Genomic DNA, 72,089 nt, shown 5'->3' with positions numbered 1-72,089 from the left:
ATAGTAACAGCAATATATGGCGGGACAAGGCCCCCGCCGTACCCCTGAATGTACAAATATATACATTAAGTGACCAGCATCAAAATTTAGGCTCCAGAATAGTGAAGCACTTCCGACACAGCTGATAGGAACTCCTATGCTGATGGATCTCCAGAATAAATATCTGTACCTGCGGGCATGAAACGCAGCCCCCCTCCCCCCGAGAAAAGGGGGTAAGTACGATATATGTATTGAGTATGTAAAGCATAACACATCGTAACTGAGATCATAACTGAAATAGGGATGTAGGGGATAAGTATAACAATTAACAATTTACTGTACCTGCACCTTAGGACACGTGATCCTATACACCATCATATACTGTGCCCGGCCCTCTAGTGAACTCAGTGTCATTATCATTACTTCATAATCACAAATCATCGTGTCATAATGCATTCCATTTCATCATATCATCGTATACGGTATCATACCATCGTATACGGTATCATCTTATCATGTATATCATCGTATTATACCCGGTTCACTACGGGGCTCAGGGTCACAATGTATTACTTTAATCTCATATGCATGCCTACATAAAGTATCCGGACCTTTAGTGAGGGACTCGGTGAATGGAGTGGTGTACGTCTATAGCGTACCATCATAATATACATATGTACCCGGCCCTCTAAGGAGGGACTCGGTGTTCCTTCCTTATTTCACCACATAGACTATCATATTACTGCCGGGCTGGGACTCGGTGAATAATCGTATCGTCATAACATATAACATATATCACACCTCACGTACTACATCGTCTCCTCGTGCGTGGAACTATACACATCCGGCCCGGGACGCGGTGAAAGAAGCAGTAACACTGTGCACGATAACATATCCCGGCCCATCATGGGACTCGAGGAAGGATGGGTTACAGTATGCACGAGTAGAGTAGTGAAAAACCATATGCAACTAAGTCATTATCTAAGACTCGATGAAAGAGTCAAGTGAACCGTCACCTGAAGACTGGGGGAGTAGTTATCCGAGGTATCCCTTTAGATGTCATTAGGGCTTATATCAGTTGGGGCTTCAGGGATCACAAACATGCATCAAAATAATGCCACATAATTCATGCAATCAGAAATATAGTCTATGCAATCATAAACACAATTTATCTAGTCAAAGACTCAACTCATGCAATCAACGGCATTTATCATTTCAGAGCCTCTAAAAAGAGGAGCTGGTACCTCTACTTTCTATTCATTATATAGCAGGCTCGAGAATAGTAGTTTGACTACTTTCAGACTCTTAATGTTCAGGAGTGACTACAAGTCACGAGTTACAATCAGAGCTCATAAATGGAATTACCTCTAAACCTATATCATATACCATTTCACTTAAAGTTAAGCCATTCCAAAGGAAAGAAGAAATAGGCTTTACATGTACTAGTTTTCATCACATAGAAGACAAAAAGGCAATGACTCAGCTATTGCAGAAGTTCTAATACCAAGAAGTAAACAAGAGTCTCGACTCATACTCAGGGCTTTACGAATGGATTGAATCCCAATTATCGTATACATATCATTCATAACTTATATCTAAGACATGCCAAAAGAAAAGAAGAATAGTTCTACATATCTATTCCAAAAACACGCCAAAGGAAAGCTTCACATACCTTGTATGGACTTTTCTTAATCACGTCCACATCGTTGTCCTCGAAACCTATTTAACATGTAAGTAATGTAAGTATTAACAACCTTGGACTTTTCAGCAACTTAGACTACCCACGAGTATTCATAACATTCATCCCTTCGCTCGCCTTCTCGGCTAGTTCCTTAACTAGTTAGGATGTTAACGAAAATCGGACAGCACCTCCCCTATAATGTGCCCTATCCGAATTCCCAACCATGTCCTTAGCACCTGCAGCCAACCAACAATGCAACCACCAACCCATAAATATACATATTACGACAAAATTACACAATATAAACCCCCGACAATTAACTCGAAACTAAGATACCAAAACTAGAGTCTTTAATCTTTCTTTCGCGAATTCTTTAATTGCAAAGCGGAGGGTCATGTGGCTGCAACCAGCAGCTCCCACACCTCATTTAGATAACTTTTAGACCCTGCAACACGCCACAACACAACCAGCAGCAGCCCCTACGCGTACAACACCTTATTTCGACAACAACTTAACTATAGCGATTCCAAATTCGTTTATTCCGAACGCTGAACTTTTCAAACCTTTTCCCCAACTTCCAGCAGCTATTAAGGTGTGTAATACACCATAGTTTAACATCATAAACTTCAAATTAGAGGGGAAGAACTTACCTTTCCCGAAATTGTCTAGAACTCGCCGAAATCGCGCCTCGGAATTGTTTTCACGTGCTGAATCGTTGTGGCAGCTTGTTGTCCGATTTTTGCTGCACCAAATCCTAATTTTGTACTACTAATACTTCCATATCATCGTAGTATACGCTAATTAATTAATTTACAGAACGAAAACGGGACTTACCTATTTTTTTCTCCCAAGCCGTCGAAATTTTCTCCTTAACTCTTAGGGTTTGTTTTCTCACGTTGCTGCTGGAAATTTGTTAATGAACTGAAGTAATTAGGATACATATCAACTTATATAGGTGGTCCCAAGGGGTGACACGTGTCAGCCCCTAAGGATGACACGTGTCAAGCCATGATTGGCCACCGTGTCATGCTGCCAATTAGGGGCTGCCACGTGGCAGCGGGGTCCACCTTCCCCAAGCAGCTGCATCACCTACTTGACCCTAAGTAGGTGCATCACCTGCTTGCTTAAGGTGCTGCCACGTGTCGCTCCTCCATTGGCTTCCACGCGTCGTCTTTTTCCCTTCCTCGCGGGTTCGTAATCTCGTCTTACTTTAAGAGCTCATGTAATCCGAACTACGTAAGCTTGGTATATCCTTAAGCAACTTAAGTGTATAAGACTCTTAACTTAGTGTATTACGTAGGTAAATCGAGTCCTATGACTCATTTCTTAGCCTCCAACTCTTTCCGGATTCTTATGACTCTATCTCCAACCTCCCTTCTCGCGAGGTATCACAATCTTCTTTCCTTAGAGTTGTTTGATAGTGTCGTAGCTTATCCGGCTCACATGATAGTGTCTAAGGAACTTAAGAAGACATTTCGAGCTCAAGAGTGCGGGGTGTAACATCCTTCCCCCCTTTAGAACATTCGTCCCCGAATGTTGAATAAAACTTTCCTTAAGACTTTATACGGATCATAGGGAGATGCCTTTCTATTGGAATGACATACATTTTCATCCAAGTAATTAATATACGAGTTCCAAGACTGGGGCTATCCGTAGACATCGGGAATAGGTACGGACACTTGTATTTCATGTCCTTCTCAACCTCTCAGTTTATGTCTTCATGATTTTTATTCCACCATAGTACCTTGACGGAAGTTACGTCCTTAGTTTGCAACCCGTTTAATCTGCTGATCCCGGATGGAGATAGGTTGCCCCTCGTAGGATAACTCCCTGTTACGTGGACCTCCTCCATGGGAAATATTCTGGAAGCGTCGTTCCCATTCTTACGGAGCATTGATCTGTGAAAACTGAATGTATTGTTTCAAATCGGACGGTAGGTCCCACTCATAGGCAGCTTTATCTATTCTAAAAATGCTCTGCGAAGGATCAATGTATCCCCTTCTTGCTGACTTTAGGCTGCTAATCAATATCTTGTCCCGGAATAAGCTTTACTTCATCAATAATTTAGTGGATCACATCTAGGCCTATCCCTTAATCGAAGGGCAAAATGTCATACTAAGATTTATCTGGGTTCCTCAATCCCTTTCGAAATGATTTCCAGTAGTTAGCTGTAAATTAAACTTTTCTATCTGAGATAATAGATGTGGGGACTCCGTGAAATCTTATTGTTTCCCTACTATGTCATTTCGTAGAACCCTCAGCTGAATATGCCTTTCTAACTGGAGGGGAACAGGTTGATTCTGTCAGCCCATCTACCATAGCCCGTATGAACTCCCAGTTCCTTAGAATGCAAGGTCAGCTCGTACTATAATACATATTAACTGCTTTCCACCTCTGAGTCGGGGTTTCCATTCCCTGAGATAGGCTATCAGACTGCTGATGCTTCTTTTAATTTAAGCTATTGTACAACTCCTCTTAATCTAACTTGTAATGCCTTATGTATGTTATCTTTCTCTTTTACTCAGATCTTTTCTCCAATTTTCTTACCATACATCATATTGTAATCCTTACATAAACGTGTGTACGGACATAGAGCAGTCGAGAAAATTCCTTAGCATTGCTATACTAGTGGCTTATCTCCTTTAGTCGAGGTTAAGGCTCCACTATGGCTCTTGTCCTTAATACCGATTATATCTGAATAGTTCTGCCTCGAACCATCTTACACTTTTTCTGAATAGATTCTAAATATGGCAATCACATTGTTATTACTGACTTTCTTTTATCGAGTAATCATTTGACTTCGCTCTTAGTATGCCAATATTCATAGGTTGCACAACTATTCTTGTGCCATTTTCACGAGGTGCGTTGTATTTCAGTCATAATCTTTTTCTGCTCTTGGCGTACTCTGTTCTATATGTGTCGTTGTACTAACCCGCTTTTATAATCTCTTTTTGTCATACTTGTTTTGTTCTCTTTCTCACTTCCCAGGGGGTCACCCATCCCAGTGCTACTCTTATTCGAGCACGCTCAACTTCGGAGTTTTGACGGAATCTGGTGCATCAGTTTGGGTATGATCACGTCCATCTCTTATGGGGTCTCGTTTGACGTTTAAGCATCCCCATTAACATGCGATAGCATCAGTTGATTTTCTTTTACGCTTGTGCTTCTTTTGTCCACTTCCCCCCTTTTAGGGTGTACCTATGTCATTCTCCGTATATCTTCAGCTATTTACACACGAATGATTCTATTCCAACATATTTAACGGGTTGCACCATATCTACATCTTCTGTTAAATCATCCCCACGTTAGGTTGCCTTTCTAGGAAACCCTAGCACAATCGTAGGGTGCTGTAATATTTGAAATATCTCGAATCAAATCTCATCTAATGATTGATACTCGAGTAGTATCCGTAATGTAGTAGTGCACTCAAAGCCACATTCCATTCATCCCAATCAGTAATTAGCGAGGGCTCATAATTGGTGCACATTCCCCACTCGAGTGTACTTAAACTTTAATGACTCATGTTTCGAGCTTCGTCATTATACTAACTTTATTCTAGTGGATACCACTAATCATTAGAGTGGAGTCACGTGTACACCCTACTTCTTTACGCCTCCTGAGCTTGCATCTTTGTCGTGTGCTTTAAGGCTCATTTCTAATCCTGCTTAAAACCATATCAATTTCGTGGTAATAGGGGCCTTATCTTATTACTTTTTCATCATACTATACTTTCAATTTGTAGCTGTCTTCTTAACACTTCATATCCATCACAATTCTTTATCCCTCGTACTCTTGTCTTAGTCATACCGTTACTTCCTTCAACCATAACTTGTCATAGTTTATCCCCATGTATCAATTCAGGAGAAGCCTCTCCATATCGTTTTATTCCGATCTATCAGTCTTTTATAAGTCATCTTCCTTGGCTTATAGCTCCTTTCCAACTTCGTTCTACTATATCAATATCGATCTCTTAGTTTTTATTGCCATTAATTCAGCAATTAACTCATTTCTCGAGGTCAGCCATACTTGTTTAGTCAAATCTCATCATTGTTGTGAGAACCACGTTTCAAGACATACTATAGCCATGCAGCTCATTCTCTTTTTATTTCTACGAAAATTTGGGCAGAGTTTCCTCTGTATTTCTTACTATCTCAACACCTGCACGCAGAAAATACCAACAATGCCTCACAGGGCCAACATCATATATATTCCTATCATATTATATCGCAGCCACACAAGGCGCCCAATACTGATAGCCAACAAAGACATATATAACAAGGTGAAGCCTAGGTCTATTAATACATATACATCCTGAGAGGAGATTAATAATATACCTGGAACTACATTTGATGACACCTCCTGGTCATGTCCACTAGCCAAAGCATTAATACGGTTCGATGAGTTCCTAGAACTAGAAGGTCTGCCGCGGTCTCTACCATGGCCTACTGAGGTATGAATATCCTGCCTTTTAGGGCACGGAGCCAACGAAGAAGGAACTCCAACAATTGATCCAATAGGTTGAGCTGCATCCCTTAATTTTTTTCTGAATGGACACTCTCTCACCAAATGGCCTTGACGGCCGCAGGCGAAACAAGCACCTGTAGTAAGACGGCATTCCCCAAAGTGAGTCTTGCCACAGTGAGGACACTGGGGCAAAGGTGTCTTTGACTGACGCGAACATTTGCTTATTGGTGAACCCGAAACCCTAGAGCTTTGACCGACTCCTGAACATCCCGTGTTATTGAATCTTCCACTTGGGGACTGAAGAGGCAGACTCCAAGCTGGTTGGGTAGGGCATCGACTATACTGGTAAGGCTGTCTGCCTTGAGGCTCCCCCGAATCACCAGCCAACTTAGCCTTCTTATGCTGGCCTCTGCCGTAATCTTTATCGGTCTGGCGCTCACTGCATCACCTCTTTATCCCCAGCCCATGCCTTTGAACCTGCCCTGCCATTAATCTGGTCAATAATTGAACTGCATCCCTCATTGCCCTGTCTTCTGGCCCTAGCTGTGGGGCTAGAGGCCTAGGTACTGAGGCCTCGGGGGCTGCAGCTACTGCTGCTCTAGGCTTCTCTAGGGTGGCGGCGTAGTAGAGCTCGCCGACTAGAGCATGATTCTCGGCATAGACTGGGCATGAGCCTTAATAACCCTCGAAGTCTGACGTGTTTCATCCGCTATTGACTTGCCCTTCTGAGAACCTATCGCTTTCTTTGGAGGCATTGCTGCAAACATAATGGTACATTAGTGAGGGATCATCCTAATAACATAGCTCTACCGCACGATCTTAGATCTGAAAGAAAGTAACATCCTAACAGTCCTGTAGCCTTCTGTCTATAGATGTGGTGCACAACACACCGATAAATAAGACTCTACTAGACACGGTCTGTAGACACTCCAAGGACGAACTGCTCTGATACCACTTCTGTCATGACCCAACCCCATAGGCCGCAACTGGGTTCCGACCTGGACCCTCTCATGCGTATTTATCAACTACACTTAAGTTGAACCGTGTGTGATGTGATACTATATACAAAAACCCTAATAGTTTAAAACTTTTTCATATACATGTAGCCTCTTTCATTTGTTTCATATCATGAAAGGGCACGCGAGCCGACAAGGCTGCTATAACAAAAACATTCACAACATATCGAATAGGCAACATCGAAACTAACTCACAAACAACCCACATATACATATGTCTACACACCTCTAAGAATAGTAACAGCAACATATGGCGGGACAAGGCCCCCGCCGTACCCCTGAATGTACAAATATATACATTAAGTGACCAGCATCAAAATTTAGGCTCCAGAATAGTGAAGCACTTCCGACACAGCTGATAGGAACTCCTATGCTGATGGATCTCCAGAATAAACATTTATACTTGCGGGCATGAAACGCACCCCCCCCCCTCGAGAAAAGGGGGGTAAGTACGATATATGTATTGAGTATGTAAAGCATAACACATCGTAACTGAGATCATAACTGAAATAGGGATGTAGGGGATAAGTATAACAATTAACAATTTACTGTACCTGCACCTTAGGACACGTGATCCTATACACCATCATATACTGTGCCCGTCCCTCTAGTGAACTCAGTGTCATTATCATTACTTCATAATCACAAATCATCGTGTCATAATGCATTCCATTTCATCATATCATCGTATACGGTATCATACCATCGTATATGGTATCATACCATCGTATACGGTATCATCTTATCATGTATATCATCGTATTATATCCGGTTCACTACGGGGCTCAGGGTCACAATGTATTACTTTAATCTCATATGCATGCCTACATAAAGTATCCGGACCTTTAGTGAGGGACTCGGTGAATGGAGTGGTGTACGTCTATAGCGTACCATCATAATATACATATGTACCCGGCCCTCTAAGGAGGGACTCGGTGTTCCTTCCTTATTTCACCACATATACTATCATATTACTGCCGGGCTGGGACTCGGTGAATAATCGTATCGTCATAACATATAACATATATCACACCTCACGTACGACATCGTCTCCTCGTGCGTGGAACTATACACATCCGGCCCGGGACGCGGTGAAAGAAGCAGTAACACTGTGCACGATAACATATCCCGGCCCATCATGGGACTCGAGGAAGGATGGGTTACAGTATGCACGAGTAGAGTAGTGAAAAACCATATGCAACTAAGTCATTATCTAAGACTCGATGAAAGAGTCAAGTGAACCGTCACCTGAAGACTGGGGGAGTAGTTATCCGAGGTATCCCTTTAGATGTCATTAGGGCTTATATCAGTTGGGGCTTCAGGGATCACAAACATGCATCAAAATAATGCCACATAATTCATGCAATCAGAAATATAGTCTATGCAATCATAAACACAATTTATCTAGTCAAAGACTCAACTCATGCAATCAACGGCATTTATCATTTCAGAGCCTCTAAAAAGAGGAGCTGGTACCTCTACTTTCTATTCATTATATAGCAGGCTCGAGAATAGTAGTTTGACTACTTTCAGACTCTTAATGTTCAGGAGTGACTACAAGTCACGAGTTACAATCAGAGCTCATAAATGGAATTACCTCTAAACCTATATCATATACCATTTCACTTAAAGTTAAGCCATTCCAAAGGAAAGAAGAAATAGGCTTTACATGTACTAGTTTTCATCACATAGAAGACAAAAAGGCAATGACTCAGCTATTGCAGAAGTTCTAATACCAAGAAGTAAACAAGAGTCTCGACTCATACTCAGGGCTTTACGAATGGATTGAATCCCAATTATCGTATACATATCATTCATAACTTATATCTAAGACATGCCAAAAGAAAAGAAGAATAGTTCTACATATCTATTCCAAAAACACGCCAAAGGAAAGCTTCACATACCTTGTATGGACTTCTCTTAATCACGTCCACATCGTTGTCCTCGAAACCTATTTAACATGTAAGTAATGTAAGTATTAACAACCTTGGACTTTTCAGCAACTTAGACTACCCACGAGTATTCATAACATTCATCCCTTCGCTCGCCTTCTCGGCTAGTTCCTTAACTAGTTAGGATGTTAACGAAAATCAGACAGCACCTCCCCTATAATGTGCCCTATCCGAATTCCCAACCATGTCCTTAGCACCTGCAGCCAACCAACAATGCAACCACCAACCCATACATATACATATTACGACCAAAATTACATAATATAAACCCCCGACAATTAACTCGAAACTAAGATACCAAAGCTAGAGTCTTTAATCTTTCTTTCGCGAATTCTTTAATTGCAAAGCGGAGGGTCATGTGGCTGCAACCAGCAGCTCCCACACCTCATTTATATAACTTTTAGACCCTGCAACACGCCACAACACAACCAGCAGCAGCCCCTACGCGTACAACACCTTATTTCGACAACAACTTAAATATAGCGATTCCAAATTCGTTTATTCCGAACGCTGAACTTTTTAAACCTTTTCCCCAACTTCCAGCAGCTCCTAAGGTGTGTAATACACCATAATGTAACATCATAAACTTCAAATTAGAGGGGAAGAACTTACCTTTCCAGAAATTGGCTAGAACTCGCCGAAATCGCGCCTCGGAATTGTTTTCACGTGCTGAATTGTTGTGGCAGCTTGCTGTCCGATTTTTGCTACACCAAATCCTAATTTTGTACTACTAATACTTCCATATCATCGTAGTATACGCTAATTAATTAATTTACGGAACGAAAACGGGACTTACCTATTTTTTTCTCCCAAGCCGTCGAAATTTTCTCCTTAGCTCTTAGGGTTTGTTTTCTCACGTTGCTGCTGGAAATTTGTTAATGAACTGAAGTAATTAGGATACATATCAACTTATATAGGTGGTCCCAAGGGGTGACACGTGTCAGCCCCTAAGAATGACACGTGTCAAGCCATGATTGGCCACCGTGTCATGCTGCCAATTAGGGGCTGCCACATGGCAGCGGGGTATTAGAGATCCTCAACAGGTGCATCGTCGAAGGTCACATCCATCCATCTTTTGGTGAGACCTCCTTGCTTTCGGAGGAGCTCTTTTAGTTTCTTATTTCAGTCTTTATTCATTAGTTCTTTTGAGGTAACTGTGGGCCTGTCTTGTTACCTATCTTATGAGTTTTAGAGGCTTCATAGACAAAGATAGAGATGAGTCAGTTAAATTTTTCAGTTTGCTTTCATGTATTTTTAAATGCTCACCCTTATGATTCTATTTCTATTAAGTTGAGTCTTTTGTTGAGTAGTTAGTCAGGCCAAGGGTTCACTCGTGAACCAGCAATGGTTTCTGAGTACTAGCTACGTCCAGGGATAGACTTGGGGCGTGAAAAGTAGTTTGGGTTCGTGAAAATCAGGCCAAAAATAAGTTTTAGGACTTCATTTAACTGACTCAATCTACAGTTTGAAAATTGATCAACGACCAATAGATTGAATCCGTAGAAATCAGGCTGAAAAATCAGCTGCAAAAGTTCATTTCATGAACTTCATTTACAGCCTGTACTTTAGTTTATGACCCATAAATTAGACTCATAAAGATCAGGTTCTGAAAACTCTGTTGAAAGTGTCTTAGGTAAAATAGTCATAAATTTTACTCTAAACTCGGATTGATGTAATTTTGGTAGGGTTGGAAAGAAAACTCATAGACCTTTAATTTATTAATTCATAGGACACCTAAATTTTTATATTCTGAAAGATATGATTGTTTGAAGTTGGTCATTTCATGAACTAATGAAAAAACTTAGTCGGTAGGAAGGCTTTAAACTCGACTTAGTGGTAGAAGTCCCTTATGACCCTAAACCACATTCGATACACTTCCTATACTTGGGAATAGACCTTAACACACATGTACAAGTAGGAAATCACCAGATTTAATTTTTTATGATTATGATTAGAGTTGTCAAAATGGGCTGGTTCAACTCAACCCTACCCTATCCTAAAGGGATAGAGAGTTAAATGGGTTAAGATGGGATGGCCCTTTTAACTAAAAGGTCTATAAAATAGCAGTCCAACCCAGCCCTAAGCATACTACGGATTGGAAAGAGTTGGCCCTTCAATCAAAAGATGGACTACATTGGCCTCTTAGAATGACTATCGAACAATGATCAACACAACACCAATACGTTAAAAAATCACATGTCCATGAGTTGCACACACTTTAGTGGAATACTTACAAAACAACATAATAGGCAAGATACAACAGTCAACATTCATAGGATTCATCAGAACAATATACACTACATGATTATTTTTTCATCAACTTGACAAGAAAGGAGAAACGAAAAATTAGGCATAAATACAAAAGTAAAAAAGATCAAAGATTCATAATTATAATAACTTTAATTATCTAGTTGTTGAAGATTTGGTAAAATAAAATACTACTTAATATATATATATATATACCCACGGGCTGACCTCTGAGGCTGGCGGGTTGAGCCTGTGAGGCTGGGCTAAAAGGCCGCATTCCTAAATGGGCAGAAATAATTTAGCCCAACCCCACTTAATTCAAGGGTTGGGTTGGTTGACCTCACGGGCCAAGTCCATTTTGACAGCTCTAATTACGACAAATGGTTCAAATCATTAGCATATAATTTCTAAGGTGTTACACTGTGATCTACCTAACTAGGATCCTGAATGTTGGAATCTTCATCATTAAAAGATGTCGACAATCTTCATCATGGAATGCACGGTATGTAAAATAGTTGAATGAAAAACTGATTAAAATAAATATACTGAGTCAATTCCATGATGATATAATATTTAAGGGGAGAGTTTCTTACTTTTACGATCCCTTTTTAAACAAGTTTAAAACGTTCCATAACTTGGCTATTTATTATTTTGAAAATAAAGAAAAGAGAGTCGCCACTTAATTTTAGAAAAAATTAAGAAAAACCATTTTAAAAGGTAATTTTTAATTTAAACAAAATCTTTAATAAACCAGAGTTAAAGTTTTTAAGCATCTTAAAAGATCCGCTAATATGCGATTGACCGGTATTTTAAAAAACTTGGCTAATTTTAAAAGAGACTTGTTGAATTATGTGAAAATCTTTATTTAAAAGTGACTAAAAATTAGTTGATACTTATTCATATTATTTCAAGTAATAAAATAATACAAATATTAGTGTCAAAATATTTCTAGCTTAACAATTTATCCAAGTCAAGATTTTTGAACTAAATGATTAACTCAAACTCATAAACGTGGATTTCAAGCTATTTACTAACTATGAAAGAATATGAATAATTCTCAAGCTTAAGCTTAAGTTGCCTAATTTAAATGGGATTTGAAAATTAAATACTTAAAGCAAATGAGCAACGAAATAGTGAAAGAAAGACCATCAAAAAATCTCTCAAAGATTCATCTAAGTTAAGGTTAAATGTTAGTAATCATATTTATAATCTAAATAGAAAGCAACATAAAGTAACAATTTTGAAACTTGTTGCTCAGATTGAGTCTAATTCGGACTGGTCTTTGTAACAGTTGCAAAATCAGATTGGGTTTCAAGCCTATTTCTTGCTCTTTCCTGAATGTCGCACTGGACTGATATGGGGGCAGTAAGCCCAATTTTTATGGTTGTGAAATGCTGAGGGCTTAAACTTAAGCTTTCCCTCCAACCTGCTTCTTTTGATCAGAGAGGGTTGACTCAGAAAGGAAATAACGCTGGGAACGAAAGTCAAGCTAGACTCGACGAAGATAGTGAATCCAATTGGACTCGAACGTGAGAGTTCATGTAAAAGAAGGAAAAATGAGAATTAGCATGAGTCTAATAATAATACGACAACCTAAGTGATATCAAAATAACACCGAATATTGACTTAAACAAACTAGAGTAATCAAACACTCAGGGGGGGGTCAACAGAACAAAGAAGAAGAGAGAAAATAATTCAAACTAGTGCTCATGAAACTGACTCAGACCACATGAAATAATGACCTGAATTAAAGTAATTCTATAGCAGTTCAATACTTGATCAAGAAGTTGATCTAGATCTGATAACTGAAACAAATTTGACATGTTTTAAGAGGAATTTAACCAATGTAAACATAGCCATAATGATCTGGGAAGAAAGGTTTTTCTGAGACTTAAAACTAAGGTCATATGATACTCTTAAATTAATAAATTTAGCCAAGTTCAATTCCATACTTTTAAATTCATCTTAGTGCCATGTAAATCTGATTCAATCTTATAGTATTAGGAAGTTTAAAGATAATTATCAGCCAACAAATTAAAGTTCAGATCAACTGAATAGACCAAAACACTATGCTAGATCAAGAAAAGTGTATACTTATGATAGAAAAATAACCCTTTAACACATAAGAATGCAAACAAATAAATAGATTCTAATATGTTGAAATTCATAGAAAACAAAATGGAGAGGATTACTGGATAAAAAGTCTCATTAAATTAGGGCAGCTTAAATAATGATATCTCGAGTATATTGGAAAGGATAAAACAATCAGAGTGCAAAGTTTAGCTAACCAGGGCTTTTGCTTGACTGTTTATTTGAACATAAGGCGAAACAAACACAGACCTTTACAATACAATAGGTGAGAACTTTAGAACCAACAAACTCGACATAGTATTTTCAGAATAAACATTCTACATGGAAGGATACATGAGTTGTATCTCTAGTTATGTGCATCTGAAGAAGGCAGTGAGAAGGAAATTAACAATTCTATACCATGAATTTCAAAAGCATGTGACGATAATACATTAAACGAGCTAAGAGCCTGTGTTCCAGATTCACGAACTCGGCTAAAATAGGGATAACAAACAAAAAGCAAATTGAATGGACATGAAGATTAGACTACGAATAAATCACATCCTTAATCTACACTAGTTCGCCCAAACTAATCAGAAACGACAACTAAAGCACACATGAAGGGAACTTATTTTAAGTATGGAAAGCCAGATTGAAACCAAGAGTTCAACCCCAAATCAACATGACTTACATAAAATAATTAAGACAAAGCAATATGTTGGAAATAAACCAAGAGTAGAAATCCTAAGTTGTTTAGGATTAGTTATTTGATATTTATTTAATTCATGTCTAGTTAGAATTTATTTGTCCTAGTTCATATAGGAATAGGTTTTCTAGTTCTAGTTTAACTTGGTTTGTTAGTATTATAAATAGGAGTGCCTTATTACATATTTTCAATATAGTGAGATACAAGAGTTTTGAGTTATTAAAACCACCATCCAAGCAGGCTGTAAAAGTATTTGGTTGTCTTGCTTATGCTCATGTTCCTGATGTTTTGAGAAAGAAATTGGACGATAAATCAGAAAAGTGTATTTTTATTGGCTATAGTCATGAGATAAAGGGTTACAAGTTATTTAACCCAGATACAGGAAAGCTAATTGTTAGTAGAGATGTAACTTTTGATGAGCAAAGTACTCAGGAATGGTCAAAGAAAAATCCTGAATCATCTGGGTTTCAACAAATCAATTCAATTATGGAGGAAGGAAGTTCTATCAGAGACATCCAATCGCCCACAAAGACATCGCCATTTACCATCCCGTTTGCAAGATTATGTTGTTGGTAATGATAATAATTTATCCAATGAAGATATTGTGAACTTTGCACTATTTGTAGATTGTGATCCAATTATTTTTGAGGAAGTTGCTAAAAATGATCGTTGGGTGGATGCAATGAATGAAAAAATTAATGTTATCGAGAAAAATAATACTTTGGAGTTGACAAATTTGTCACCTTCAAAACAATCAATTGGAGTCAAGTGGGTATACAAGACCAAATACAAATCAACCGGAGAAGTAGATCGGTTTAAGGCAAGGTTAGTTGTTAAAGGATACAAGCAAAAGGCAGGTATTGATTATTTTGAGGGCTTTTCACCTGTTGCAAGACTTGATACTATTCGAATGATTATTTCTCTTGCTGCAAATAACTATTAGAAAATTTATCAAATGGACGTTAAATCAGCTTTCCTAACTGGTGTTCTTGAGGAAGAAGTATATGTTGAGCAGCCTATAGGATATATAAAAAGAGGTCAAGAAAACAAAGTTTACAAGTTGAAGAAGGCGTTATATGGGTTGAAACAAGCCCCTAGAGCTTGGGATACTCGCATTGATTCTTATTTTGTTGGACATGGCTTTCATAGATGTCCTTATGAGCATACATTATACATAAAATTCAATTCCGATGGAGACATTCTCATTGTGTGCTTGTACGTGGATGATCTGATATTTACTGGCAATAATCTCAAATTAATTTATGAGTTTAGGGAGGCTATGATTAGCCAATTTGAAATGACTGATTTGGGATTAATGTCTTATTTTCTTGGTATTGAAGTCTCTCAAATGAAAGATGGAATTTTTATCTCTTAGAAAAAATATACGAGTGATATTTTAAAAAGATTTAATATGGATAAAGCCAAACCAATCTTGACCCCTATTAAAGAGAAGTTGAAGTTGACTAAAGATGGAACTGGTGATTTTGTTGTTGCTACATATTTTAGGAAATTGGTAGGGAGTCTAAGGTACTTGACTTCTACAAGGCCTGATATTACTTATAGAGTTGGATTAATTAACAGATTTATGAAATTTCCGCGTCAATCTCACTTGCAAGCAGCCAAGAGAATTTTGAGATATATTCAAGGTACAAACTGTGATGGCATATTTGATTCAAACACTAATGATAGTAGTCTTGTTGGATTCACTGATAGTGATGGGCTGGTGATATGATGAAACGAAAAAGTAGTTCTGACTATACATTTTATTTGGGATCTGGTGTATTTTCTTGGTCTTCATAGAAGTAACAAGTTGTTGCTTTGTCAACTGCTGAAGCAGAGTATATGGCTGCAACAAATAGTGCTACACAAGTATTATGGTTAAGGATGCTTGGATTTCTTCAACACAAGCAAGATAGTCCTACAAAGATATTTTGTGATAGCAAGTCTTCAATTGAGTTAACAAAGAATCCAGTTTTTCATGGCCGTAGCAAACACATTGACATCAAATGGCACTTCATTCGCGATTTGGTTCAAGATAAAGAGATAGTGGTTGAATATTCCAAGACTGAAGAACAAGTTGCTGATATTTTTACAAAGCCATTAAAATCGGAGTTGTTCATAAAGTTGAAGAAGATGGTAGGCATGGTCTTATTTGAAGATCTTGGTCTAAGGGAGGCTATGTTGGAAATAAACCAAGAGTAGAAATCCAAAGTTGTTTAGGATTTGTTATTTAATATTTATTTAATTTATGTCTAGTTAGAATTTATTTGTCCTATTTCATATAGGAATAGGTTTTCTAGTTCTAGTTTAATTTGGTTTGTTAGTATTATAAACAGGGGTGCCTTATTACATATTTTCAATATAATGAGATACAAGAGTTTTGAGTTATTAAGTAAAGTCTCTTATCTCTTATCTCTAGCTTAATAAATTTCTTCTATATAAGCTTTATTGAGTTTTCACTTACACATATATTATTTCGCTTGTGGTTTTATTTCCTTCATAATATGTAAAGAAGAACATGTTGAACATTTAATCTCAAGAATATAGAAGATTAGCGTTTAGTCATGTGCATATTAATAGCTAGACATTTAACTATCTAAAAGAAGCTAAATAAAATTTAAGCATGATAAGAGAAGTAAAGAAACAAAACCAACAAAATAAATAGAATTGAAAATAAACATAAGCACTAAAATAAATTGTAAGAAACAGAACTAAAAAAAACATAGATAGGATGGAAATTACCTCCTTGTGAGCAGCGAACTTGAGACGGCGAGTTGAGAAGATCAATTTCCACACCAATTTCGAGTGTAAGTAATAAAAAAAAATAAGAGCAGAGTGATTGTCTCGTTAATCAGAGGGAAGAAGAACAGAGAAATTAGTGAATGAAAGAATATAGAAAAATTCAATACTTCCCAAGTTCTCTCCCAATCAACTCTTTTTTTTTTCAATGGAAACAAGTGAACAATTTATAGCCAAAAATAGTGCTTGAATTTTAAAAGAGTCGTTTGAGAGAGGGAAAAATATTCTTTAAGATCTTGTTTGAATTCAAAATTCCAGAGATTAAGAAAAGTAGGAAAAGCCTGATAATGGATGGGCTTACCTGCCCCATATTTACTTGAGAGAGATGGATGACCTTGAAATCCGGCAGATTTTGGGGGATTTTGTAAGGAAAGGGTTGTTGGTGTTGTATGCTGCGTTTATCTTTGGGCGTGTGTACGTGTATGTATGTATGTATCAGTGGGTGCATGTGTTTGGATGAGTTCTTTTGAGTTTTGGGAAGAAGATGGGTAAAGGGTCGATGGGGAATTGGGGTCTTGCTGTGTTGTTGTAATGTTTGTATCTGAGTAGTATTGTGAGCAGTGGTTTATATGTACTGGGTTGGTTAGATTTTTTTATAAATCAAATCAAATTATATGTATCGGGTTATTAAATTCATAAACCAAATCAAATCAATAAAAGTCGGGTTTTTCGATATCAATTTTTTTCGGGTTTTTCTGGATTTTCAGGTTTTTTCAAAATTTTCGAGCTTTTCATAGTATCTAATAAAAAGCACAGAGCAGTACTTCTTAAAAAGAGTTCTAGTACAAAATATCAACATATTAGACAGAGACAGAACACTGTTTAAAATTTTAACTTTATGATATAACTTTATAAGATGGATTTTTTTTGTATATTATTTAAATAGACTTCTCAAGTCCAAATCTAAATGTAAGAAAGAAAACAAAAATTATGAAAAATTTTAAATATATATTTATAAATTATATTTTAATAAATATTTTTATGTATAACATAATTTAAAAGTAGTATATCTATAATCGGGTCGGTTTGAGTTCGGTTTGACTTTTTTTAGTTAAAATCAAACCAATCCTATAATGGTCAGGGTTTTTTTCCAAACACCAAATCAAGTCAAACCAAATCACTAGTCAGGTTTTTTTTTCGGTTTGGTTCGATTTGTCGATTTAGTGCGGCTTATCGATTTGTCCTGTACAGCCCTAATTGTGAGTATTGTAAGTGGGTTTTGGTATATGTAATTGTGTTGTGCTGCTGTGATCGTAGTAATGGGCTGTAGGTTGGGAAAAATGGGGTTGGGTAGTTGGGAATGAGTTTTAAAAATAGGGCCAAAATGGTTAGCAAATGAATTTAAAATTTGTCCAATGGCTTTCAATTATAGCCAAACAAGTTAAGGATCTAATCGAATTTGAATTTAATTGACTAATTCGGCTAAGAATTAAATAAGATGAATTAACACTAATTAATTAACAAGCCTCTCAATCTTAACAAAATAAACTAATTAACTTCATTATAAATTAATTAATTCGAAAAATATAATATATTAATTAAGCTAAGCTAATTAACAAAACAAAATCTTTTGAGACGATTTTTGAATATTTATAAAAGATAATAATTATATTTATAAAGATATAGAAACATATATATTATTTAGAAAATTATAGAAAATGACAAAATCATTTAAAAAGAACTTGAAAATATCTCAAATTTTATATATAAAAATACTATTTTTTTCAAATTGTTTGAAAATTAAAAAAGTTCGATGACTAATTTACTTTGTGGAGGGTCAAAATTTGGTGTCAACACTTACAACCGACATAAACCATGTGAGTAAAATGGAGTCCAAAAGCTAACTCAGTTGGGAGGGTCCAACAACTAACCCATTAGGAGGGCTTCCCAATAACTTGTCAGGGTATAGAACCTATCTATATAATGTGAATCCGTTAATTGAGCCTCAAAAGGCTAAAGGAGTTGATCAACAAAGCGATATACTCAAATTCTACTATGGCACGTAGTTATGGGACTAGGATTTTCTAAACCTGCATCCTCTCGATGCTTAATAATCCTCCCAAGATAATCTATATATGCTCATAATATATCATAAAAACTGTAACTGAAAATATACTATGAATTTTTGCTCAAATCTGTAAAACTGTACTACTGGTGAGACTAAGCTCACAACTATCTGAAACATACTTATGTTCTATTTTTTTATGATAAAAACAATTCTCTTTCGAAAATCATATCTATCTATACTGAAAAGTTGTAAACTTTCGTAATGAATCTTTCAAGTGACTGAACTTTCTTTGAAACATAATATTTAAATTAGGTAAGATATTTTCTTGAACTCTTTTTTGAAATAATGCACTTGAAGTTTGAAAAAAAGATACTTCTTGAAAATCTTGAACTTACTTCTTTCATGAAAACAATGCATGCGAATTAGTATAACAAGATTTTCAAATAACTTTGGCTAAAATAGGGTCCATGTGGAATATTTAGAGAAAATAAGCCATAGGTCGTCGAAGATGAGTTTTCTAGTGACCCACAAATTTAACTTAATAAATAGAGTAACTTAACATCGTGGCTACTGGAAAAATGGCACGCTATCGGGTGCATGGAGCGCACGACCAATTTGACTATCCTCTAGTAAAATGCATATAACGTTTTACTCAAAAATTGGATTGACGAGTGGTTGATAACATTGAAAAGAAAACTCATAGATCTTTAATTTGGTCTATCATTGGACACCTAACTCTTCCTATTATGAGAGATATGATTGTCTGAAATTGGCCTTTATATGAACTCATACGAAACAACCTTAGCCGGTAGAAAAGTTATAAACTCGTGTTAGTGCTAGAGGGCCACTTCTGATACACTTCCTACACTTGGGAATGAGCCTTAACATACATAAACAAGTGTAAAATCACCCGATCCAAGCTTATATGCTTACGATGAGTAGTTCAGATCTTTAGTGGAAAATTTTGTGGGATGTTGGAGAGGAGTATCATATATTTTTAGAGAAGAATGTGTAGAAAGAATTATGGATTTCTTTTCCTTTTGAAAATTGAAAGATGTGCTCTCAACAATTCCCTAAATGTAGTAAGATGATGATTAATTGTATTAATTATCTGTTTTTTCAAAATAAAAAATTAAAGCACACCCTTTTTGTACTTTCTAAATATGGTAAATACAAGATAAAATAAATAAATATTAATTCAATATAAAATAATTCTAATATATTAAAATTTGTGATCAAAATTTTATTTCGATAACTAGATATAGGAGTTATTTCTGATATTTTAATTTAAGTGGCATGGATGGAACTTCAAGAGTCAACAAATTTTTTATGTCTTTTAAATATTTTAAGTTGTTAATTATTGAGATTTATAATTTTTTATGTAATTTGTAAATAATATATCCAATTTTATGTGGCATTGATTAAATTTTGTGACTCGACTAAATTTTGTATGTCTTGTAAATATTTAAAGCTGTTAATTATTGTGATTTATATTACTTTTTACAATATTTAAAAATAATATATGTTACTTCATCTATCCCAATTTATGCGGCACCGATAGAATTTTGAGAGTCAATCATTTTTTTATATATATCTTTAAATATTTTTAGTTATTTAATTATTGTGATTTATAGTATTTCTTACGTAATTTTTCAAATATAAAACAAACTAAAAAGAAAAGTAAGACAAACAAATGAAGAAGTATAAAAATTTCATAAAAACCCTCGGCTAGAGGCAAGTACGTTGACAAAGAGATGCATATTTCTGGATCTAATTTATGATGTAGTTTGATTTGGCATGAAGTATAAAAAAATAGAAATTTTTGAAATTTGTGATTTAAAATAAGTCATAAATATTTGTGTGGGATGAACAAAATAGATATTTTAAAATTAAAATGAATACAAAATATAGAAATATGACATTTTTTATAGATTGACTAAAAAAAGTGAGTTGTATAAATTGAAATAGAAGAATGATAAACTAAAAATTGATAATGTGGAAAGCTATTAAGGGCATGTTTGGAAAGCCACTCAAGTAATTGAATTTGGTGTAATTGAGTGTAATTACACTGTTTGGCATGTTTGGTTGACTATGTAATTATATGGTCAGCAAGTAATTGGCTGTAATTGGCAGGGAGTAATTACACTCTCCAATTCTTAAGGGGGGGGGGCTGTGAATTGGTGTAAGTACACCGTGTAATTACAAACTGATTACTTTTTACTTTTTTTCTTTTATTTTTATTTTATTTTAATTTATTTTTATTACTATTTTACATTCTTATTATTTTTATTATTCTAACATTTAATAAAAATATATTTTTTATTTTTTTTAATTACGTTCTCATTCTCAACATTTACTTTATGTGATTCCATGCAATCTTTCGTATTACCCTTTTTTTAATTCTATATATTTTTTTTATTAGCATAATTTTGTTAGTGTTCTAATTTTTAAATTAAAGTAGAAGTCATTGTTGAATAAAGTTATAGACTTACGTTTTTCTTTTCTTTTAAATAATATTTATGTACGTTATATTGAAATTTGACATAAAAGTAGTATTATGTTAAAAATTTTATTTTGAATTTAGAACTTATGTTATATTTTCAATTTTATTTATTTTAGTAGTATTGACTTGATATTTTTACATTGCAGGTCATTTACTTTTTAGTTAGATTTGATAGATTATCTTTTTGTCAAATATTTTAATAATTTTATGACTTATATTTATAATATTAATATTTTTGTCAAACACGTATTTCATGATGCTCAAAGAAATCTTGCATTTTTAGTTTTTATGATTAACTTAATAAAAATATAGTAATTTAAAATATATAATCAATTATTTTTTATAATATTAGTAAGAACGTATGTTTATTAATTAATATATTTTCAAAAGATAATATATCTTAAATATTTATGTTAATATCATCTATTAAAAGCCCTTATTTGTCTAGTATGAATTTTAGGTTTAAATAATTAATTTTTATTTTTAAAATTTAACATAACCTTGTAATTATACTTGTGCAACCAAACAATACACTTGTAATTGTACTGTAATTACATTGTGGCAAACAAACATGTCATCATAATTACTAGATTGTGTAATTACTACCCTACTAATTACATCAATTCCAATTAAAATGTGGCTTTCCAAACAGACCCTAAGTGGGACATTAAGTGATGGAAAGGAAAAAAGATAGTACACATATTGAAATTTGAAGCTCAGAAGTAAGCACACACGACTCCAAGCTCCTCTATTGTAGGTTCCCCAGAGGGTAATTATGTCTTTAAAATAAAAAAGTTAAACTGAAAATGAAATTAGAACCAATGAGTTGCACGAAATTATTAATAAAAATAATAAAATGACGGACAAATTCCATAATTGATGTTAAATGACAAGAAACAAACATGTTGAAGAGGTGTTTGTTTATCCTTTTTACTCCCGCTGTCTATCTTTACTTGTCCACTTTTGATTTTGCATAATTCTTAAGAAAATTAATTAGGAATTAAGTATAAATTATCTCTTGATTTTATAAATTGAATAAATATTGTTGAACATTTATTTTTAATATAGTGGATAAATAAAAATTAACAGATGGAGTTTAAAACAGTAAAAAGGTTGAGAAAATTTTTTAGATAGACAACATATATTGAAAACATCCAAATAAATGCAAAAGACATAAAAAGAGGAAAAGTAAATGGGCCCCATATGATGTATAACTTTTCAGCTGACAGGTAATTAATGGACAAAATTGTCCTTGAATTTCAATGTTATACCAAAAAGCACACATGTTGTTATCACATGTGCGTTTCTTCGCACTTCTATATAGTAGTAAAGTAAATTATTAAAATGTACATTTATGACTTTGTATTATACGCATTTAAATATTGTTGTGATTTTCTCAAAAATATTAATGGCCAAAGACCCACTTAAAGTATAGGAAAAAGAGTTAAAAATATCCTTAATGTATTAAAAATAACTCAAAAATACCCTTCTTTCACCTATTAGATCAAAAATACTCTTTTATTCATTTATTTGGATCAAAAATGCTTTTAATGTTAAATTTAAAATTCAAATTATCCTCGTTTAATAGAAGTTGATATGGCATAAATAAGATTTTTAATTAAATATATGACATTATTTTTATTGGTCCACATGTAATTAGACCCAATTTCATTCACACCCATTAACCCAAATCCATTTCTAAAAAACTCAAGACTTTCTTTCATCTTCCTTTTATAAAATTATTTGGAGGGATTAATAAAATACTATTAAATTCTTCCAATATTCTTGGATCTTTGAATAAGGTTATATAAATTTCAATATTTTGTCAAAGAATTTAGGAGGGTCTTTGAAAGGGTTTAGTTTTGGTGAAACAGGCTAGCTCCGACTAGCTTTGTGATAGTGAAGATAACTGTAGTTTGTACATCAAAGTCATCGCTGGAGATTCTTGTTTGGATTTAAAATTTCCATGGCCAATTTAGGTTGTATAAATGGATTAAGTTTGAAGAGGATAGAATTCCGACGAAGACGTCCATGCGACACTGAGAGATGGAGTGGGCAAAAATGTATAAAACTCCGACGAAAACAAATCAATATTTTATTAATCCCTCCAAATAATTTTGTAAAAGGAAGATGAAGAAAGTGTTGGGTCTTTTAGAAATGGGTTTGGGTTAATGGGTATGATTGTGAATGAAATTGGATCTAATTACATATGGACTAATAAAAAAAAATGCTACATATTAAATTAAAAAAATATTTATGCCACATCAGCTTCTTTTAAAGGAAGGGGTAATTTTTGACTTAAATTTAATCTTAAAGGTATTTTTGATCCAAACATATAAATGAAAGAGCATTTTTGATCTAATAAGTAAAACAAAGCATTTTAGAGTAATTTTCGATACAATATTTTTGATCCTTTTTCGTAAAATATATGCAACTTTATGAGCCAATGAAAATCTTTAGATTACTGAAGAAGCTTCACTACACTCAGGATCGCGCACTCGAACTAAACGCGTTCAATATAAACCCTATTGCCTCATCATTTTTGCCCTTCTTTCTCCCTCTAATCCTCGTCTTCGCGTCCGCCTTCTCCTTCGTTTGCCATCTCCGGTTCGTTCCTTTCTGAATTCTTCTTGATTTTGATTTGGCTCTCCTTGTTGATTAATTGGTCATTTTTCCTCTAATTTTGTTTGTGAAAAAAAAGGTATTTATTGTTCTCGCTAGGGTCCCGTCACAGTGATTTGTTACTCTTTTAACTCTTTCAAATTCTGCACTAGTGTTGTGTTATTGTCCTCTGTGCCCTTTGGGCAATTCTTTTTGAATCTGTATTTCAGAGGCTTTTGATATGGAACAGGTTTTGTATTGCACACCAGATGTCTGTTAGCATCAGCCACAAGCATCACTACTTTGTTTGGGCTGCATTGAATCGAAGAAGACCTTGGTGCTCTGGGAAGATATTGTTTCGGCATTGGACTTGACAGTTGTTGAGGCTTTGGCGTATATTATTCTATATACTCTGTTGCTTTCTTTAGTTAAAAATTGCTTCACTGAGACCTACTAGTGCTGTGTTTTTTTCATTTTATTTGGCTGTGCGGGTTTTTACCATTTCCAATGGCGAAGCTTCCACCAGGCTTTCGCTTTCACCCTACTGACGTTGAGCTGATAATGTACTATCTAAAGCGGAAGATCACGGGGAAAAAGATCCCATTTGAAGCCATATCAGAACTCAACATTTACAAGTTCTCCCCATGGGATCTTCCAGGTATATATGTCTTAATCCTTGATAGTCTTGATATGTGCATATAAATGGTATGTTCTTTAACCTGAAGTATGTCTTTATACAGAAAACACATTTTTATGTACATCTATTGCAACAGTTTTATATAAAGTTCTATCTTTTGGAAATCTTATCGCCTGCTAGTTGGCCAAATGTACATATTCTAGATTTAGTATCCATATATATATATTGACTCAAGTGGTCTGCAATTTCCTTTGCCTACTTTTCTATTTATCTATCAATTATAATAAAAAAACAAATGTAAATGTTGCTTGACCAAAATATCCTTTAAATATTTGAAGACTTTTATACCTTTTAAGTTGAAATTTTCTGTAAAACATAATTTCATATTGGATAAAATTGTAATATTATTATTTTCCCTATGATGTAGGACTTCAACATAAATCCTAAAACCAACATACTCCCTCAAGGACTCCTATTTAATCATTATTAGGTAACTAACTTTAACCAAAAATATATATTTCTTTGAAATTTAAGAAATTAACTACATGTATTACTGAAGTTCTTTTGTTTCTTTTTAATATTTAACTTGATATGTTTTGTTTCAATATAAACTTAAATGTAATGACTGAAATCAAGATAACATAGGAATGCGACTACTTTTATTTTAATTTTTTGGCATTATTGTTCATTTATTAGTATTACTTTTTCATCCTATCTTCTTATTGGGTATGCTGATCTCGTACAATCTTTAGCTTACACCAAATAAATTGAATGATATAGAAATGTAGTGGTGGAGTTATATTTAAAATGTAACCAAGAAATATCAAGTATTTAATTCCTTTATATGATAAAAACAAAAACTGATGGTCATAAAATCGTCTATCAGTAAAAGCTAATTAGCTAAATACATAGCAGATAGTTCAAACCCAAAGTCTGATGTGAAAAAAAGTTGTACAAATCAATTTTTTTTATTGTGCAGCTTCAAGATGTCATTTAGAAATTTGTAGACTATTTAAAAAACATATTAGATAGTGGTTGTAGATAAATTCAATTATGTCTATTTTCATAATGCTCTAATGGTATTGTTATCTAAGTGTTTTGATTTCATTCCAATAGCAATAACGAAACTGATCTTTTCTTATCTGTATGTAGGGATATTACTTTCTAGTCTATAATGTATAAATTTTATTTATTAAATATATATGCGGCACTACAAGAGAAAGGTGGGGATAGGAAATTGTTCACGCTAGCCAGGGCGCGGGAGAGAAGGGCACGCGATGTGGATCAAATGAAGTGCATTAAGGACGAGCATGAAAAAGTATTGGTAGAGGAGACTCTCATTAAACAAAGATAATAGTCATACTTCCATAAACTCTTGAATGAAGAAGGGGACAGAAACATTGTGTTGGGAGATTTGGAACATCCAGGGAGGCGTCACGATTTTGGGTATTGCAGGAGTATTAAGGTCGAGGAGGTTAAGGGTGCGGTTTTAGGATGCGTTGGGGAAGAGCGACCGGACCTGATGAGATTCCTGGGGAATTTTGGAAGAACACAAGCTCGGTAGGTTTGGAGTGGCTGACTAGGTTATTTAATGTCATCCTTAAGACGACAACGATGCCCGAAGAATGGAGGTCGAGCGTAATGATCCCTCTATACAAAAACAAGGGGGATATCCAGAGTTGCAACAACTATAGATGTATCAAGCTACTGAGCCATATTATGAAAGTGTGGGAAAGAGTGTTGGTGGAGATAAGGGTGAGGAGAGGCGTATCTATTTCAGAGAATCAGTTCGGATTTATGCTTGGACGCTCAACTACAGAAGCCATCCATCTTATGAGGAAACTGATGGAGCAGTATAGGGGGAGGAAGAGGGACTTGCATATGGTATTTATTGACCTAGAAAATGCTTATGATAAAGTTCCAAGAGAGATACTATGGAGATGTTTGGAGGCTAAAGGTGTACCTGTGGCATACATTAAAGTGATCAAGGACATGTATGAGGGAGCCAAAACTAGGGTAAGGACAGTAGGAGGGTACTCAGAGCACTTTTCAGTTGTGATGGGGTTGCATCAAGGATTAACTCTTAGTCCGTTTTTATTTGCCTTGGTGATGGATGGATTGACGCGACAAATCCAAGATGAGGTGCCATGGTGTATGCTTTTCGCGGACGACATAGTCCTGATTGATGAGATTCGTAGCGAAGTTAACGCTAAGCTGGAGGATTGGAGACATACCCTGGAGTCTAAAGGGTTTAAGCTGAGTAGGACCAAAACAGAGTACTTAGAGTGCAAGTTCAGTGAGACACCTCAGGAGGTTGGTGTGGAAGTTAGGCTTGGTGCCCAGGCCATCCACAAGAAAAACAGTTTCAAGTATCTTGGGTCTATCATGCAAGGCAACGGGGAGATTGAGGATAATGTCACACATCGTATTGGGGCAGGGTGGATGAAATGGAGGCTCGCTTCCGAAGTGCTATGTGATAAGAAGGTGCCACCACAATTTAAGGGCAAGTTTTACCAAGTGGTGGTTAGACCGGCTATGTTGTATGGGGCGGAGTGTTGGCCAGTTAAGATCTCTCACGTTCAAAAGATAAAAGTTGCCGAGATGAGAATGTTGAAATGGATGTGTGGGCACACCAAGAGCGACAAGATTAGAAATGAGGCTATTCGGGACAAGGTGAGAGTGGCCTCAGTGGAAGACAAAATGCGGGAAATGTGACTGAGACGGTTTGGGCATGTGAAGAGGAGAGACACAGAGGCCCCAGTGTGGAGGTATGAGAGGTTGGCCATGGATGGTTTCAGAAGAGGTAGGAGTAGGCTGAAGAAATATTGGGGAGAGGTGATTAGGCAGGATATGACACAGTTACAACTTACTGAGGATATGACCTTAGATAGGAGGATGTGGAGGATCCACATTAGGGTAGAAGGCTAGTACATAGTCTCGCTAATCTTCTTTATTAGTAGGCACATTAGCGCATTGTAATTTCTTGTGCTCTCATTTCTGTTATTATTTATTACTTTCAATACTTTGATTGCTCTATTTTATTTGTGACACTTCCGTTATTTGTTTCTCATATTGCTTTGAATTCTTTAGCCTTATCTGATCTATTTTTATGCTTTTATTGAACCGATGGTCTTTCGGAAACAACCGTCCTACCTTGGTAGGAGTAAGGTCTGCGTACACTTTACTCTCCTTAGACCCCACATTGTGGGATTTCAATGGTTTGTTGTTGTTGTTGTTGTTGTTATCACTATATTTGTAGTAGGTTATTCTAATAGCTTTATTACATATTGGAGAACTTTATTAAAGCCTTTTTAACTCATTGTAACTATCTTATATGGTTATTATTGTTCCGTCAGAAGAAGTTAAAAAGTTCTAGAGTAATGTTAGAGTGTGCAATAGCATATTTATGACATGCCCAAATTGTCAAATCAACAATGTTTTCAAGATAGTATGCATAATCTCCTATCTCCAATTATGTGAATAGTATCTACAATCATAAGAACATTTGTTTTTTTGATGCTGATAGGATATGATAAGGCCTATGACATACTAGAAAATGTCTCATAAAATAACCCGCCGTTTAAATCACAATGTTCAAAGTTATTCACAATTATTCACGCGATAATTTATAAGCAACTTCTTTTTTTTTGTGTTTTTATGTTAAAGTTTTTGGACAAGTTCCTATAAAACTAAGTGGGTGTTTGGATTGACTTATTTTTAGTAGCTTTTGGCTTTTAAGTTTTTTTTTTAGTTTTGGAAATGTTTGGGTAAAAGTACTTTTTTATGCGGAAAAAGTATCAAAAAAAGCCAAAAGTCAAAAGTTGGGTGTTTCCAACTTATGAGTTTTAACTTATAAGCCACTTAAAAAAAGCCAATTTAAACACCCCCTAAGTTCACAAGGTTTCTAAGAACCCAAACTTCCTATAATTGAATTGTTTGTTGATATGCATTTTTCTTTAGGTTACAACATAACTATCCTTTCTAATGCAATGTATCTTGATTCAAAACACTTGTCTTTCATTAATGCTATTACATCAATTACATTTACACAAATTCTTATGCATCTGTTCAATATAATTGGCAAACTTATTATATTATTCTTTAGCGTGTAGGGTTTATGAAACTTCTATATATTGTGGTACTACTTTTAGTTTTAGTTATGTTGAATTCCTAAAGTGGCGTAAGGATTTTACTGATTAAATTCATTTTTTCTCCTTATTACTGTTTAAATAAATACTCAAACAGTCTTCTTTCTTTCTGGTGAAAGAAGAATGCTCTAAGCCTGTTTGGCTTTCTATCCAATATCTTCTTTGTAGCATAAAGGCTTCTTGTGTTTTATTCTGCTATGGATTTTACTTCTGCTTATCCGTGCGTGTTCAATTGTTCATAATGTTTGTATTTCTTTCTTCCAGACAAATGTTGCTACAAAAGTAAAGATCTTGAATGGTATTTCTTTTGTCCAAGAGAGAGAAAATATGCAAGTGGAGCCAGGATGAATCGTGCTACTAAAACTGGATTCTGGAAAACTACTGGCAAGGATAGACCTGTTCTTTATGATGAAAAGTTTGTTGGATCTGTTAAGACATTGGTTTTTCACCAAGGTAATGCACCACGAGGGCAGAGAAGTGATTGGGTTATTCACGAGTATAGATTTGAAGATAAAGATATGGCAGATGCAGGATTTTCTCTGGTACCTTTTTAACTCTTGTCTTGGCCAAATTTGTGTGCAATACTTATATTAAGCTGTGTCTATTTATACTCTTATTGTCATATCTGATACCCCAATGACATACCCTGCTACTTCCCTTTTCGATTTTGTGCGTCCATGTGAATTGGGGTAGTCTTATGCAGTTTCAAATTTTTGAGAACCTTAATTAGAACATCATGCCCAATAATCAGAATTGTGCATTCTTGGATTGGTGTGAAGGATATAGTCTAGATGATATATTCTATATCGTGTTTCTTGTTTTTCCTGTACTTCTTGACATTATGAGTTTTCCCCTGTTCTTCTTGATATTACAAGTTTTTCTTCTCTGTGGGAAGTGTCTAAAACATGAATCTTTTTGTAGTTTACATCCTTGTTTTCTGTCCTCTCCATTTTGTGTTACTTTTAAATCCCATTTGGTTATTAAGACTAGTCTCTCTTCATGTGTGTTTCACATGTATTTCATCTCATTTTTATATAATATAGATACCAAAATAGTTCGTAATTTTTAATTCGCATACATATTCAAAAAAACATTTGATTTAGTTATAAATTAAAATTTCAATATACCAAAAGCCAACATTTCTGCCATTAAGACCATTGATGAATAAAGTCAAAAGGCTTACTCTCTGACCAACTTTGTCTTTGTTCTTCTAGTTATCACACAATCGATAGGGCTGTAGTATGTCTTCCTTTTGAAATTTGATTGCTCTAATAGACGGTGCTGAAAGCAACATTTGTTGATCCTCTTTATTAGCTCAATATCCTTCGGCCATAACAATATCAATTGTGCATTGACATAATTGTTTTCTCAAGGTTGATTGCAACAACACCAATACCATTCCCATTGTAATTAGTGGAGTATAGGGAGGTAAGATGTATGCAGATCTTATCCCTATCTTTTCATGGTAAAAATGTTGTTTCCAATAGGCCCTCAACTCGAAAAGAAGTTATTTGAAGCAAAGTTGCAAGAAAAATATGATAGCAAAATATCAAAGATACAAAACAAATGAAACAACAACATATAACAAAACACATTGAAGAAAAAGAAACTGCGCAATTACTAAATACTACTACTAATAAGAATGCAAGGAGATGAGGCTATCCCTTGTCTGTCCTTCCTCAAGGGCGACAACACTCGGCTACTTACTAACCTTCTATCATAATCTTCGACCTCCACACCTCCTTATGGTCATGTCCTCAATAAGCTAAAGTTGTGTTGTGTTCTGTCTAATTACCTCTTAGTTCTTCTTTAGCCTACCTTTTTCTAACTCCTACTACCGCCAACCTCTCACACCTCCTTACTAGCGATCTTCCCTTCACATATCCGAGCTATCTCAAACTTGCTTCCCTCATCTTGTCCACTACAGAGGTCACTCTCACCCTGCCCTGGATAATTTCAATCCTAATCATATCTCTCTTAGTATGTTCACAAATTCATTTGAGCATCTTCATCTCCACTACACATTTTCTAAACCTGGCATTCTTTACTTGCCAAAACTCAACCGTATACACTAATGTTGGTCTAACCTAGGGGTGGGCATTCGGTATTCGGTTCGGTATTTTCAAAATTTAGATTCGATAATTCGGTAATCGGTAATTCAAAGTATATACCAAATACCGAACTTTCAAACTTCGGTTCGGTAATTCGGTAATCGATAAATAAAAATTCGGTTCGGTACGGTATTCGGTAATACCCAAATTTCTGCATCTTATAAGATCAACACAAATGCAAGCACTTTTTTTTACAAGATAAGTAGCCACAAAACCATCTTAAATGCAACTTGTTAATGTTTCAATAACAAAAAAATCTCAGATATCCTCTACATAACAAAAATGCAACTTGTTAATGTTTCAATAAAGTAAAATCACACGAGAATACTAATGCACTATCATACAGTGCGACATCCAGGAAAACTGTGAAGTATCACTGGCCTATACAATTTGAAATTTGGTGGGGAAAAAATATCAGGCAATATCTAGTTTTCAACGCACAACTATCAAGAAAAAACTGATAATTAGAATCTCTGTTTTCTTTTTCATGATGATGTTGTCTCCACAAGAATGATACTTAGATACTGATGAACTAGAAATTGAATAGAAAAAACTGTTCCGGATCAATTAAAAGATCTATGTGAAAAGAAAATGTAGAACTTTTATAGTGATGATGTCTTACCAAATCAATGAACAGAAGTGATAAATGGAAATAATAATGCAATTGAAAGGTCCAGTGGCCAGTGATACTTCATCAGTTTCCATGGCCCATGGCCGCTTGCAGGTTGCTGTTCGTCGTTGCAGCTTGTTCGGTGTGTTCGTCGAAGTTGCTGTTGCAGCGGTGGAGAGGAAGAGGAAGAAGAATCAGGGGCTGCTGATGGTGGATCAACGTGGGCTTTTGTTCATCGTGCGAGCTCGGAGCTCGCTGTTCGCCGGTGACGGATGGTTGCTGCTGTCTTCTCTGGACAGCGGCTCGCGCGGAGAGGAGACGGCGAAGGTTGGTGGTTCTTGACGGGCGGCGAGCAGCGTGTGAGGGAGAGGGTCCGCCGGAGAAGGAAGTGAGGCAGTGGAGGATACAAATCTACAATGGCAGTGTGAGTTTTTTTGTTGGAGAGACAGGAGCCGTTTGGAAGTGAGAAGTGAGAAGTAGAGAAAATGAGAAACAGAAAGAAAGAATGAAAGTTAACCCTAGCCCTAAATGGATTTTTGTTGTAATGTTGTTGGAGTGGGCTGTTGGGTTATTGGGTTAGGGATTTGGGCTGCCTTAAAATAATTTCTAAAGGGCTTAGGCCCAACAGACATACAATAGTGGACTAGTGGTCTACTAGCCATATTAATTACGGTATTCGGTATTTACCGAACTACCGAACGGGAAAAAAAAAATACCGAAACCGAAACCGAAATACCGAAATTATGGACTTTTGGTACCGATTACCGAACCGAATTACCGAATACCGAATACCGAAATACCGAAATAGCCGGTTCGGTTCGGTAATTCGGTTTTCGGTATTTTATGCCCAGCCCTAGTCTAACCACCACTTGTAGAACTTACCATTAAGCCTTGTGACATTCTTTTTGCACAATACTTTAGATGCAAGCCTCAATTTTATCCACCCCGCTCAACTTCATCATATACACCTTTAAGTAATATATATATATATATATCTGTTTTGTGAAAGCCAGATATTCTTCTTCCTTAGGATGGATTTTTCCTACCTGAAAAGAAGCAAACTTTTTTCCTCTGAGTGAGTTAGTATTTTTTTATGGTTTCCCAGATTTTTTTTCCAGTTTTCACTGTTTTAGTATCAATAGGGAGTTTTCCCTCTGCTCGGCTTTTGGCTTTGTCAAAAGACTGAGCTTTCGGCGTATCCGGGCTTACCGATGAGATGTTGGGACATCTCCTACCACTTTGTTAGGGATTTTTTCTCCCTGAGGTTTTGTATCTAGATGTTCACAGAGGAGTTGAAACTCCGCTATGCTTTCTAGTTGATCTTTATTGTGCTGATTCAACTCATACTGCAATTTCCTCGTCTTTTCTGGTAAGGTTGCAATTTCATCTCAAATGTTAAAAAGCATATGGTTTTTTGACTGATGGCTTCTTCAATGCCATTCATCTTTTGAAATATTCTGTTTACCATAATTTGAGTTCTATTGTCCATATTGGACATTTCTTGAGAAAATCTGCAATTTTTGCCAGATCCTTTAATATTTTCTTTTTTGAAAGAATAAAATGACAATAATACCTGCCATCTATGCAATCTTCTGTACTGTGGTTCAGAAGGGAGTTTATTATACCTGTGTATTGTTTGATCTGATGATAAGTTGTTTTGGTAATAAGAGTGCAGAAAATTTTCTTATTCCTTTAATAGTTGCTAAAAGTTCTTTTTCATTAGTGGAATATCTTCGTTAAAAGTTCCACTTGTGTATCTACAGATTTCATTAAGATCTGTTTGTAATAATGCTCCCCAATGATAATCAGAAGCATCAGTTTGTAGAACCAGATTATCTTCAGGATCTGGTAATCTAAGCTTTGGAAGCTTAGCACATTCTTCTTTTAAGTTTTTGAACACAAAGGCTATGTTCGTTTGTCCATCCAAGTCGATTTGACTTTTGAATGAGCTTTTGCAAAAGATTTTTCTTTTTTTGCAAGGTCTGGAATAAATTCGCCTGCATAATTTAGATAACCAAGAAATTTTTATATTTCTTGTTTATTGTCAATTTATCAGGTAACTCAATTATTTTCTTTGAAATATGAGTTTGTAATTCTATTCCATTTTTTGAAATAATCATTCCAAGAAATTCTATTTCATTTTTATTTATTTCAACCATTTTTTGGCTTAAAACAATTCCATTCTCAACGCATATTGTTGAAAATTCTTTAAGGTACGTTGAATGTTCTTGTTATGTTTGTGAACATACTAAAATATCATCTATATAGACAATTAAAAAATTCTTTTCAGAAAATATTTTATCCATTTTTCTTTGAAAAATCTGTGGTGTATTTTTTAATCCAAAAGGCATTACCTAACCATTCATAATGTCCATTTGGAGTGCTAAATGTTGTTAGAGGAATTGAATCCTCTTAGAGTTTAACCTGCCAAAAATCACTTTTGCAATCAAATTTTGAAAAGTAAGTTTTTCCTTTAGCAAGGTTGATAAGATTGTTTTTATTAGAATAAAATATCCGTTAAAAACACAATTTTTGTCAAGCTCTTTATAATTTATAACCATACGAGCTTTACCTCTTTTTTGCTCCGCATGATTCCTTACCATGAATGCGGGGCTGCTGTGAGGACTCCTGCTTGTCCTGATTAATTTTAATTTAAGAAGTTCTTGAATCTGAATTTTGAATTCAGATTTATCTTCTTCGTTGTAAATCATTGGTCTAACTCTTATAGTGATACTAGGATCTTTAAGAATTAAAACAACTTTTTAATGGCTAATATCCCATTTTTCTGAGGGATTTTCACCATAAGAATTTTGCAAATTTTCTTTTATTTTCTCTAGATTGAGGCATTTACAAGTATAATTTTTTGGTTTATCGAAAAATCTTTTATTGAAAATTCCATTTTCTTTTTGTAAAACATAAGGATTATGCTTTCTTGGAATTTTTATAAAATGATTACATGGGGTTTTAAAACTAACCATGTATATTGTTTGATGATAATCTTGAAACTGTTGGATAAAATCATTTCCAAGTAACAAATCCGTTTCTAGTTTATCATAAGCATAAACATTTTTTATAGAAACAATTTTTGATCCCAAAATTATTTTTACATTTTCCTTGTAATGCGTCAGCTTTTCCCTGTTACCTGTAATACTGATAATAGAAGCGTTAACATTGTTAGTATTCCAATTCTTTATTAGGAAAGTTTTTGCTAAACGAGCTTCAGAACCATTATCAATTTGACAACATGAAGTCAATTTTGTTTCTTAGGTGGTAAATTCTACGAATACTGCTACGCGAAAAGATGTTTCTTTGGGCATTAGTTTTTAGGAATAAAACTTATTTTTCTTCCTAAGGTAATTTCTATTCCTTCTTTCCCAATATTGTAGTTATCTAAACTATTGAGAAATAATTCTCCTAAAATTATATTATAATCATTTTCATGATCGGTAATATAACAAGGAATATATATATATATTCATCGATAAGTGTTGAGAGTTAAAATCTGTTTGGTGATTGTGAAGGTGGAATTGCATAATGAGTCCTTTACCTATTGAATGAAAATTAGGTCAAGTAAGAATAAATTCAGGGAAAATGTCCTAACATGTCCACACACTATTCGAACTTACTCAAATCTCACCCTTCAGGGTGGCCCAGTGGTTTGGGCTTGGGACTTCCATGTTGGAGGTCTCAAGTTCGAAACCCTTTGCCAGCTAAAGCAAGGGATTTGTCTTTTGGGTCTACCTCGTCGCACCGGAATTGCCTCTAGATACCTCTCCTGTGTGATTTGCGAGTTATTGCATAGGAGCAGGGGTTTTACCCTGTCCTCACCCAAAGGGTAGCGCGGCTGCGGGTTTCTCTTGTCATTAAAAAAAATTACTCAAATCTCTTATTTTTCAATATGATCTTAGATCTTGATATCTTCCCTGGAGACACCATGGTCCTTTCTTTACATTAGTGTTATTACAACAAGGAAATCTTCTTTCTCTCTAGCGGCTGCGGGTTTCTCTTGTCATTAAAAAAAATTACTCAAATCTCTTATTTTTCAATATGATCTTAGAGCTTGATATCTTCCCTGGATACCATGGTCCTTTCTTTACATTAGTGCTATTACAACAAGGAGATCTTTCTCTCTTGATTTAAATAAATGGAACTTAGATAAAGGCAACTTAGATACAACAAAAAAGAACATTTGCAAGATGTGGAAGCAAGTTAAAATAGGACTTAAATGTAGAGGAAAATGCAAAAGGAATTGATGCATTTATCCAAATGATGAGACTCTATTGTTGCTTTGTCCTCTATTTCCCAAGGATTTTAGGAACACAACAAACTAAATGTATGCAGTAGAATGATGACTCACAGAATTGTTGGTAAATATATGTTTCTTTCGTTATGTGGATTTCTCATTCTTTATCTATTTTTTGGTTTAAATGGTATCTCGATAAGCTAAAGCATTTGAACCTCAACTACTCCAGATGGTTAATTATCACTCCAAACTTTAGCCAAATGGCATATCTTAAAAACTTAAACCTGAGCAACTGTAAGAACTGGGTAACACTTCAGGAGTGACTAGGAACTCTTACAAGGCTTCGGTACTTGAATTTGTCTCACTATTCAAAGCTGGGGAGTTTTCAAATACCATCCACCTTGAGTTTCTGGAAAAACTTCTCTGGGGATTGCACAAAACTTGGAAGTTTTCCTCAAATAATAGGCTTAATGCCGAAGCTTTCAACACTTCACTTGGGCTGTAATTAAAGATCTACCCGAGTCCATCATAAATTTTAGTGGCCTTGTGTCCATAAACTTATATTGACTTACAACATTTGTGGTTTCAGATGTCTCAGGACTTGGATAGCGTTTGGCCATAGATTTAGTTGAAACTTGAAAAAAAAGGGTTTTTGAAGTTGTGTTGAAAAATAGCTTTTGGAACTTGAAATTGGGTTTGGATGTGCATTTTACTTCAAAACAAATTGTGAGTAGAAGTGAAATTTTTTGAAAATAATTTTTCAAAAACTGCCCAAATTTCATGAACAAACAATATATTCAATTTTTTTGAAAATCTACTCCTAAATTCTATGACCAAAATGGAGCTTAATCTCTCTGGCTATTCAAAATTTGAGACATTGCCAAAAACCCTCAGCCAATTGGAAACTTTAGAAGAACTTGTAGATGGAATTGCAACTATCAAGTACCACGGATTTTATACTTAAACTGTTTTCATTTGAAATCCATAGAATCGAAGATTTTTTTTTTGAGTAACACGTGAGAGGATTCATATTCATAGAACAAAATTGGAAAGATTTTTGTTTAACTATACAAATATGAACAACAATGTTTGCCCAATTTATCTATTATGGCATCGAAGTGGCAGAATCCTAAATTTTGAGAAATTATTTGTACTCCTATCTATGGTGTCAATCACTGATCCGAAGTACTCCACAAAACAATTAAATTTGTCTAGTTCTCTTTTTGTTGTTCAAGGTCAGTCAACATATCAGCAGTTCAGCACAAGAGAACATGAAAACTAACACAGAGAGTGATAAACAAAGACACAAGTAAGAAAAACTAACAAAAAGTTCGATACCGCAGATTCCATTGACAAAGTGAAACGTAACTGGAGACATTTTAAAACAAAACCAAAGTACATGCTAGAATAGTAGCACATAAGGCAAAATAAAAAACTGGAATGTACTACGGTTATGGAAGAAATCATAAGAGACTTTATATCAACCATAGAATAGTGACAACTCTTCACGTGAACCTATTAGGTGTTAATTTTCCTTAAATGTGGTATGTAAGTCTCCTTAAAAGAGTATTTATGTAATTCAACTTTTTAAGTTTTAGGTTCTTGTTTTTAATATACTATATAGATTTAGATCAAACGTTTGAATTTGAATATACATTTGAAGATGTGTATTAAGATTAAGACATATGAATTTGAATGCATATTTGGATATTACGATGTTATATTAAGATATAAATACTAAATGATTAAAGATTGTTTTCTCAACATTTGAATGTGTAAAGCTTGTTTTTATTTAGTAGTTTATAATATAAATTCATATAAAATACAAAATGATCTAAATACTATATCAACAAAATATTTTTAAAATGTTATATGATGATTGGTGTTGACAATGGCTAATAGTGGTTGTTGTGGGTGTTCACTAAGGTTCGTGGTGGTTTTGGGTGTCTACTAGGTGTCATGGTGGTGGTAGTGGATATGTAGTAGCTAGTGGTGATGGTGACAAATAGTAGTGGTTAATGGTGGTAGTTGATGGTGGTGGAGATGACTGATAGTGGTGGTGGAGATAAATGATAGTGGTGATTGACGATATATAGTGGTGGTTGATGGATGTGGTTGTCGGTAGTGATTGGTGGTTATTGTGGTAATGGTGGTTGATGGTAATGATGGTAAAATGTGGCTAATAGTGGTGACAATTGATTGTGGTGATTAGTGGCGGCGGCGGCTAAGGGTAGTTGTGATTGTGGCTAAAGACGGTGGTTGTGGATGGTGTTGGTTGATAATGGTGGGTTGTGGCGATGATACCAGTGAAAGTGCATTAAGTAATAGTGAAATGTCATCTTTACATAAATCCTTGAGTGCATAGCTTTTTAGTGATAAGATTTTGGTGTAGATCTTAATTATTCAGATATATTCATACTCATTAAGTGGTTGTAAAAGAAAAAATCCAAAATATACATAGTGATTGAAATTTGAATGAATAAGATTCTGATTTATAAAACAAATGCATGTAATAACTGAGATTGAAATAATTATAATTCAGACCTTCATTAAGTGCAAGTAATAAGGCCTTTTCGTCTTAAAATTAATGATTGCAATTGTCTTCGAGTGTTTTGTCAGTTCTTATTGAGGCACATTGCAGCTATGCTTGAAGAATAGATTTGGAATTGCAAAAAAAACAATGCAATTGAGTCAACATATAGAAAATGGCTATCTTACGTTGCCCAGAGGTTTTTGGATGTAATTAAGGTACAAAGAATCTCTTGCAATGAGCGGGGACATATGTGTGCTCTACCACACACCATGTACTGACCCCACTATTAAAGAATAGTTTTACCCTAGGCGAAACCAGCTGGACTAACATAGGTCACATTAATTTTGCTTAATCTTCGTCATTTGATTCACATGCTAGGTTGTGCATTTTTTTTTAAAATGTGTTAGAACCCAGAGCTCTCCTAATAATAAATCTGTAAACTTCTAACAACACCACAAAAATAGGAACAACACTTCAATTATTATTTACTGCCGCCAGCAACTAAAATATGTTTTACAAATAGCAAATAGAGAATACTTCTAACAACCAAGGTATTTCGAGGAACCTTAACCTCCAAATCTACTAGAGAAAATCCTACCCAAAAATTGACCGTCTTCCCTTCTTCTCCTTACAAATTATCACAAAATAACTACTAGTTAGCTGCTAGGTAACTACTAGAAATACATACACATAATAATTAATAAATAGAACAATTACATTTAAGCTTGGATAAGCTTATAATAAGTAACTTATAAGTCAAAAGCTAAAAGCCATAGGTAGGGGATACCCTACTTTTGGCTTTTGGCTTATTTTTAAACTTTATTTGCCTTAAGGTGAGTGCTTAAAAACACTTTTAAATTTTTCCAAGTACCTCCAAAACTAAAAAAGTGCTTAAAAGCCAAAAACACCTAAAATTAAGCTAATCCAAACACCCCCTTCATAGGATTCCCAAGTGTTCTCAAAGTCGGGTAAGTCCTTCCACTTAATCAACACCTCTTGGGAGCCATTAAAGATGTACAACAATCTACTACACCTTCAGCTTGCACTTGCATTTCAAGTTCTTCAGATAAGAAAGGTGGGAGCTGTTGATCTGGAGTAGAATCCTTAATTGCGCGTTTTAGCCAAGAAACATGAAATACAAGATGCACCCATGAATGAGGGGATAAATCAAGGCAATAAGCAATTTCACCAATTTTATTCAGGATAGTACATGGCCCATAGTAATGAGGACTTAACTTTTGATTAACCTTTTTAGCAAGTGAGCGAAGCTTGAAAGGTTGCACACGAAGATAATCCAAATCACCAGGCTGAAATACAACTTTACGACGCTTAGCATCAGCATAAACTTTCATTTGAGCTGAGCATAGATCAAATTAGCTTTGAGTTCATCTAAAATAGTGTTGCGAGCCATAAGTTGCTGGTTGACCTCTTCACCAGCAGAAGTTACATCAGTGAACAACTGAAGGAAGGAGGATATCGCCCATAGAAAGCTCTAAAAGGGTTCATCTTGGTGGAACCATGGTAAGTGGTATTGAACCAAAATTCAGCCCAAGGAATCCATCTTGCCCATTGTTTTGGATGTGCCCATGAAAAGCAACGTAAATAAGTCTCCAAAGAGTAGTTGACAACCTCAGTTTGACCATTTGTTTGAGGGTGATAACCTGAACTCAATTTGGGGCTAGTAACGGACAACTTGAGTAATTCTTGTCGAATTTAGTTGACAAAAATCCGATCACGATCAGATAACTGATTTGGGAAAACCATGCAAACGTACAATCTAACGAATAAATAACTAAGCAACACTCTTTGCTGTATATGGACGAGATAAGAGGAGAAAATGACAATATTTAGTGAAATGGTCCACCACAACAAGTATAGTATCATGTTCCATTGCTTTTGGTAACCCGCTGATGAAATCCATAGCAATATCATTCCAAACTTGAGAGTAGGAACAGGTAATTCTTGCAGCAAGCCAGCGGGACTAAGGGCTTCATACTTGTTCTACTTCCAAACTTCACAACTAACTTTTGATTCCATTCCAATACAACGAAATGTGCTTGTATGTACCGAAAAAATCCAAGTGTCCACAAGTAGGTGAGGAGTGAAATTCCCTAAGGAGCATGGGAATGTGTAATAATGAACGGGGAATCACCAACCGACTTTTGAAAAATAGGCAGGCATTTTTTAGAACATAATTTGGCCATGAAGCCGGATCTTGAAGCAAATGTAATGTCAATCGAATTTATGTGGATAGATCATCTAAGGTAATGCTGCTTAGAATATGAAAAACCATGAAATGAAATTGGTGGGACAGAATATTAGCTGCTTTATTTTCACAACCCGGGCGATATTGAATCTTAAAATCAAATCCCATCAACTTGGTGACCCATTTTTGTTGCTTCTCTGCCATATCATGTTGGCCCATGAGAAATTGGAGACTTCGTTGATATGTTCGTATAATGAAATGCTGACCCATCACATAATGACGCCACTTTTATACAACAAAAACGATGGCCATTAACTCCCTCTCATATACTGATTTAGATTGAGCTCGAATAGAAAGTCCTTGACGAAGAAAAGCGATGGGATGAGCTAAGAAAAGCGATGGGATGTCCTTGCATTAGGATAACTCCAATCTCTAATCCCTAAGCATCTGTCTCAACCGCACACACCTTGTTAAAATCTGGTAGTGCCTAAACTGGCAAAGTGACCATGGCCTCTTTAAGAGAGTCAAAAGCTGAATGTGCTTCTTTATACCAATGAAAGGCATATTTCTCTCGCAATTATGTGAGTGGCCAGGATGTTTACCCACAGTCACTTACAAACTTCCTATAGTAACCCCTAAGTCCTAGAAAACCCTGCAAACCTTTAACATTTTGGGACTTGGCCAATTAACCATGCTTGTTGTTTTGGCAGGATCCGCCAAGACTCCACTTGCGGAAATAATCAGTTGTTGACCAAAATGACATTTTTTTCGATTGACAATCAGGTTATGAAGTTTAAAAATTTGTAGCACCTCCCACAGATAACCCAAGTGAGTAAGAAAATCTGCACTATAAACTAATATTCAATCAAAAAAGACCAATACAAACTTACATAAGTAAGACCGAAATATCTCATTTATCAGGGCTTAAAAAGTAGATGGACCGTTTGACAACCCAAATGTCATGACCAAAAACTCATAATGGCCTTCATGTGTATGAAAGGTGTCTTTGCTACATCCTCCTTGCAAACCTGAATTTGATGATACACAGAGATTAGATCCAATTTCGAAAATACAGTGGCACCCCCAATCTCATCCAATAATCCGTCGATTTCTGGAATTGGAAATTTATGGGGAACAATAATCTTATTAAGGGCCTGATAATCCACATAAAATCGTCAATTGCCATCTTTTTTGCGAACTAGCAACACTGGACTGGAGAAAGGACTTGTACTTACTTGAATGATACTTAGACAATTTGCTCAATCTCATTTTTCTGGTAATGAGGGTAGCAATATGGATGAATATTAGGTGGATTTGATTCCTCATTAAGTTGGATAGCATGATCACGACTCCCATTTGGTGGCAGCCCTTTCGGTTCTTCAAATAAAGTTCCAAATTTTCTAGTAACTGCTGCAAATTCATATTCTCTTGTTCTTGCCTTGCCGTTAACTCATTCAGGTCAACATAATACCCTTCTCCATTTTTTGGCAAGGTTTTAAACAGAGTTTTGAGTGAAGCCACTGATTTGGACAAAGAGGGGTTTCCTTGAACAACTTGTGTTTCCCCTCCTATTTCAAATTTCAACGTCATTGTTTTGAAATTAGCTTGAATATCCCCCAAAGTCTCCAGCCACTCTAATCCCAACACTACATCGACACTTCCCAAATTAGAAAGGAAATAATTCCCGTGTTATGCACAATTTGTCAATCCACAATTCCACTGCCTTGCAGCTTCTCCTACTCTTTACTTGCTGTCCATTCCCTACTTCCACCACAAACGACTTAGTTTCTGTTTGCTTTAACCCTAATTCTTCTGTCGCTGTGCGAGAGATAAAATTTGTTGATGCTCCGTTATCAATCAACACAATAATCTTCTTCCCCAATATTGTTCCCCATACCTTCAAGGACTTCTTTGTGCTAAATCCTGCAATGGAGTACAAAGACAATTCCATTAACTTTTGAGACTCCATTATTGCATCCATTATTTCATATGAATGCTCTTCTATGTCTCCATCTTCGTTGTCCTCTGATGCTACAATAAGCAGATTTAACTGTTTTGAATTGAGCTGGTGATTGGGGTCATACTTTTCATCGCAGCAAAAACAAAGTCCTTTTCTTAATTTATCCTGATAGTCTGCATCAGATAGCCTTTTGTATGCTTCTCCACTCCTTGCTGAAGTTTCAAGTTCTGGCTGCATGATTTCTCCTCGATTTTGCTCTTGAAAATGTCCTCGTACTGTTGTAATTGTTGTATGGGCAGAATGATAAGATGTTGTGGCTACATGCATATGAGCAAATTGTTATGAACCCACAACTCTCCTAACAATAAATCTGTAAGGCATCATTGGTAGGCGGCCAAGTGAACATTCCTGGGTGATTGAAGATAGGTAGGCGCAGTGAATCGGCAATCGGGCAATTCGTTAAACGATATCTGTCTTTCTGGTCAGTAATGGAAGCAATCGTCCCTACCGTCGTAAAATAAGAGCACCTGGCTTTGCCCATTCACAAGGACTCGATTCTATGTCCAAACATCCTCAGCGTCGAGGAACATGTACTAGGGTGTATGTGCGACTCGTTTAGATCATGAGCTGGCACAAAAAAGCAAGAAAACGACTTTTACAGTATCAACGATCAGTACCGGAAATCCGCGAATTCGAGTCACGGGAATAGACCCACCACTGATTCATTCAATTCCAGCTGCTGATTCAACAAGTTCGGATGGTAGGGTAGGGTCAGGCTTGGACGAATGCAGCTTCGGATGTGAACTTGACCTTCTTTTGTAGATAGAATCTTCAATGAGTGGAAACAAGCAACCTTACTAAGAAAGCCCTTTTCCTTTCCAAAGTGGAATTCCTCCTTGCTTTCCCCTTTGACCTGTGCCAAACTCCACTTTTGCTGTTGCCAGGTGGAATGATTCATTCAACCTCGGTATCGGCAACCAAGACACCCTTCTCTGTCGAATGAATCTTCAAATCATCATCTTCAAACCACGACTCCGATCACGGTTTCCAGTTGACTTTATCTCAGGCTTAATAGTGAACGCAGACCCCCCTGCTTATAGATATGAGATCAATGACTTAAATAAAAGAAAGATGTCGAGAGAAAGTCTTAGCCCTTAAAATGCGTTGCGAAGAGAGATCGAAGACGAAGATTTTCTGACGCAGTGCGGGCACTGGATGGAAAAGACAGATAAAGGCTCTTTCATTTCCGCTTAAGCTTCCACGGTTTGTGGGCTTAATTGATTGGATACCCGAGACCCATAATCTTTCCTAGGAACAGAAATGCCTCCCTTCATTTGCTTGCCTCCTTTCAGCTCAGAATGCCTAATGCCTATTATTTAGTGCTAGAAGCTAACCGCCATAAGCTCACCCTTCGGGTCTCGCTTCCAGCGCAGGAGGCCAAGCATTCTGCCAGATGTCCCGGCCTGGGAGCCCCGTTCGCCTTTGGTACTTCAGTAGATCTTCTAAAAGAAAAAGCGCTACTTCAGCCTTAACTACAACTACATTACGCAAGCCCCGCCGATGCCCCTATCGACCTCAGTCTTGTTTTTTGCTAGCTTGAGTTCATAACTTTACTATTTATCATTAAACGTAGAATATCCCGACTTCGCTAGCCAGAACGAAATGGACATATGAGCGATCGATTACGAGAGCTCGACCGATCAGACCGGGAATTTGAATAGATTCTCTTTATTATTCTAAATATAGCTTTTTTATCTTCCACCTTATCTCCACAGCTTTGGGAATTTCATTTTATTCCGCTTTTCAAAATAGTAAGAGGGGAATTGAGTAAAATATCCTTGTCCGTAGTTCCAGCGGACTCTCTTTTGTCTTGCAAACCCCTTATTCTGTACTCCCCTATTCTTGAAAAGACCGCTATGCACCTTGACTTTTGGCTTTTCGTTCTTTCTACTGCAGCCTTTCTCGCTGGGCGAGCGCATCCGATTCTAAAGTCCTTTCTTATTCTTAAACCACTTCCCGTTCAGTTGCTGAAAGATAGAGATCAGGCTTTCTAAATGAGATTGCTCTCTCTCGGAGAAGAGGAAAGAGGCGAAGAAAGAAAGGAATGTAGCGATGGACTACGTCTACAAGATACTAGATGGTATTTGTGGAGGTGGTGGTGTTGTCAGAGATAGTATGGGTGCTCTTATTATGGCTTACTCCATTCCCTTGGGTGCTGGAACCAGCAACTGGGCAGAAGCAAAGGCCATGCTTTTTGGCCTTAAATGCGATAGCTCTATGCCTACGGTTCCTTGTTAGGGGTTCATATAACATCTAAAGCTAAAGACTTTTTGGCCTATACTTTTCCTTCTAAGGCTTCATCCCGGGAGAAGGGAGTTAAGGTAACAAGGATCGTTGAGTAATCCTACCTCAGGTATTTTCAAATCGAGATTCTTGTATGGAAATGCTTAGCTTACTAAACCAGCAACAGCGGAGTAAGCTCCCTCTCCTGATTCGTTGATCTATTGAGCTAAGGCAGCTCTGCATATAGTGTTTTAGACTCATACTTCATCGCCGCCTGGTCCTTTCGAACCTTAATCTTAAGAAATTCCTGAACGAGAAAGCGGTATGTATGGTTGGCGTTTCGATGAAAGCCTCAACGCTCGCGTTCTACGGGGAACTTTTTTGACTATTTACCTTCGCCGGAAGCAAAGGGCGAAAACTCCAAAACTAGTAAGGGTGCTTGTGTTGTGGTTTTGAGTTCCTTGGCTTGTGTTCTAATAGTAACCACAGGGTGGACAGCTATAGCCCTTTGTATAGGTTGGGTGCTTGTTTAAGGCCATAAAGTGCTCGCTTGAGGCGGCAAACAGAGATAGAATGATTTTCGAAGATGAATTATCGGCACCTTGAACTGTACTATCGGAACTGTGCTCTGAAGATTTTTTTAAAGTAACCCAGTCAGATGTCTCAGAAAGGGTAGTGATCTCCCCCTGAAAAGTATCACGCGCCGCCGCATATGTAGAAAAAGAAGGAGCGGAGAAGGAAGAACAACCGTTTTACTTTGGCACATGAGGTGGCGGGTTTGGCTAGGTAACATAATGGAAATGTATCGGACTGCAAATCTTGGAATGACGGTTCGACCCCATCCTTGGCCTCGAGGAGTGGTGAGCAGCACGGGTTTTTAAGACCTCACTAATCAGCCAACCACTTTTGAGTTCATAATGAATGAACCCCCGGATGAAAAAAAAATATCCCCTCCCTTTTACTAAACCATGGGGAGCCCCGAGTAGTTTACCGGACAAATTGAGTTGTCGTGACGATACCTTTCAACATCGGAAATTCTCTTCATCACGAGACTGATCGGATCTGCCGTAGACACCCGAGAGATCTTCACAAGGCAGGCTAAAATAAAAAACTAAGAGGCGCTGTTTTCCAAAGTCTCAAATTGGTTCCGGCCTTGTTTCGTAGTGAATTTATGGATTTGAATACTTCTAACACTGATTTTTTTTTTGTAAATTCAACTTGACTTGTACCTAGAACAGAGAAAAAGGTCCAGCGAATCCTCGGGGGGGGGGAACCTGATTCCTTCGGGATACGGGTTCTCTTGGAATCTTTTTCTGAAAAAGAAGGAGAATCCTCTGTGAATCAGTCCTCCGCAGGTCAACCTGCTGTTCCGGTTTCGCATTTTCATTTTCTCTGCTCTGGTACTCTTTCGGTGATTCCATTGTGCACCAAAAGAAAAAGTTGTCGCGTACTGCTGCGCCAGTTGGTCGATTCGGTTCGTTCAACTTGAGGGATAAATTACGTGGCTGACCTGCCAGTCCATCAAATATCGTAGTTTATCCTTAAGAGCAGGAGGTTCCTTGTGTGAAACTTAGATGTTGAAGCACGCACCTCAATCACCCTGCCTGTGTGAATTGAACGAACTTAAAAGTACAACCAGCTTAAGCTGGTTTTCCACCGATTTTTTAGTGTTCGGCCATTTCTAGCAAAGCTCGCCAAAAAAATCACAATAGAAAAAGTTCTTCTTGCCGGGAGAGTAGCGTCGGAGACATCTTTATCTGAGGAGGAGGCTTCGTCGTCCGGCTCCTCATAAATGATGTTAGGATCGGCCGGCTCATCCTCGGAATCCGAAAAGAAAACATTCTCTTTTTTAGTCTGATTATGGCATGTGTCACGCTCATCTATTCTATAGTCAAAGCAGGAGCCTATCCTTAGCAACGTGCCGTGCCCCGGTTGTCATCTTTGTCTTTGTGTGTGTCTGAGTGGGACCTTTCCTCGTGAATTGCCTTCTTCGAGGCATGATCAGGGGGCGGGATTTCCCTCTTCAATGGTACGGTACCAGCCCGCCTCACCAAAAGTTAGCTAACATTTTTTCCAACTGGTCAAGAACTCCCTTTGAAACTGGAATCCCTGTAAGAAGGTGTATAGGCATCGAGGCCCGGGAAGCTCTAAAGGTAAGTTCAAGTCGGAAACATAGCGGGGGTTCTCAAGCTTAGGAGAGGAGACAGTTTCGCTGTCGTTAGATTGTGTGGCAACGTGAGCCAACGTCAGCAGAAAGGAGGAGAAGACGGAAGGCTGTATTCAAAATCTATGACTTCAAAAAGTCAATTTTTTCCTTTTTCTCGGGCCGACTTCATACATTCTTTTACTTATAGAAATAGTCATGCCAATCTTCTCGGTAAAGAAGAACTCGTTCGCACGATCTTAAGAGAGCCTAGTTCCACAAGAGCGTTATCACGAGCCTTTACTTGATGAAAGGCGCCCTGTAAGATGCGCCTGCAAGTTCGTTCCTTGAAGTATTTTCCTCTTAGTTTAAGCTCTTGGATGATATAATCCATCTAATCAAAAGGAAGGAGGAAACCTACTGAAGCCCAAGGTAAGGGAGGAGCGTCATGGCTAGAGGTCGAAGAAGCTCCAACCCCGGCGATCTAAGTGAGGCGATGCCTTTGAAGTAGCGGACCTATAGGTGTGACTGAACTCGCCGATCAGGCGTATCTGTAAACTTCCTAACACAACACAGAAATAGGAACAACACTTCAACTATTATTTACTGCCACCAACAATTAGAATATGTTTTACAAATAGCAAATTGAGAATACTTCTAACAACCAAGGTATTTCGAGGAACCTTAACCTCCAAATTTGCCAGAGAAAATCCTACCCCAAAACTGACCATCTTTCCTTCTTCCCAATACAATTTATCACAAAATAACTACCTAAACTGTTTGTTAACTGCCAGATAACTACTTGAAATACATACACATAATAATTAATAAATAAAACAGATACATTTAAGCCTTATTTACACCTTTCTTCCTGCGGTTATAGACCATCGTAACAACAGGTCTAACATAATGAGAATAATACTGAAGTGTTGTAATGTAAACAATAATATAGGAATTATTATGCCAGCAAAAACAATACAAGAAATGTTATGTAGGGATTACGTACTTGAAGGGTATTTTTGTCTTTCAGTAATTTTTTTCTCTGCATATTTTAAGCGCATGTTCATTCCACTTTTTATCATGCATAAGATGATGTACCTTATCAAAAAAAAAGATGATGCATAGCGTATCACATCACTAAGTATTGATATTATTTAGTACTGCAACCAAACAGTGTTTCCTCTGTTCCAGGAGCAATTCATAATTCAAACCTATCAGCATTCAGTCAATTCGATCCCAACACACACATGTTAAGTCTAAATAATATGAAAAATACAAAGCCAACGACTCCACAACTACTGTATGAGTTCCAAGTTACAGTAGTACTAACATTAACCGCAAACATATAGACTGTCTTTAGGAGCATAAAATTAGAGTTGAATTACAAAAATAGGCCAAAATAGTCCTATAGTTTAGGCAAAATAAGGATCCAGGTGAAGCAAGTGTAGGGATTATGGGATCCATCTTCAGCTTTACCTGTCACTCTTGCTTAACCGAAGTGTCAGTCTCAACTAGTATCCATGCAAAAGGAAGGGAGAGGGGTCAGTCCCACCCGACTTAATGAGATAATAATGTCAATTATAGCATTTTATTTAGGATAAGCGTAATTAAGAAAATCACGTATTAAGCAGAATCAGGATATGGTACACAAAAACAGTCCAATGTTTCTTTCTAAGGATTGATTTTGTTGTAGTTCATATTCATGTTGAAGTTGGAAAAAATCTTCTTTTTCTTGTTATTGTGGAAACAAAGGGAAGGCAAATGTCCGTAGGAGCTCAGAATCATCGATAGTCTCATTTATAAGTAAAACATGTCATGTATGAAAACTATACTACCAATTGATCAAATCATCATGATTTAACATTTTCCAAAATCATATTTCATATAAGAAATTTAGTTCTAACTCGCCCTACAAGTTAGGGTAATGCTCCTATCTCGGTAGAGCTTATAAACTGTATATTGTGGGAAAAAAATCGAACTTTTATATCATATCTCTATATAGTGGAATCTTCTTAAGCTAACCCAATATCCTTTCTGACACTATGGATTCACCATAGCCATTAGACCCCTTTAGCTAGGTTCCCTTCTAGAGCACAAGTGTGATAAAAACAGGCAGTGGTAGTTCGTTCCTACTAGTAGGGTACAAAATATCACACAAGGTGTACCAGGCCTAACACTCCTGATGTTAAGTAATGAAGATTTGGCAAAGTTGATTCCTAAACATTTCTTGTATAGCACAATATATTTGTCCTCGGACTTTCTTTCGATGTCAAGAATCAAAGTCAATAGTACATGGAAGCTCATAATTAAGCACATTCAAATCATATCATCTATGTGTGTGTGTGTGTGTGTGTATATATATATATATATGTATATATATATACACACTGTGTGTGCGCGCGCTTGCGCTTGCGTGTGTGTTTCGATACACACATTATTCTTTATCTACATGCAAATAAATCAACTTTAGTCCAACTATTTTAATGCAAGGAAACAAGCTTCAATCATGCTATAGTTGAAAATCAACTATGGAAGAGTTATCACTCATGTAACTTTTTGCCAACAACTCTCATTTTGCTTCAAACAATTGTGTCGTCGAAGTATCAATAATCTAAACTTACAATATAACATTTGGATATGAATTCTCCCTGAACTTATGAACTTTAAATTGTTCTAGTGATAGAAGTGATAGTTCCTGTCTTCCCAATACCCATTCACTCGATTCTTCAAGCTAACACATTATTGCAAGATTTTTGGTTAATAATATGGTTTCCCATTATCTTTTTCATGGTAGCTTTGGAAAACCCATCTCTTTATAAGCTTCTGTCACTGTAACTGGTGTTGCTGGCTTTTTATTTTGACTTCAGTTTGTTTTTTCCTTCCAAATTTTTAGATGCTGATGCGTCCAAGCCCTTCCTTTTAGTTAAAGCATCTAATGGGCTAGAAGGGCCCTTTACATGGGGCACTAGTGTTATCACACAGCTATGCAAGTGATTCTGGTGTCAAATGCTACTCTAATTTGTCTTCAACTCTTTAACCTTTATTTTAAAAGAAAAGACGTGTTTCCCGAATCGTATGTTTATTGTGATGCACCATTTAAGTTGTCTGTGTTACACAGTTTTTAAACTTCCTTAATTGTTTGAAACAGAGGCATATTTTAATTCAAGCTTTTCACTGTTTTCTGGATACATGTATATATTTAATATATCAGTCTTAGCTTTTATTATTTTCAAGCCCGTCTTTTTAATTATTACTCATCAGTATCCTTCTTTTAATAGGATGCATACGTGCTTTGCAAAGTATTTAAGAAAAGCGGACCAGGTCCCAAAAATGGAGCGCAGTATGGAGCACCATTTAAGGAGGAAGATTGGGAAGATTATGAGGCTCCTGCTGAACATAATCTATCCAGCATTCCTTCTTTAGCTATGCCTGACAATCAAACCTGCTCAATTGTGACCTGCATGGTTGACCCAGCAAGTGCATCTGGGTGTACTTCTACTGAACTGCACCAACCTTTTACCGAGCCTTACATACATGAGATGCCCGCTGAACCTAATTCATCTGGTTTAACTCCTGTACCTGCTATGCCTGACAACTTGAGCTGCTCTGTCATTACCACCGTGCTTGACCAAGGAAACAAATCTCTTTGGCCTTTAACTGAACCAGGTCCATCTTCTGCTGAGCTTAACAGTCAGAAGACACCTCAGGATGAGGAGGATGACATCGTTCAGCTCTTAGACCATTTCATTGAAGATCCTGCTGTATTTTTTGCTGGAAATGAGGATAATCTGGTGCGTATTCTCTGTTAGTTTATTGAGCTCATTGAGATAAATATTAACATTTAGTCCTACCATGCATGTTTATTAGTGGTATTTGTCAATCTCTCTAGTTAATAATTTCCTTTTTCTTTATTCTATGTCTTTTTAGTGCTGGAGTAAGAAATAGTAAATATGTATTCTGAGCATGGCTTTAACATTCTTCATATTTGAAAAGTCCAAGCACGACTGTTTTGATAAATAAGTGACAAGAAATAAAGCCTTTTAAAAAACAAGTTTTTACGCAGAGAAAAGAAATATATTGGAGCTTGGCTTTGAGAAATTGGCGATTAAATGTGGAGTGTACGCATACCTTAACCGTATCGTGAGGGGTAGAGAGGTTGTTTGTGATAGACTTTCCGCTCAAGGATAAGCAAAACAAAGCAGTTCAGGAAAAAATAACATAAGTAAATAAGCCACGACTAAATACTATATAAAGTAATTTGAAGAAAAGGAACAATAACTATCACAAAATAATACAATTATCGAAGGATAAGAAGTCAAGAAACACAATAACATAAATCGAAGGACAAGAAACGATAAAAGTAATACTACGACTACTAGTATAGAAGGATAAGCGTTTACTCTAAAAGAAAAAAAGTATAGAAGGATATGTGTGACAATACTCAATTGCGTATTGACCTACTACCCTAATTTGTGTCTTGCATAACCTTTTATCTAAGGTCATGTCCTCGGTAAATAGAAATTGCGTCATGTTATGTCTAAACACCTCTTCATAGTATTCCTCCTACTTCTCTCTTGAAATTTATAGCCAACCTCTCACACCTTCACACTAGGGCATCCACGCATTCTCTTCATATGTTCGAATCATTTCAACCTCACTTCCCTCATCTTGGCCTTCGCGTTTAAGTTGGTGACACTTTCTATCACACGACTCTGGATGTGAGCCTCCATTTCTTCACCGTGCACCAATTCGATGTATTACATCGTCGTCAATCTCCCCATTTACTTGAATAATAGATCCTAGATACTTGAAACTTCCTCTTTTTCTGATGCCTCGGTATCAAGCCTCACTTCCTCGGCAACCTCATTTGTGATGTCATTGAACTTGCACTCCAAGTATTCTGTCCTGGTCCTACTCAACCAGAACTCTTTAAATTCTAGGGATTGTCTCCAAACCTCCAACTTAGTGTGAATTTCACTGTGAGTCTTGTCAATCACAATTATGTCATCCACAAATAACATACACTATGCCACCTCACGTTGGATTTTCCACGTCAATTCATCCATCACCATAGAAAATAAAAAGGAGCTACGAGCTAACCCTTGGTGAAATTTTTGGGAAGTGCTCTGAGTTTTCTCCCATTGTCCCTTTCCTAGTTTTGATTCCATTATACATGTCCTTGATTGTCCTAGTGTACACCACAAGTACACCTCTAGCGTCCAAGCATTTCCATAAATGTGGAACCAAGGATCTATATATTATATAAAAGAAAGTTTGGTCTGTTAATTAGTCTAGTGGCAAGCTATTACATTGCCACTTTGGCAACTTTAGGACAATAATATAGTTATTCATGAGATTAAGTTGAGTGGCAAGTTACTACAAAGCCAAGTCAGTCTAAAACTCAACGAGAAGTAAATTCGGAAGTAACAAGATGATATAAGAAATAATTTAAGCAAAACTGGCAAATATACTAAAAATCTCCCAAGATTGATTGTCACGTGTACAAACTGTTAATGTAGTACAGAATATGCGCAAAGAAATACAATATCAAAAACAGGGCTAAAACATAAAAAGAGTAAGAGGTGTCTGCCGGAAGGATGCAACAACTACTTCAACAACTCCAGATGAGGTATCAGAATATTGATTAGATGCACGGGCCCTCTTGGGGTCTCCAAACTCCTCCCTCTCCATAAACTGCGCCTCCTTGGCGACACCCACAACAAACTGGGAGGAAGCCCCCTCACGGGCAGATCTGAACACAGCCGTAAGAATTGATAAGGATATTAAACCAAGTGACAAGCTAATAAAAAACTATATTATTATGTAATTATGCTAAATAGTGAATAAATTAAAATAAATAAGGAACAAAAAGGGTACAATAACTACCGAATTATCTATATTATATATGTAAAAACAAGAAAGTTTGATTCGTCATTTAGCCAAGAAGTTGCAACCTACTAAATTGCCTCTTGACAACCTTAGGACAGTAATATTCATGAGATTAAGCCATGTGGCAAGCTACTACAAAGCCACTTAGCAAATTTAGCAAATTTTCATAGTCCTAATGTTTCCAAGTGGCAAAGTAGTATGTTCCCACTTGGCTAATTGAAAAAGCAAGCTTGCATTTTTATATATAAAAATTGTCAAGTGGCATCGTAGTAGCTTGCCACTTAGCTTAATCTTATAATAACTATACTCATTGCCCTGAAGTTGCTAAGTGGTAGTGTGATAGCTTTCCACTTGGCTAAATGACAACAAATTTTCTTGCTTTTATATAGATATATTATCCAAAAAGTTGCAAGTGACTTTTTAGTAGCTTGTACTTGGCTTAATGACAAAACAAACTTTCTTGCTTTTATATTATAGATTATTTAATAATACTAAGAAGCGGATAATGTAATAAGATAATTAAGTTATAAAAAGATTACACTCAAGGGTATGACCTAGTGATGTCTCAAGTTTAGTTCCCAGAGACAAAACACTAGGTGAGTTCCTTCCATCTGTTTTAGCATTGGACAAAGTTACTTGATAGTTATTGGTGGGAGGTGGAGGGTATTTGTGGAATCAGACGAGGTGTGCGAAAACTGGCACACGATCTTTGCTGAGAGATAGGAGCATTCGGTGGAACCGGTGAACTACACTTGCTTCTGGATAGATGTGTGGGACAGAGGGCTCGCCGGATACCATGGTTATAAAAAAAAGGAGCAAAAAAATTACATCAACTATATGGCTCGTTCAAAATTACCGTTAAAAAATAACAAAAATCAAAAAACTATATGGCTCGTTGCCTTATATGTCATTAGAAATATTTTGTTATTGAGAAATAAAATGCCAGTATTATATTTGAAAATGAAAACAGAAAGTCCAAACGCTGTGACAATCGTAGCAAAAATTCCAAATTTGTTGGAATGAGTAACTTCAAAAGCAGACCAGCACACTTATGTCAGTGCTGATGGACGGTTGCAATTTAATGTTGCTTGAAGCTGGTAATACAAAAATTAAACATATACAATAAAATAGAATAAGGTTGCTGACAACTTGACAAACATGACTGCAATCTGGATTTCTTCAGTACTTTCATATTATATTTTAATTCACCATCTTATGCTTTGTAATCTTTTTCGGTTTTTCCAGTGATTGTAAAAGGAATATATTCCTACAAAAACCAAGGTATCTAATAGCTTTTAGAAGTATATTAATATAATTTTCTTTTTTTTACTGAGATAGAAAAGAGAAGTAAGACGTCAGTTGAATTCTGTTAAAGTGATTTGATCTAATATGCTCCAACAGTTGGATCACAATACTGTCCGCGCATCTCATGGGTTCCAATACTAGTATAATTTACACTCTAGATACTGTAATATAAGTTCTTACTTCTTTTAATTTACCTGTGAAACTGTCAAGTTGCAAGATTCAGAAATATGGAAACTTAGGCTTGTTTCATATGTCCATGTCTACCATGTTCGACTCCTGTTTGTAACAACTCTTTAGCCTCTCAAATCCCTGAAAATCCATGTCAATTGATATATGTTTTGATCAACCATATTATGATTAGATTTATTTTCATCTGTCTGCAGGGTACTAATGATATGAATGTTGAAGCTGCATCTTTCATTAATGGGAATGCCATGTACAATGGTCTTGGAAACCTTGACAACTGTGTAGAACTAGATCAAAGAACAGTTGATCTTTCTGTAATTCAGGGAACTGACTATAGTCATAACTCCATATTTCTCCAGGATGTTCCCTATCTGGAGCTCAATGATCTTGAATTCCCTGTGAGTCACTCTGCTGGAACCATTGAAATGGCATCAGTAATGATGGGCGATTTCTGTGTACCACGTAGTTCTGATGTTGACATGCGACAGTTCTGTTTTGGAAGCAATTCTTCAGCCAGAAGTCAGCAAGTTGCAGGCCAAAATCAGCTCCATGTGCTCCCTGAACATCACATCCAGCAAGTTAATCTCTCTGATTTGGTAGGGCAAGTTTCTTCAATGTTAATTTTCTCCTTTTTTTTTTGTATACTTATTGGGTTTGTGAATGTGCAGGTAAATTCTGATGCAGCTAATGTGAATCAGGTATACAATGCTGCATATGCGACTGTTTTTAGTTCTCACAAGCAACCAGAGGACAGTAGATACACTGCTCAAAACCAGGAAAGAGGTAGATCTTACTATTTCTGATGACAGTTCGAGTTCCAGCAGTCATGTACTATTCATTTGTCTCGCTAGTGTGAATGCGCACAGCAAGTATGAGATACTGGAAATTCTTGGTCTACAATGTTTATTTACGCAAACTGAAAAATCCAGTATGGACATAAATGAGTTATTTTTAATCTGGTATACTTTGGACATCTACAGTCAAAGTAGCTAGCTATCTCACGATTGTAATGACCGTGCTTAGAAGATACAGTTAAGTTACTCCGTATTGTTGTCTTTAGACGGTTTGATCGAGTTACCATAAGTAGTGCAGTATTTATGATGAGGTTGCATTAACCTCTAATATATGATTGGTGGAGGCTGCAGGTACTTGCTGCGGTCTTTGATGTGTGCTAGATTGCTCTGTGTGATCTCATTTTATCATAATAATTTTGTCCTCTTGTACTCAGGGGAGCAGCAAAGAAAGTTTTTCTCTTGCATATATGCTCATTCTGCTTCAAATTCTCTTTGTGCTGGCTTCTCTATACATGCCCAGGCTGAGGTGGTTCTTTGGGTTGATGGATGCACTGGCGACGCCTTGTTAGCTGTTTTGGTAGATTCTAGTACTTATCTTACCTGCCAGTCGACTGTTGATGAGGAAGATAAGGAAGTGTGTAATTATTGCTATGCTTTTATAACTTCCTTCTGCGTTGGTATTAGTTTAGCTTCCGTTTTTTGTTTCTGTCAAGATCGGAATCTGGGTGTGATGACACTTGTTGTTTTCCGCTGGACAACTCAGCCTAAAATTCAACATTTAAGGAAAAATAAAGCGGAAACAGTTTAAATGTACAAGTATTAAACAAAATTGGAAGTATTTTAACTAAAATAACCCTCAAGATTGGTTGTCAAATGTGTAAGCAGCTAAAACAACATTGAAATGAAAATACAAGTTTCAATGTATTGAACTCTCAAATAGAGTAAACTATAAAAGTACAGGAAATCTGAGAGTTCGTTGGGTGTCAATAGCTACCTCTCAATTCTCTGAAAGCCTCGGATAATCAGAAATTGAATAGTCATGGTTTGGGATCAAAACTTACACAAGTGTAGAAGCAAGTGGTAAGTATCAAACAACACGGTACCCAGTAAGTTGACTAACAAAATTAAGTAAATTTAATAGGATACATGAACTCTTTTTCAACCCAACCCAATCGAACCTTTAACTGCATCCTACATAGAAAATTAGCCCAATTTAACAGTTCATACTAAACAATTTAAATAATTCTCAAATCATAGCTTAGCATCACAAGCCACAACGTACAAATATTCACAAGTCAAATACAAGTATCAAGTTTGTCACACGAAAATGCAGGAATGTATATGCACACTAAATGATCATGCATGTGTGCAATTGTCGGCAAAGACCTCGACATCATAATTTTGTCGGAAATGACTTCGGCATAATAATCTCTTGTCGGAAATGACATCGGTGTCATAAATCTCATTGGAAATGACCTCGGTCTTATAATATCTCTTGTCGAAAATAACCTTGGCATCAATCTCTTGCCGAAAATGACTTCGACATTACAATCTCGCCTGAAATGACCTCGGCCTTGCAATCATGTTCATCTCATCACAGTGTTTCAGAATCAATGCAATCACCATGCTCAGACAAGTAATGGGGAACATATATATATATATATATATATATATATCAAGTCAAACAATCTGCAATCATAATCAGACTATCAAAGTATTTCATCAAATATACATAGATATAGGGATCACGATATGTCATACTTGAATTAATACAATAGAACATATCTTTTATTTACCCCGTTGATCAATTTAGATTAGTTGATATCATAATTCAATCCGTAATCTCATCCTTGTTACTCCCCAATACACACAACAAGAAAAATTCATGATTTTATAAGATTCACGGAGTTTTAAGAGTCCACTTTCCTTAGCCAATCACAATCAATCAATCCACGTGAGCCTTTCCCTTACAAATATACTCCGAATCGTCACAATCTATTCAAATAATGTTTCACAATCAAAAATCGAGTTCAACGACATCAAAAAAGTGAAATTCAGGGAAAATGGTCAAAACGACTCAAAATCCAATTTTAAAATTGGGGTCTAAGTTTGAAAATTTTTGGAGAAATCGTTCCTCATAGTCTTAGAAACTCAATGGTGAAAATCATTTCGAAAAACAAGCTCAAATCAAATTCGAATCATCATCTAAAGAAATTTTCCAAGGTTCTTGAGAAAAACCTCAATTTCACCAATTGGAAACCTCAAATTCAAGTTAAAATCAACAATTATCATTGGGAAGAGATGAAATTGAGTTAAAATGACTTACCCAATGAAATCCCATGAAAATTCCCTCTTCAAATCACCCCTATCGAGCTCCAATGTTCAAATATGGTGAAAAACGCCTTAAACCTCATCTAAATCCTCTTAGATGTAGCTTAAGCGACTGAGGTCCGCTTAAGAGAATCCTCTCTTTCGAGATCATTTGGTCGCTTTCGCGACCCCCGCATCCTCTCCATAGCGATCCCTCTGTCGCTTTCGCGACGTCGCTAAAGTGATGTCGCTTTAGCAACCAGGGGTTCACTTAGGCGAACAACGCTTAAGTGACCCTTGTCGCAAAGGCGATAAGCCTGTCACAAAAGCGGGATTCGCTTTAGCGATACACCCCTCGCTAAAGCGAGGCCTGCACCAGATCACAACAAAAAATCCCCTAAAAGACCAAGTCTCAAAGTCTCTGAATGACCCTCAAGATTCGATCGAAATTTCGTACATACAAACCATATATGCTACCACACTGATTTCGACGTTCTAGACTCAATAGACCATTGAAATTCGAATTCGAGGTCTCCTTGACCCGTAATTCAAAAAGTCGCAACTAAACCAACTCTATGCCTTAAAAGACTAAAACACCCTCAAAGCTTTCGAAAATTACACAGGAACTCTCCCTTCACCGAAAATCATCCTTCGAATCCCATAGAGTTGTTGGAATTAAATTCCGAGCATCTGATCTCCGAATGTTGACCAAAGTCAACTCTATGACCAGGAACTCAAAGATTTCCAACTCAATGCCTGAAATCCATGATATAACCCCGAATCTTATTCCATCAAATTTTCTAGACCAAATTCAACTTTTCGGAGCTGATGGAGTAGATGGAATTTCATTCCGAGTCCCGAAACTACGGATAACTTCAAATACCACTTTTAGGCAACTTAAGATTCTAAAACTCAAAGCCTATCAAAAATCTCAACTTTTCAAAGAATTTCACGAAACCAACTTTGAATACTGAACAACTATGACTCGGAGAAGCTACCGGAAAAAGTAAAATTGTCATTTTGTGAAAACTACCAAAAATGACCTCCAGGGTCATTACAGTTTCTCCCCTCAAATCTGGTGGACAATTCTTTTTTGGAGTTTGACTTTAGCAATACAATCTTTTTATTGAGACAGCTTCAAAAATATTTAAGTTATTTATTATCCTGATTTTAACCTCTAGTAAGTTGGGTTTTGAAGTGTGCTTCTGCCTTAAAGATGTACTACTAGTTCAGTGTGGCCAAGTCAACCTTCTGTATGCTTGCATACTTAGTATTGTTAACTTGAGTTGGCTTAATTTTCTTTTTCCTTCTCTGTGCTAGTGGGATTTTAATCCTGTCTCTTTATGTCAATTCAGAGAAACTATGTTGCTCAGGGTTTTAACAGCTTTAGCAGGGTGTGATACTCGACTAAGGGTGGACATATAATTGAAAAAAAGACCGATTGAATTTTGATTTTTCAGTTTATTTTTGTTGATTCATGGTTTAATCTTTTACAATGTCAATTTTCAGTTTTAAGAGTGCGAAAAAATTGAAGTTTTTGAAAAAAGAATAATCCTATATAGTCAAGCCCAAAGAGTGTATAACTTCTGATACCCTAAAACAAGTCTACAAAAAATAGCCATAATTAGTGTGGCCATATCAGATTTATCAACTTTTTGTAGCCGTATGAATTTATTTTTTATACATGATTAAAATCTTATAATTTAATGTCATCAGTCCTTTATAATTAGTGTATAATAAATATATAACACGTGTATAAACCTTATATAATGAGAAAATATAATTATACAATGATTATATATCATATAGTTAATAATTATATATTAACTACTGATCAAAAATATTATATAATGAGAAAAAAGAATGATACATTAATTATAAGGATAATTTCAAAGACACCCCTCCAGATTTCGCTCAATAATACTCATCTCCCATGTAGTTTATGATATTACTTCTACATTTCTTATATTGATTTTTTAACCTATTTAAAATATATATAAATTAATTATGATTTGATAAATTTGTCCCTCTTTATATTAATTTCTTCATATTATTAAAAATAGCTAATTTAATAAATACTTAAAAAATCAATACAAATAAGTTAATACTACTATATATTATATATAGATACACGTGTTTTTTCCCCAAACAAAGATACACATTTATTCATATTAATTTATTTTTGAAGTATTTATCAACCTTTTCTTTATTATATGCATTAAAATGAAAAAATTAATATACTACGGTATAAATTTGTCTAATCATAATTAATTTATATTTATTTTAAATAGGTTTAAAGAATGGTTAAAAAAAACCAAAATAAAAGGTGATAGACATAATATTATAAAGCACAGGGAAATGTGAATGTTATAGAGCGAAACCTAGAGGACTGTCTCTAAAATTATCCCTTAATTATATAATGATTATACATTGAAAATTTAATAATTATACATTATACAACGTATATCATGGCAGTAGGATTCATCAATGTAAAATCTTTTATCTTTTTCCCTATCATTAACATGTACCAAGAAATGGATTAATGTACGGAAAAATTATCTAAATAAACAACTTATTTTATTATATTTTTTAAAATTTTCTATCATTTGAAAAAATTATAAAAAATTCTACTCTCTTCTAATCACGGATACATTACTTTACACGATGTATCGGTCGAATACATTACTTTACGTGATGTATCGGGACGTATGTGATGTATTCGGAACCGAGACGTGATGTATCGGGGACGTTAAAGGATGTATCCGAAACAGAGACGCGATGTATCGGGGTATTTTTGGGATGTATTCAGATTCCACCAAATTTAAGAAATTTTTGTAATTTGAAAAAAAATAAGAATAAAATATAATTAGCTCTTAACAATATGTGATTTGTGTAATCCACTCTTCAATAAAGACCTCTTTTTTGAATTTCTCCCCCACTTCTCATTTTGTTGTATCTGTACCAAGCACCCTAAGAAAATGTTAGTTTTCAAAAAAATAATAAAAAATTATTGTGATTAACCGACTATAAATTGATAGAATCATTATCGAACGGCTAAAAACGGGTGATCAAAAAAATGAGGCTATTTTTAATTTACTGTTTATATGGCTGCTAGTTGAGTTAAACTTGCCTATGATATATTAAGAAAATATTTACCATTTATAGCAATTATTTTTTTTTCATTGGATACGTTTATAATATATATTATCGAAAATTATTTATAAAATATATATAATACAAATTTTATTGTGGATAATACATTTATCACACACTTTTATACATTTATCACACATTGTATCAATTTCTTACCAAACATACATAATATATTTTAAAATACTTATAATATATTTATATTGCATGCATAATTCACTTTTAATACATAACAGATTTATCATAATATTGCTATAAATGATAATAAATAAAAAAATCATTAACATCAGTAATTATTTATTAAAAAATATTTTACCCAAGGAATTTCTCCTTTTTTTTGTTGTTGAAAAGAGCTTCTAGGCCATTTTAGCTCCATCCTTAGTTTTAAAATAGATAAAATTATGGGGAAAGTGCACGAGTACCCTATTTTGATGTCATTTAATACCACGCATTTTATATTGCATGAATAGCCAACTAAGAATAGCTACATAATATTTGTACAATAATACCCCTTAGTGTTATTTGAGCGATAATACCCTCTAGAGCAATAAAAGCGTGATCTGAAGTTGCGCAACTTTTTGTTGATAACCGCAGAGTGTTTTCTTTAACGTAATCCATGGTGTAATAATCCATATTTCTTAACGGTTATTTGGTAATTAAATCAAAACAAAGTTAAGAGTAAAAAAGGAAGGCGGAATAACCTGAGAGATTCTTATACTTGGTTGTGTTTGTTAGTTGGATTTTTCTACTCATCACTTGCTACTTTTGCAAATTCTTAAAATTTTTCAATAGTCATGTTCTACTCACAAATTGAATACCAAGTTTATGCCTAATGTTATACTTATTGTCATTGTACTATTGTTGTTCTGGGCTGAACTCTGAATTTTATGCAGGTACAGTATGAGGAGGATCTGATGGTGTGTCAAGCTACTTGTGCTCAACATTACTCTACTTAGGGTTATCTAGGGACGCTTTTTGAGTACCGTTGTGATTTTGGTACTCACTCCTTTACTTTTCTACACTTTTGTAGGTTGCGTTCCTAGATCGTCTTGATCAGTCCTCCTGCTCCACCGTCCGTGGCTTGCTCTTTTGAGTTTGTGAGGTAGCTGCTAGTTATCCCTTCAGACATCACATACTCTTCTTTATGTCTTTATAGTATTCTAACATTGTAGACATTCAGACTTATTTTCTTCTTTAAATCTGTTGAATTACATTTGTGGCTTGTACACATGACACTAGGATTTTGGGGATGTTTTAGTTATATTATGAATTCCACAATGTTTGTGATATATTTAGTTCTTATTTTCTCATTCTTCCGCTTTTACCCTTGTTGAGGGTTGATTAGGCTTACCTATTTAAGTGGTATGAGACCGATGCCATCACACTAGGTTTATAGGTTGTGAAAAATTGGTATCAGAGGTCCAGGTTCATAGATCTCACGTACGTACAAGTCAAGTATAGTAGAGTCTCGAGGATCATAACAGAGATGTCCGTTGCTTATCTTCGAGTGGCTAGAAGACTGTTAGAAAACTTTCTTTTGTTCATTTATTCTCATCGTGCGTGGTTACTTCCACTAGTACTGAGTTGTTGCGTGTTCTTTTGTCAGATATCTAAGATGAGAGCTACTACTACTTGCAGAGGAGGGGAGGTAGTCCCCGAGCGTGTTGTTGAAACCCCAATATGGGTAGAGGTAGAGATCGTGCGAGGGGGAGAGGCCGTGCCTGAGGAGCCGCACCATCTAGAAGCCATGTTAGAGGTATATCTCCCAAGCCAAACATGAGTATTGTAGGGGACTAGGTTCCTCTAGAGTATGCTGCTGCACCTTTGCTTCATGACACCTTGCTGAGGGTTTTGGGTGTATTTGAGGATTTTAATCATAGTAGAGGTGGGTGGGTGGGTGAGTGGGTGGGTGGGTGGGGGGGAACAAGAATAGTGCATGGTTCTTAGATTAGAGCAGGGGCTCAGACCCTAGATCGGCATCAAGTTCCAGTTGTTCATGGTCCAATGGGGCAACTTCAAGTGGGTCCTAGGGTCCATAGTGATCCTTTATCGAAGGTTGGAGACTAAGGTGAATCTTTGCTAGTGTTATTCAATGATGAACAACATCGTTTTGAGAATTTCAAAAAGATGGATCCACCTCAATTTTAGGATGAAAAAGTGAGGATACACACGAGTTTTTGTCTTTGTGTCGAGAGTTTCTTAAGATAATTTGTTTGGCTAAGTCTCATGGGATCTGCTATGCTACACTTCATTTGCATGGTCCACCTAGAGAGTGGTGGAGAGCCTATAAGGGTTCTAGACCAATTGGATCTTCGCAGGTGACCCGGGAGGAGTTTGCTCGTGCTTTCTATGACTATTTTTCCCTTAGAGTGTAAGGGAGGAGCGAAGACTAGGATTCGAGAGTCTGAGGTAGGTTAGCCTTACAGTTGCAGAGTATGAGACCCGACCCATTTCTATCAGTTGTCTAGACATGCACTAACTATTATTTCGGATAAGGCTGAGAGGACTCGCAAGTTCGTAAGGGGATTTTCCTACCCTATTTATTCGACAGTGTTCAGATCATCACATGAGTGTGCTTCCTTCTAGTCCATAGAGGGATCCTTCAGGAGACGGAGTTGATAGAGCGTGAGGAGTTTGGGGACATTAAGAGATCTCATACTTTCGATCAATTTTATGGTGCCTCATCTAGAGGCAGGGGATCCTTCAGGAGAGGTGGTTTCTTCTAGCGCCATGGGACGATTCATGTATCTATGCAGGATTTTGAGGGTGTTCAGATATCTCGTGGTTCTTACAGTTTGGGTTAGATCTCTAATAGTGCACATCAAAGGCTAGTGGTTTGAGGTTGTCATAGTGGTTCCTCTGGATCATCACAATAGTCTTTGTATCAGAGGTATTATTTTACTTGTGGAGACCTAATTCATATGAAGTTGTAGTGCCCTACTCTAGGTCAGTGAGGACCCCAACCTAGATCTTCAGTTCCGTATAGATCATCAGTGCCTCAAACTAAAGGTAAAGGCAGGGCTCAGAAAGGTAGAGGTGGTCGGACTCCGGGCAGAGGTGCTAGTAGTGCTATGGGTCTGCTGGGCGGGACTAGAGGTACTACTTAGATCGGAGGTGGTAAAGGCAGTTAGAGTTATGCTTTTCCGGGGAGGCCCGAGGCTGAAGCTTCAAATGCAGTTATCACATGTATCATCTCGATCTGCCATTGATCTGCATTTATGTTATTTGACCTAATACATATTCTCTTATATGTCTACCTATTACGCTGCTGGTTTCGATTTGATGAGTGATCACATATGTACCATTTCATGTTTCTACCCTAGTGGGCGAGCACTTAATAATGGATCAGGTGTACTGATCCTGTATTGTTACTTTGGCGGGGTATGTCACTTAGGTAGACTTGATCATATTGAGGATGGTATATTTTGATGTCATTTTAAGTATGGATTAGCTCTTTCCTTATCATGCTATTCTTGAGTATTATGCTAAGATCATGACCTTAGTGATGCCTAGTATTGGTTCTAGTGGTTCTTATCCTAGTAAGGATATTTTCTCCGTGCACAACTGTTATTGGAAAACTGGTGCTTGTCTTATTTGGCCTTTATTCGAGATACTAGTGTTGATTCACCTCCCATGGAGTCCTTTTTGATTGTCCAAGAGTTTCCGGATGTATTTTCTACTGATCTTCCAAGTGTTCCTCTTGATAGAGATATTTGCTTTGCTATTGATTTGAAAGAGGGAACTAAGCCCATTTCTATTCTTCCATATCGTATGGCTCTAACAGAGTTGAATGATCAGTTACATTATTTTTTGAGTAAGAGGTTCATTTGTCCTAAAGTATCACCTTGAGCGTGTACCAGTTCTATTTGTGAAGAAAAAGATGGTTCTATGAGGATGTGCATTGATTATAAGCACTTGAACAAGGTGACTATTAAGGACAAGTATCCTCTTCTGCGCATTGATGATTTGTTTGATTAGCTTCATAAAGAGGAAATATTTTCTAAGATTAACTTGAGATCGGGTTATCATCAGTTGAGGATTAGGGCATCAGATGTCCTTAAGACAACCTTTCAGACTTGGTATGGACATTATGAGATTTTGGTGATGTTATTTGGGTTGACTAACGCCCTAGCAATCTTTATAGAGTTGATGAATGGGTGTTTCATCCATACATGAATTCCTTTGTGATTGTGTTCATTGATGACATCTTGGTGCATTTTAAGACCAGGGTTGATCATGTTCGTTATTTGAGGACTATGCTCTAGAGGTTGAGAGAGGAGAAACTGTATTAAAATTATCCAATTATGAGTTTTTGACTTAATTCACTGCTATTATTGGGACACGTGCTGTCCAAGGAGGGTATTAGAGTGGTTCCGACCAAGATTGAGGTAGTTAGGGTTGGACGAGGCCTACTTCCCCTACCGAGTTATGCAATTTTGTTGGTTGGAATGGTTACCATAGGAGGTTTTTGCAAGGTTTCTCTTTTATTGCAACCCTATTGAGTAGATTGACTCAGAAAAAAGTAGACTTTCAATGGACCGATGTGTGTGAGGTGAGCTTTCAAAATCTCAAAACTTTATTGACTTTGTCTCCAGTCCTGATTCTACCTTAGGAGGGTGTGGGTTTCATCGTGTATTTTGATGTTTTAGGAGTTGTGTTTGGTTGTGTAGTGATAAAGAAGGGGAAGGAAATTGTGTATGCTTCTAGGTAGTTGAAAACCCAGGAGAAAAATTATCCTACCCATGACCTAGAGTTGGAGGCTGTGGTGTTTATGCTAAAGTTGTGGCATCATTATTTGTATGGGGGTACATTGTGAGGATTTTACTGATCATAAGAGCCTTCGGTACATATTCAGTTAGAGGGATTTAAATTTGAGCCAGTAGGTGGTTGGAGTTGGTAAAAGACTATGACTCGACTATTCTGTATCATCCTAGTAAGGAAAATGTTGTAAATGATACTTTGAGCATAAAGTCTTCTCCTATGTGAAGTCTTGCCTCGATTCGAGTTGAGGAGGGACTATTGGCTAGAGATGTTCAGAGCTGGCTAAAAGAGTTGTTTCATTGCAGTTTTCAGAGGATGGTGGTGTTTTGGACTTTGTAGAGACCTATTCTTCCTTTGTTGAGCAGATTAAGGAGAGTCAGTTTGAGGAAGAGAAGTTGTGTATCGTTCAATACAAAGTGTTGAGAGGTGAAGATACAGAAGCGGTACTTGATTCTGAGGGTGTAATGAGGATTGGAGGTAGAATTTATATGCCTAAGGTAGGAGATTTGACTATACTAATTTTAGAGGAGTCACATTGTTCGAGGTACTCTATTTATCAGGAGCGACTAAGATGTACCACTATTTCAGTCAACATTATTGGTGGTGCGGTATGAAGGACATAGTTAAGTTTGTGGCCAAGTATGTGACTTTCTAGTAGGTCAAGTGTAAGCATCAATGTAAGATCCCGTAAGCTAAAAAGTCGAACAAAAGAAAGAATTTTCAAAGGAATTGGAAACTGAACCAAGTCTACGAGCCAGTCTACGAGTCGTGGAAGTTAGTACGGGTCGTAAACTTGACTCGTAGCGATGAAGTAAAGAATTAAAAATTTGGCTAAGGCAAGAGTTGGGTTGACGAGTCCGTTGATGACTCGTAGAGAAAATGATGACTTGTAGAAATGAGTCATCGTGGCAAGGTATAGTGACCTGCAGGTGTCATCCTCAGGACTTTGCCTACAACTCAATATGAAGAGTCATAGAGAAATTTACGACTCATAGAAACGAGTCGTGATGAAACTTCAGAGACTATCCAACTTACAGGTTTTCAGACCTGCAAGACGACTCATTTAGACGATCCGTAAAGATGACGATCAGTCGTAAACATGACTCATCGTGAAAGTTTAGAAACTGAATTTTTAGGTCTTTCTTAGGACCTGCAAGATGAGTCATAATGATGACTCGTCACTACTTCTACGGATCGTAAAGGCAAGTCGTAGAAGTGCCCGATTAGAATTTTAATGAGGAGTAGTTAGGTATTTTTCCTGCATTCTAATAATGTAGGTGGACGTTTTTTAAGGATTAGATTCATTACGAATTGTATCCTAAATACTCCTAAAACTCTTTTACTCTCTCATTATTTCCCAAATAAATTCTTGACTTCTCTTCCAAGGTTCCTCAAGAGTTCATCGAGCTTTGATTAGGGTTTCTTCAAGATCAAGTCTCCTTTCTCAAATTCAAATCTAATTTCAATCAAGGTATGTGTGGATTGATTCATGAGTACCTTCCACTCATGGAGTCCAAGGTTTACTTCAAAAATCTCATGAAATCTCATTACTTTTAAAATTTAATTTTTGATGAATTGTGTTGGAATGATTCAATTTTGTTTAAAATAATTGTTTATGATCATTATAAGTATGTTTCTACGTAAATTGCATGATTTTGGTGCCCATGCATGAAGCTATTTTCTATGATGAAGTATATGAATTATGATTATGGAGACCAATGTTTTCAAGGCATTCTTATGATTTTCAATCAAATTGATTATGTATATGAGCTTTACTCTAATTTCAAGTATGAATTATGATCATGAATTACAAGTACGTTCAAGTTATGATTTTCATGCAAGTTATGAAGATAGGTGACTTAGGGCCCTATGTGGTACCTAGGACCTTGTGACATGAATTATGCTAGTATGCTATTGTAATGATGAAAGACCAATACTCACATTGCAATTATAATTATGAATGATCTATTCTATGAATTATGAAATTTAGGATCAAGTTATGATATATGTTAAGTATGTTTATTATGTTCTGTATTCCGTGGGATTTGACTTAGCACCGAGTGGACTTGAGGTGGGGGCCCTATCAAAAGCCTTTGTAGCAACCTTATGTCTCTTAAACTATGTGCCACCGTAGGTTGTCTTATGGCTTAGCTAGTGGATCCATATATAGCGTATGTACATGACCTGCCTAGCGGGATAGAGTCTACCTTGGTGAGTAGATTTCCCTTTTCTTCATTGTATGGGGAGACAACGAGATTCCATATTATATCTCGCATGGTCTTATTGTCGGTTATGATTATTATCCCACATATGTATATGATTATTATTTTATCTATGATCTTTAACTATGTGTTTTAAATGCTTTGAGCATTATGACTTTCCTCATGGTTTTACTTATCCTCTTTATCATGTATATTCTTGATCATCGCATCTTATGATTTATATTGCATGTCATGCCCACATACTTAGTACATTCAAACATGCTAACGCATATTATTGCCTTCATTGTATCATAATGTAGGGGTTGAGGTTGAGGATCACATCCATCCACGTGGCTAGTTGGGCTTTCTTACCGAGCGAGTTATGGTGAGTCCTCATCTATCGAGGACTAATTATGAGATGTTGTTTTCCTACTTCCAAAGACATTTATTTCTTTCATGTTAAGGGTGACCTAGGGACATGTATTATCCCTGCCCATGTTCATGATTAGAGACATTAGTTGGACAAATGTTTGAGTCTATGTTGTCAAGTTACATTCTTCTTTATGAACCATGGTTTGGAATCTCTTATACTATTACCACATTTACTTTACCTTATGCATGCTTTATGATATGTCAAGAGGCTTGGTTGGAGCACTTTGGGGTTTCGATTGCTGTGTTATGCCTAGTACCTAGGTCGGATCGTGACAATCAACGACCTGGTGGTAAATATCACTATGGATTTCATGGTGGGTTTGACTATTACCGTGGGTGGTTATGATTCGACTTGGGTTATTGTTGATAGATTGACCAAGTACGCCTATTTTATTCTGGTTAAGGGGAAGTACACAGCCAAAATGTTGGCTCAGATCTACCTAAGTCAAATAGTTTGATTGCATGGGGTGGCTGTTTCTATTATTTCCGACCGTGGTTCTGTCTTTACTTGACACTTTTGGAGGGCAGTACAGCATAGGTTAGGTACTCAGTTGGACATGAGTATAACTTTTCACCCTAGGTTGATGTGCAGTCTGAGCGGATGATTCAAGTATTGGAGGACATGCTTTGAGCATGTGTGATTGATTTTGGTGCCAAGGATCAACATTTTCCTTTAGCGGAATTTGCCTACAATAACAACTATCGTTCCAACATTGAAATGGTTCTATTTGAGGCATTGTTTGGCAGGAGGTTTAGATCTCCCATCGGGTGGTTCGATATCGTGGAGGTGAGCACTTGGATACATATTTGCTTATAGATTCCATGAAGTAGGTTCATTTGATTCAGGGTAGACAATTGACATCCTAGAGTCGACAGAAGGGTTATGCCAATAGGAGAGTTCAAGAGCTGAAGTTCATGGAGGGAGATCATGTATTTCTTAAGGTGTCACCCATTGGTACACCCTCCTAGAGCACTGTGTACTTGTATGCCAGTAGGCTATTACAACGCACCAGAGACCGTACCCAGGGAGCTTACATCAGGAAACTCCCAAGCTTGCCGAGGAAGGACCAAAATAGAGAAAGACACCACACTATTGGTGGAAAGGTACAAAGAGGGATGTCGCTAAGTCTGTGGCTAAATGCTTAGTCTGCCAGCTGGCTTCTTTAATGACGACCAAGAAGATATTTCCCAATAGCTTAGACATTGATACCCGTGCATACTTCACCGCATATACCATGATCATAACTGTCTCCACTAGAATCAAAATCTACTAAAAGCACCGACTATCTATGAATGACAGGATCAAAATGCCAATCGACGAGATGAGCCTATTGGTTGCTAGCGGAAGTAGTGTGACAAAGATGGGCATTTACAATTGTCCTTTATACCGTGTTAAAGACTTACGCATTTAAATTTTGTTTTTTATTGTAATATTTCTCTTGTTTTGATATGTTGGTTTTAAATTGAAATTTTATAAGAATATATTTTTAAGTTTCTTCCTAAAATGTCCTAAATATTTATGAAAATCCCTAGTTACGATATAGATGTGCATGCATTTATTTTTATAAAAGTTTTATAAGTTATTAATATTTTAACGAAAATAATGAGCTTAGTTATGTTAATAAATTATTATTATACGAGGTAGATTTTATTCAAAATAATTTTTTATTAATTATAATAAAAAAATTATATGTATTTTACCACAACCTAGACGACATAATATGGACTCCATTCATCTATAATAGGATAAGGAGTGGTGAGATATTTAACACACCACCTCCACGTGGCATTAGGGAATGGAGACAGTAACACTAAGTCGGGAAAATTAGCTAAAAGGGATGTTTGAGAGTTGAATAAAGGATAAGAAATTTGTATTTTTTTCTTTTCTTTTGTTATAAATATTTAATTAGGGGTTAATTATTAAGAATTTGGGTTGATTTGAAATATTTATAAATTTAGGGTAAAAAATTAAAATATCAAAACTTATAATAAAAACCCTAAATCTATTCATTTCCTTCATCTGTTCTGTTTCCTCCTCTTCTTCTCTTCTCTTCTCTTCTCTTTTATTTTTTCGAATTCGTTCTCCTTTATTCAAATTTCTTTGTTCTCCTCTCCTCTCTTCTCTTTTCTTTCCCCAATTCTTTCTCCTTTATTCAAAAATCAAAGGTAGATCAACATTATTTTGTCAGCCTTCAAGTTCACCTTGAAGATAATTTTAATTTTAAGGTAATCTCATTTTTCTTCTTCTTCATGTTTTCCTCCTTTTGAATCAGTGAAATATTGTATTATGTGATGTCATAGTTGTATATGGAATTAATTTTGTGGCTGCTATTGTTTTAGAATTTCTTCTATTGGTAAACAATCAATGATTGTTTAAACAACTTGTGTTTATTTTATAACTTCGAGAAGTTTATTTATTTGGTCTATTATTGATAATTTTATGATAATTTATGTATGTAGATAAAATGGCTAGCTCAACTGAAGAGGAGTCCGCTTCTGCTGGAGAAGCGGATAGGTTTCCACAAGCTCAAGAAACAGAAGAATTGACCTCATCAGCTCGTGGTTCAGTTAGAGAAGATGAAAGTGTAGAAGATGAGGAATCAATAGATCAGGAAGATACAAATGAAAGTGGAAAAGAAAGCGTAGAAGATGAGGAATTAACGCATCAGGAAGGACAAAATGAAAGTGAAGAAGAAAATGCAGAAGATGAGAAATCAACGGATAAACAAGAAGAAAATGAAATCGGAGAAAAAAGGGAAGAAGAAACAAATCATGTACTTTTCGAACAAAGAAAAAAAGTATTACATGATGAGAATGCTACCCCTTCAAAATCAAATGTGAGTGTTTTTTTAAATTGTTATTAGTGAAAACAAAGAGTAGGTATTTTTCTTGAGCTTGTGGAAACCCTGCAGTTGTTTAAACAACATGTAGTTGTTTATAAACAACTGCATGTTGTTTAGTTGTTTATAAATAATGTGTAGTTGTTTATTAACAATATAGAAGAACAGAATGTTTAATTTAGGAAATGATAAAGAAGTTAAATTATTACCTTAAATCACTGAGATGAAATCTTTATCCCCTTTGAAGCAAATTCTCAAACTATGTATTAACAAATTACTATCAAGAATACAGAAGTAACACAATTCAATAAACAACATTCAATACACTACATGTTTCAATTGATCATGTTTCAAACAAATAATTGTTATTTAAGCATCAACTAGTTGTTTAAACTACCACCAGTTCAAACAATATATGTTTGTGGATTTTTTATACTTTCTTTTAATTAATCAATTTTATAATCATGTACAGTCTGCTGATGACTCTGATACTGAGATTCCTGAATGTATCAAGTCCATTGATCTTATAAAATATAGCTTCAAGACACATTATTCCACACACGGTGATATTCCGGGAAAGGTTTTTGTAAAGTCACCTCTAGGAGGAAAAATATTTCTTGAATTTAGAGGACTTCTAGTAGAACAAGGTATTTTAGAGGTGTTCAAAAAAATTATTTTGGGCATTTTATAGATATTCCGATGCAGTGGATAAATTTTGGGTCGATGATAGTTCATGGTCTTCTACTCCGACGCATTATTTGTCAGAAAAAGTTAGAGCTATGGTTTGAATATGAAAATATGCCTGTGTGTTTTGGATTAAGGGAATTTGCCTTGATGACGGGACTACGGTGTCACCCTTTTCCTTCTGAAAAGGTATTGGCTAGTCGGGTAAAGAAGGGTGAACCATTATGGGAATTTATTTCCAAGGAAGAAAAAACTGTTACTGCTAACCTCCTCCTTGAAAAGATCAAATCACCTGAAACACCAAAAAATTATAAGTTTTCATTTGCCTTGATTTGGTTCTATCACTTCATCTTATGTGCAAGAGATATATCATCAAGTGTTGATGCCGACATGACCAAGCTAGCTTGCAAGCCCTCGGTCTTCAATGAATATCCATGGGGTCTCAAAAGCTATCTTTTGACTGTTGAGTATCTTGCAAAACCAATAAAATCTGAATACAACCTCTACGGCTTTCCGTGGGCATTCCTGGTAAGTAAATATTTTTTTTAATATTATTTTCTTTTAATATTTATATTAATTATAATTTATTGTTACGTAATTTAGGCTTGGGCTTTTGAAGCTATTCTGAAACTTCAAC

General features: G+C 36.0%; 1 protein-coding gene and 1 long non-coding RNA gene across 3 annotated transcripts; one reads left to right on the top strand and one right to left on the bottom strand.

The window, feature by feature from the left end:
- Positions 1-12,487: 12,487 nt before the first annotated feature.
- LOC129896115 (uncharacterized) lies at positions 12,488-17,421 on the bottom strand. The gene is made up of 2 exons (XR_008767909.1): positions 16,858-17,421; positions 12,488-12,828 (listed from the first exon to the last, which is right to left on the bottom strand). It is a non-coding gene; the product is annotated as an uncharacterized LOC129896115 (long non-coding RNA).
- A 6,479-nt stretch (positions 17,422-23,900) lies between these two features.
- LOC129896740 (NAC domain-containing protein 82-like) lies at positions 23,901-55,920 on the top strand. Of its 2 annotated transcripts, none has more exons than XM_055972704.1 (7): positions 23,901-24,032; positions 24,277-24,684; positions 29,076-29,353; positions 50,179-50,691; positions 54,640-54,876; positions 54,949-55,063; positions 55,509-55,920. In XM_055972704.1, the coding sequence occupies exons 2-7, from the start codon at positions 24,534-24,536 to the stop codon at positions 55,880-55,882; spliced, it is 1,668 nt and encodes a 555-aa protein (XP_055828679.1). In that variant the 5' UTR covers positions 23,901-24,032; positions 24,277-24,533; the 3' UTR covers positions 55,883-55,920. The 2 variants fall into 2 exon arrangements, with proteins under 2 accessions (XP_055828679.1, XP_055828678.1); XM_055972703.1 differs by having other exon boundaries at positions 23,902-24,032; positions 54,478-54,876.
- Positions 55,921-72,089: the final 16,169 nt, after the last annotated feature.

Source organism: Solanum dulcamara, chromosome 7 (assembly GCF_947179165.1).
Source record: "Solanum dulcamara chromosome 7, daSolDulc1.2, whole genome shotgun sequence".
Lineage (NCBI taxonomy): Eukaryota > Viridiplantae > Streptophyta > Magnoliopsida > Solanales > Solanaceae > Solanum > Solanum dulcamara.
The sequence above is the reverse complement of the archived record's forward strand: the minus strand, read 5'-3'. Positions and strand labels throughout refer to the sequence as shown.

Excerpts from the sequence above, each read along its gene's own strand:
- LOC129896740 (XM_055972703.1), top strand. The coding sequence starts at position 24,534 with ATGGCGAAGCTTCCACCAGGCTTTCGCTTTCACCCTACTGACGTTGAG. Across the intron at positions 24,685-29,075 it reads CTCCCCATGGGATCTTCCAG|ACAAATGTTGCTACAAAAGT; the intron begins GTATATATGTCT and ends TCTTTCTTCCAG. Across the intron at positions 54,877-54,948 it reads AAGTTAATCTCTCTGATTTG|GTAAATTCTGATGCAGCTAA; the intron begins GTAGGGCAAGTT and ends GTGAATGTGCAG.